Source organism: Watersipora subatra, chromosome 7 (genome assembly GCF_963576615.1).
Source record: "Watersipora subatra chromosome 7, tzWatSuba1.1, whole genome shotgun sequence".
Classification (NCBI taxonomy): Eukaryota; Metazoa; Bryozoa; class Gymnolaemata; order Cheilostomatida; family Watersiporidae; genus Watersipora; species Watersipora subatra.
Genome location: NC_088714.1, coordinates 13,539,053 through 13,603,442, shown reverse-complemented (window position 1 = coordinate 13,603,442; position 64,390 = coordinate 13,539,053). Strand labels below are relative to the sequence as shown.

The following is a 64,390-nucleotide window of genomic DNA, read 5'->3' as shown; positions in this document are numbered from 1 at the left end:
AACCGATGATAAAATGCAACAACAGATTTGTAGTTAATGTATGACCTGCAAAACTTGGAGCAGAGTCATTGACTTAGTGACTTATTATAAAATGTTTCAATATGATTACTCCAAGAAAGTAGATCTGCCAAAACAAATTCTAGCTATTTTACTTTACTTGTATAAGTGGTAACTTGGCTTTATTTAGTGTAAGAAGAGAATGTAATTGTTTTTAAACCGATTTTCATGTGATTTTAAATCCACCAGATGCTGATAATTTGTGATTTCTAAAGGTGAACTGCATGATGAGATTGCAGTTCGCCTGTAAAAGTTGAATGTCTTTGGGGTCTTTGTCGTTTTCTGTCTCACAAAGACAGTATCATCAGCGAAGGCAAAGCTTTTTTGAGAAAGTCTGAGAAGATCATTTATATATATGGAAAACAATACAGAAGCAATAAGAGACCCCTGTGGAGCACCAAAATCTATTTCTTGTGTCAAGGATTCTTTGTCATTCGAGACAACTTTTTGACCCTCTTTGTGAAAATCTGAAGATAATTTATTTTTGCTACAAGCCAGACAAATACAAAACCCGTGATTTAATTGCAAAAATGTAAAATGAAAAAAACAGTAAGAAAATGATTCAGTTTTCGAAACGAAGGAATGAATCTTTTAGTTGATCTAGCGGTTGTCAGTGCTCATTTGACTAATCACTACAATAATAGTTCACGATAGTAGCAATTATAAATCTAAAAACTTGCAATATAGAAAAAAGTCATAATTACGATAGCTCTAACAATGATAATAGTATATCCATTTGTGCTGTCGTTGTGAATACTAGAAAAGTGCTTCATATTGGCAACTCCAATATAAGCAACACTCATGCTACTAGTTTTAATACATTGGTTACTACTACTGAGGGATCAGAAAATAAAGCATATATAATCAAAAAAGCTTTCAATGATTAAAAAACTGTTACTGACTTAGTGGTGACAGGCCTTCATCGCTTCATGGTTGTCCCTCTCACTCAAGACCCAACTTCATGCCACCGGCTTATCCTCCACCGTTAAAATAATTTGATTACTTCTTCCTTTCTACTGAGAAAAATGGAAGTAATTTGTAAGAAGTTGTAGTAGCAGAATCTAGCAAGTATTACAAGAATACCTGTGCAAAGGTTAGAGTTCTGCAACCACAGTCCAAACTGTAGTTATAAGAAAGTGTTACAGTAGAGCGATGAGGGACAATTATAGAAATGTGTCAGAACAAGGGTTTGTGGAAAACTTCAAACAAAGTGACTTACTTTAATAGAAAGTGTTACATCCAAAACCATTCAGTAAACATTACCTCAATCCATGTATGTTCATAGAGTATCAACTTTATTGAACCATTAATTAAAGATTATACAATTTTTGAACGATTTTGTGAGACTTTTACTTGGCAAAGTGTGTAGCAAATCTTTTTATCCTTGGTTTTCAGATTTGAGCACTCTGATATCAGTTTATGAGCAGCATCAGAACATGAATGATTTTTAAACCACACTGAAAAGAATGCAACATATCACTTGTGGACAAATGAGAGTAGATGTGAATATTTATTACTTTTTAAAAAACTTTAGGAAAAATAGAGAGTATTGAGATAGGATGAAAACTCAAAGACGATATTGATCATAAATAATCGTTGATAATAAATACAATGAAGGTAAGAGTTGCTTTTAAAATTGTTCCGGAAATATTGTCTAAACCTGTTTTTTTTAATTTTGTAATGTATTAGTAACTAGTACATTGTAGTAACTAGTACATTACAAAATACTAGCTCTAGTTTTTAAAAAAACTAATGTACAGTTGCAATTTCATTAATTTTCTGCCTCATCATGTCTTCTTGCTTCTACTCCTTTAGTGTATATCATATGATCAGCCAATTAATTAGGAAGAGCCTAGTCATTGTCAGTAAAAGTATTAAACATATCTAAATTTGGGTCAATCATTCTTATATTGTAGTTACAGATCCAAAAATAAGATTTACAAATACTTTGCTATTTAGAATAAATAAATGTTATACATCTGAAATAGATGTTAACAATTTTTTGTGCCGATGATTAAGTTATTGATCCATTTTTCAATGAGGCAAATATTCATAAATATTTTTGTCTGTAGCTAACTCCATAATTGCGCTTTATATGAGTTTGTAGAGTGATTCTGTGTCGAACGTTGATTGAATATATTTGCTATACTTAAAGGTAATGAAATTTAAGTCGATCATTCAAACCTTGTTTTTGTATACTCAGAGCTTTCTACATCACAACTAGCAGCTGCTAGTCTAATGTATTTGATCATAGGTGATGATAATAAACATGATGTGGTGACTCACTTTAAATATCGGCTCATTCAGTTAGAGAGTTCTATATTTATCAAGTGTGCCACATGTCTAACAAATATAAATCCTGTTAATGCTGCTCATCATTAGACAATAAAACAAGTTTAATATAAACAGAGTTTCATAATGATAAAGAAACCCGGTAATTATTTTCCTTCTAGAAAAGGTATTGCTATGCTATTAAAAATGCTAACAATTTCTTAGTGCCTTATGTCATCACAAAGATAAATTTGCCATCTGCCATGTAGTAAAAACTTTATCAAAAAAGTTTCATAAAACTTTCAGATATACATAAAATACTGTCTTGCAAAGATTTTTAAATCTTACATAATATCATCACAAACAAATGTATCATTTTTAAAACTTTTTTAAACACTCCCATAACTAGTGTACTAGCTAACCATTATACTTATAAACTTAATATCAATGCTACTGAATAATTTTTTTTAATTGCAAACATTCTAAGAACTACCATATTTGATCAATGTTATAGAAACTAGTAGGTTGATTAATTTGTTTATGTCTGTAACGGTTAATTGTATAGTTCACCGGCAAATATTTTGCTTTGAGTTTAGACTTTTTACTAAAACTTTGGGGCTATAACTTATTTTAACATTTTCTACAAAATATGCATGTAGGAGTGTAACAAGAAACGTAGCTGTATCACTATTGAGTCTTTATGTCTGTTGCTTATTATAACAAAATACATACGCTCTGTGAATCATGCAATTGAAAGAGCCTAGTGATAAACAATGTAGTATACTTTATTGTTTGGTGATGTCTATTGCTAGATTTTATGTGATGGAAAGCAAGAGATACAAGTAGATGCCAACACTAAAACTATGCAACAATGTGAATATGCACCATTTATAAATGTAACTTGTGCAGTCTCAGCATTCAATACAGAGTGGAGTGAATGGCTGAATGTGACAGGAAGAACTCTGTGTGCAGGTAAGACACAGCATACAGAATGTTTGTTGCGTTTGTCTATTTGTAGCTAAGTTTGCTGTAATAGTTCATGGTTAATTTTTTAAGCCTTTAAGTATATTCTAATTATTGTTGTTACTGCGCAACCTCAATTCTTGTCACTGGTGTTATTGTGCAACTTCATTCTGACCATTTATTTTATTATGCAACCTTCATTTTAGTTAGTTTTGCTTTTGCGCACATTCAATTCTTGTTATTCTTGCCATTTCGCACCCTTCATTTTGAGAACCTGTATAATAGGATATTACAGGTATATACATGTATGATAGGTTAATACAGGTATATACATGTATGATATGTTAATACAGGTATATACATGTATGATAGGTTAATTCAGGTATATGTATGTATGATAGGTTAATACAGGTACGATTCATATATTGGTTGCTATCATTGTAATCTAGTATATTTCAGTGTTAGAAAATATCTCATGCATGTAAAATTTTATTTTAGATCCAATTTTTCCTGAAAACATTACTCGTATGTATGAAGATACATTCGACAGAGCAAGTAATACAAGAACGGTTCAGCTTGCTATAGAGGTAGTTTTAATCTTTTATTTTTAGAATCTGGTACCGCGAATTGTTTATATTTATCTAATAAATTTTAAACAGAAATCATTAAGCAGTTCAGATTTGATTTATTCATATAAAAGCTAGTATCATGAATGTTTCATATGACAACAGATGAGTATAAAACTTTTCAACTATATGGCAGAATATTATCTTGATACTTAAAATGACAACTTTTGCCATTCCACATATTCAGTTGGCCCTTTTTATGTAAAACATGTCATTGTAGAATGTGAATCCAAACTGTGAGTCACCTTTAATGCTAATGTATAAAGTGAATGACAGCAGCTACCAAAGTAGTGCAATCTTCAGCGGACTCAAAGCTATGACAACGTACACATTCATGGTGAAAGCAACTAACAGGGCTGGAAATTCTTCTCTCGCTAATATAAGTGTGATCACAGGAGAAGCAAGTATGACATAATTTTATTTCATCTCTTTGATTTTTCATGAAACATTTTGTAAAGACTCACTTTATCTGTATTATCTGTTACAACATTATGAGAAAATAACGAGAGCTGAACTTGATAAAAGTTAAAACAGCTCTAATTAACAGAACATTTTTACCTCACTGCAATTTTGGATGATTTGCTAATTTATTTAATACCTAATTACGTTTAGTCTGCCTTTTATATTTTATATTTATATTTAGTTTTTCTTTTTAATGCAGAGCCTGTTACTGGACCGAGGGTAGAAGAGCCAACCACTAATGGTAGTTGTGTGTATGTTTCATGGAGCCCGCCAAGTAGTCAAGATGCAAATGGAAAGATCATTGGTTACCGGGTAAGGCAGCTCGATAAACTATGATAGGTTACCAGATATTGAGCTTTTTGGATGTTTGTATGATGGACTATCAATGCTAGTGTTTTTACTCATACAAGTTTAGAAAAATGCTAGCCGTAGTATTCCATAGTTCTTTCTAACTTGTAAGTCGAGTAGTAGAGTTTTTAGTTCATTTAGTCTGTTTTAGGAAATATCCATATGCGAGTAGTGTACTTTATTTTAGAGCTAATGCACATTAACTTTTAAATAGCAAGTTTTTGACAGTAAGTAGTTTAGTGTAGTGGAGTGCAGTAGTAGACAGTGTAGTGCTTTTTAGCTGTAAGTAGAGCTTTTTAGTATTTTAATAAAGAAATATAGCATAGTACTAGTATATAACTAATGCACCTTGGTCTGTACTTCACGCGTTTTAGTACGTAAGTAGCCCAAATTTGTTTAAACGTAGAGCGTTTCACTTTCAAAAAGGGCATTTTAGTTTATTAATAACGCATTCAGTTTTAAAAGGAATGCAATATGTTTCTAAGTAGTACCGTTCAACCTATTACAAGTTGATTCTGGTTTGGAAGGAGTGCTTGTTAATATGGACATAGTTCATTTTTACGTACACTTAGCCCATGTTGTAAACATTTTGCTTCACATATAAAATATGTGTTTTTGCCACTTAATTTTTTGGCTTACAGTTTTAAGTGTTTGTTTACCTTAACATGAATTTTAAAATGTGAAGAAAGCTGTAATTTATCAAAAAAGGCAAATGGTGTTTTAATGAGTAAATGCAAAGCATTTGTCTTTCAGATCATTGTTTTTACACAGTTTTTTTTGTCATTTTGCAATGGTACATCATCAAAAATATAACAATTTAACCCAGCAGTATTTGGTCTCAAAAATGACTTAACGGGTTAAATACCTCTAAACACTTAACAAGCTCAAACTTGCTCTTGCATAAAAACAGCCAACAATTTACGACAGCCAATAATTTTTGTTGCTGCAACTCAGTTATGCATAAGAAGTTTAGCTTTGATCTTTTACTACATAAGCCTCTGTTTCATAGTCTTGGGTTCATTTGCCAATTGAACTACTAGCCATTTAAATTGCATCCAATTCACTACAATCAGGAGTTTCTAAAGCTCTTGATGGCTTTTTAACCTTGTAAATTTCAACCCATTGACTGTTCTTTTAGCTACTGTTGGCACCTCAGTACCAGTATGGGACAGACACTTAACAGACACTCAATTGGCTTTCAAACACTGCACAATTTTTACACTAGTCTTTGATCTTTATCATTTTTATTCCTCGAGCTATAAAATTTAATTCATTTTCCCCTGCTACTGCTTCACAATCATTACAGCTTTTAGAAAATGAATCTTTGCTGCTTCCACCATCTTTTTACCCCTCCTCAGACCAATTTGTGTCTTACTGCTTATACCAAACACTTCTATCACAGCTAAAACTCTTATTTGTTTACCTGTATTTACTGTAGTCTCTAGTTCTATTCCACTTATCCCTTCTATCAAAATGGTTTTCTGTGTTCCTATATTATTCCCGTTGTCTATGTTACCACTCTACGTAGTTGTCTCAACTGACATATCTCTCATAACTACTGTTAAGGCTACATTTTGGCTGCTGCTATCACCTTGAATTCTGAGGTGACTCACCTCTTTATTTTCATCCCAAAAGTCCCGAGATAAAAGACCTGAAAATGACATAAAAAGCATGTTATCACGAGACAACTCCTCATCTCTTTATTACTACACTTGCAGTTGTAGCAGACTCTATCTATACTACACTAATTACTACTTGCCCATATCTAGAAACATATACCTTTCATTGGTATTATCTCTATCCCTTTTTCTACTGTCCCTTTCTTTACAATATTGTCGATTTTTTCCTCATGCCTACTAATATCTAACGCTTTGCTACTATCTGCACAATATTTTCTACTGTCTCTAGGGCTTCCCTATGAGACTATCTACCTCCAAAAGCATATCCTTTATCAATACATTTAAGCCATTACATTTAAGCCATTACATACACCTTTGCTACTTCTTTGTTAATCTAACTTTTCAAGCCATCTCCACTATTTTCTGGTCTCATGAGTCTGTCCAAATTGTTTGCCACCTCATGAGCCCTAAATGCCTATTTTAACATGTTTCATGTCAATTTTGCATCTTCCATAAAATCTGTACCCACTTTTTTGTTTCAAAAACTGTTAACTGTTACAATTAAAGCAAAACTTATTCTATCCACTTTATTAGCAACCTCTGCTTACCTTCTCAAAGTTTCAACCTATTGCCAAAAACTCTCAATCATTTTTACCAACTGCCTGTCTAGCTGTCAAAAATTAATGTCTCTTTATGAACATGTTCATTTCTGTACTATAATAATACTTCCTATTGCAATATCTCTGCAGCCTCTTCATAATTGAAATTTGCACCATAAAAATCAATTTCTACACATGTAAACACTTTCTTACCATTGTATTCATTAGCTTTCACTAGCGGCACTAGTTTAGCTTTATTCTTTGTAATGGGTCAGTTATTGCCACTTTCACTTTCACATTCTCTTCTCTCAACTCAAATTCATTTTTTCTACAAATATCTCCCATAAACCACGTGTTGGCCAAAATAACATGCTCGCCAAAAGTCAGCTTTGGGTAACCAAACTTCATCACTGGCACATTCACAGCACAATCTATTATACATCTCTGACACAACTAACTTTATGCCTCCTCTCTTTTCTCTTTTATTTAACTTTCACCTCATTCCACCTTTTTACAAATAATAGATTGAAAACCTCACCTGGCCCTCTCCAACACTGACACCTAACAGCACTTGCGCCTCAGGCTTTCACTATGAAGTGAGATGTAGGAGAATGTGAGGTGTTAAATCTGTCAGTACTTCTCTTCATGCAACGACCAGCAGTTTGGTTTCTGTCAGAGGTTTTCGTTGTTAGTAATTAATTGGCAATATATACAAATTATACATAATATATATAATTGTTAATATGCCCTGTACTCTATCAATTATAGGTTCAAAAAAAAGAGTTTTGCCCAATCATTTGGTATACCTCAAAATACTAAATTCACAACACAGCATCCTGAACCTAAAGGGTTCCTGAACCTAAACCTTGAACCATACATGTACAAACTGCAGAAACTTCTAGCGTCACATAATGCATTACCCAAAATATAAAGTACTTTAGTAGCATAAAACAAATACTGCAACATAATATATATGAATAACCCATTTACTCAAAACTATTATACTGTCCCATACAACTTAAATTAATAAACAACAGTGAATTCAAAGAAAAAATTAAAATTTTTAAAAAGTTGTCACCACATTATAAATGGATTGAAAATTTTGTTAATCACTATTTTTATTGGCAAACTGAATCGGTTTTACTTTGCTAGCAATTAGACAAACGGTGTAATGGATTTATATATAATATCTGCGATATGTTGGCCATTTTTGTTTGGCTGAGAATTTTGCCTTCTTCATGACAAACAACCGGTAGACTTGAATTACGAAATTATGAATCATGTTGTTTGCTAAGAATGGTGGTCAGCTTGGTATTTCTGCTGATGCCGGAACTACAGAGTAAATAGCCTACACGTGAAAAGATAATGATTGGACCAAGTAAATAGAGACTTTAAGTTTATGGTCTACCATTTATGTTTAGAAGGTATAAAATAATGTCTTACCTTATTTTTACTCAGTCTTTTTCCTGCTCTTATCTGAATATATTCTAAGCCTTATTCTATATTCAAGGTATGTCTTAGTCTGAATTAGTAAATAAAAAGAATTATAACCTGTGAAATTAAGCTTGTTGTTATATCTATCAATCTAGATTGTGGATAAGAGATTTTAGTCGCATGCTATTCTAGGCTGTAACGGCTTATCACCGAACAGCGTTGGTCTATCAATATCTGATTATCTCAGATATTGTTTGAGTTTGTACAACTTTCCATAGTCATCATATCACTATGTCAAGTTGATTATCCTATGTCAATTGATTGTCTCAATTACATAGGACTACGTTATTGAAGTGGCAGTTATAACACGAAAGTCATCCTTTCGGGGTTATGGGGCTACACTAGTACTGTTCATCACAGTTTAGTGTAGCTGTGGGCAATATCAATAACCCGAAAGTCATCCTTTCTGGGTTATGTGGCTATGCTAACACTGTTCATCACAGTTTAGTGTAGCTATCTAGGCCTATTTAAATATTAGGGTTAATATTAATCTGACAGCATTTAAACTATAGCCTGTGAGTTCTTGAAGGTGTAGTAATACGTAGGTATTAGGGAAAATCCTTCACAACGGTTTTTGCAGTTGCTACAATGAACATTATTGTACTAATGGCTGTGCATTATTCGCATTATGCATTAAAAAGTGGTAAAAATAACTTTTTATGTGTGTGTGTGTGTGTGTGTGTGTGTGTAAGATGAATGGTTGTAAGTGTTGTATTGTTGCATAACAAATGGCAATGTGCTATGACACTGAGCCTTTGAAATTTCAATCAGTTAAAATATCAAGCTAATTTTATACATGAACCAGCTGAGTGCCCGGTATTGCTTGGGTAATAAAAAATGGTTTTTGCACACAAAATTTAATTTTTGTGTGAAATATAACAATATTTACCATTCAAATTTCAAATTTTATTCCAGAAAAAAATTAATTCAAATGAATTAACAGAAAAAATAAAGCAACGGTAAAGGTGTTTAAACATACATTTGAAGTAATAAGCACATAATTGCTAAATAAAGTCGCTTCTGATTACTGATGTAGTAAATTGGCAAGAAAATTACGAACAAGACTTTCCGCCACTAAAGCGTAAGAACAACTCGTTATCAGATAGTGGTGGCCCTGAAAAGGGCCAGAGGGGTGTGAGCACAGGTTATAGTGCTATGTGCACTGGCGAGTCCAGCAGCCCTAGAGGATCCGTGTCACTGAAGCACGGGGAAGCCTCCGGAGGTGGCATTTTGGGGCGAGTCACCACGGACTCCACAGAGCGGCGAGGTGTAGGAGGCTGGTCCCGTGACGGTCGCCATCTGGGTCTCTTGGACTCCCTGGAGTGAGGTCGGTAGGCTTGCACTGGGCGAGGCTCAGGTCGCCGTTTGTGGAGGCGCGGAGCCCAGCTCTCCCTCCCTTCGGTTTGAGTGCCGACAGACCTCCGGTGGAAGGAGTCTTTGTGTGCAGCTAACTTCTCCCGCTGGTCGAAATAACAGTCACACAGAGCACACCTGTGTACATGCATGCGTTCATGCCGGCGGAGTGCGCGTGGCTTGTCAGTGGAGAAGTCGCAATGCTTACAATTGAGTGCCATGTGTGATGGTGCCTAACAGTAATTAACCTGAGCTTATATATATAATCGAATCATTTAGATTGTGACGTAAGCCAACGGTTACCAGCGCCCAAAGCGCTCGCTAGGATGAAAACAGGCTTGATTACGCCCGCTACATGGATTATAAGGCAACCGCTTTCTTTGACTCCCAAGCAGAAACTTGTCTAAAAGTAGAGAAAGAAAATTTGTTGATTGTTTGTTGTATTACTAACTCTTTTTCTATATTAAATAAGGCATTACAAAAATGTTGCCAAATTTTTATGTCTTATATTTACTTGTAAATAGCATTTGTTCTTGGAAAAATTTGCTGCCTTTTTGACCTAGAAATTTCAACTGTCTGTATCCCCCAATGATATGCTGTGTTTGGATCTGCTAGCTTATATAAACAGTTGCTTGTGCATTTGAAGAGCAGAGTGGATTTGGCTAGCTTGGTGTGACACACTACAACATTGTAATAAAATTATTCAAGTACAGCACATCTTCTTTATATCGTAGACAGCTTGGCTTAATAGTGACGCTGGTATATACATAGTCGGTCTTCAGCTATAGTATATAGAGTCTGTATTATCGGCTCTTGTTGGAGTTGCGCTGGTATATATACAGTCTGCTATCGACTGTACTATATAGAGTCTGTATTATCGGCTCTTTTCTGGAGGTGCGCTAGTATATATATAGTCTGTTACCGGCTATAGTATATAGAGTCTGTATTATCGGCTCTTGTTGGAGTTGCGCTGGTATATACATAGTCTGCTTTCGGCTATAGTATATAGAGTCTGTATTATCGGCTCTTGTTGGAGTTGCGCTCGTATATATACAGTCTGCTATCGGCTGTACTATATAGAGTCTGTATTATCGGCTCTTTTCTGGATGTGCGCTGGTATGTACATAGTCTGTTATCGGCTATAGTATATAGAGGGGTGGAAACCGATGATGACAAAGTTCAATGTGTAAGGGATTGGCCTCCCCCCAGACACAAGAGAGATGTGAGAGCTTTCTTAGGGACCTGCAGGTATTACCGAAACTTTATCGCCAATTATACAGAGTTATCCCGACCGCTCAGCCAATTAAGCTCAAAGCACACACCCTTTGTCTGGACAGAAGCCTGTCAGACTTCTTTTGATGCATTGAAAGAACGCTTGACACAGTCACCCATACTGGCATATCCCGACTATTCTAAAACCTTCATCTTGGATACCGATGCCAGTCAAGTGGGTACTGGTGCGGTTTTGTCCCAAATAAAAGATGACAAGGAACAAGTAATTGCGTACTATTCAAAGATGTTCCAGCCTGAGGAAGCGAACTACTGTGTCACCCGAAAGGAGTTGCTAGCCATTGTGAAAGCTGTCAAACATTTCCGCCCCCAGTAGTATGGGCGAAAGTTCTTGATACGTACCGATCATGCCTCCTTGACTTGGCTGCTGCGCAACCCTACACCTGTCGGACAGCTCGCACGTTGGATTGAGGCCTTATCAGAATATGATTTTGAGCTGAGTCACCGGAAGGGTTTGAAACATAATAATGCAGATGGGCTCAGCCGGCAGTCCTGCACAGATTGTCAGCAGTGCAGCCACATGAGTTCCCACGGGGTCGAACAACACATCCACTCGGTCCAACTAGTTGATTTAGCTAGACAACAGCAGGCCGATGCAGACATTGGACCTGTTTACCATGCGATTGTTAAGGGAATCGAACCAGAAACACAACAGGCCAGTTGGGTCACCAAGCGTCTGGCTGATATGCAAAAGCTATTGCAGTTGAATTCAAATGGGGTACTGTGTATCACGCTTCCAACAAAAGGACAGCGTAGACGCCTAGCTATTTGTCCATATGAGCTGTGTAAGAGTGCCATTCAAGCTGTTCACCGACAGGCTCACTTCGGCTTTAATAAAACGTTGGAACAGTTAAAACTACTTTGGTACTGGCCAGGAATGACAGGGGATGTGCGGCGATCTGTTGCCCATTGCCAAGAATGTCAACAAGCAAAGCAAATTACACATAAAAACAGCTCAAAGGAAAATCATCTTTACGCAGGAAGACCTTGGCAGGTGGTGGCTGTCGACCTGTGCGGACCATTCCCAGAAACAACCCAAGGAAACACTCAAATATTAGTTTTGGCAGATCATTTTACAAGGTGGTATGACGCCATTCCCATTCCAGATGGCAAGGCAGAAACAGTTGCCAAAACATTGGACAAGAGAGTGTTTTCCTACTTTGGCGTACCGGAAGTCATACATAGCGATCAGGGAAGTCAATTCGAGTCGCATGTGTTTGCCGAATGTTGCAAGCTGTGGGGAAACAAGAAAACCCGAACCACCCCATACCATCCACAAGGAAATTCTGTGGTCGAAAGGCTGAATCGTACGTTGGGGAATTCACTACGAGCGCTCCTCTGTGGTACGGAGCACCGAGAATGGGACGAGTTACTGCCACAAATCATGAGGGCAGTCCGGGCGTCCCCACATCGCATCACTAAAGAAACGGCAAATTACATGATGTTCGGAAGGGAAACTACATTGCCTGAAACACTGGTACGCGGAGGTATAACATCAGAAACGCTTACTGAAGTGGAATATGCCACTCAGCTACAAACTAACCTACAAGAGGCAGGTCAACGACTGCGGCAACAGCAGTTGATGATGCGCACAACCAACAGGGATGAACCTTCAACCTTTAAGAAGGGGGATCGATTTTGGCTCAAATCATTTTACTCAGGAGGAAAAGGAACAAAGCTCAAGCCGAAATATGTAGGTCTGTACCGTATCACCAAATCGCTCCCTTATCAAACTTATGAAATGCTGCGAAATGGGAAGTTGACAGTACAACATGAAGGGCGAATCAAACTGTATTTGGAAGAGTCTGAAAATTTAGATTTAGATGTGAACTCAATAGAAAAGGATTACCCCAGCTGCCATTCTCCAACAGCACCTGAGGGGAACCCAGCTCCAATCTTGGTTGACGGAGTTTGCTCTCAAGGTCATACCAGACGGTCTAAGAGGCAAACTCAAAAACCTTCGCACCTTGGAAGCTACTGGCTCAACCAATTACAGACAGAGACACCAAATCAGTTCATTCTGGGACAGAATACAAAAATAGAAGGGGGTGATGTAGTAAATTGGCAAGAAAATTACGAACAAGACTTTCCACCACTAAAGCGTAAGAACAACTCGTTATCAGATAGTGGTGGCCCTGAAAAAGGCCAGAGGGGTGTGAGCACAGGTTATAGTGCTATGTGCACTGGCGAGTCCAGCAGCCCTAGAGGATCCGTGTCACTGAAGCACGGGGAAGCCTCCGGAGGTGGCATTTTGGGGCGAGTCACCACGGACTCCACAGAGCGGCGAGGTGTAGGAGTCTGGTCCCGTGACGGTCGCCATCTGGGTCTCTTGGACTCCCTGGAGTGAGGTCGGTAGGCTTGCACTGGGCGAGGCTCAGGTCGCCGTTTGTGGGGGCGCGGAGCCCAGCTCTCCCTCCCTTCGGTTTGAGTGCCGACAGACCTCCGGTGGAAGGAGTCTTTGTGTGCAGCTAACTTCTCTCGCTGGTCGAAATAACAGTCACACAGAGCACACCTGTGTACATGCATGCGTTCATGCCGGCGGAGTGCGCGTGGCTTGTCAGTGGAGAAGTCGCAATGCTTACAATTGAGTGCCATGTTGGATGGTGCCTAACAGTAATTAACCTGGGCTTATATATATAATCGAGTCATTTAGATTGTGACGTAAGCCAACGGTTACCAGCGCCCAAAGCGCTCGCTAGGATGAAAACAGGCTTGATTACGCCCGCTACATGGATTATAAGGCAGCCGCTTTCTTTGACTCCCAAGCAGAAAATTGCCTAAAAGTAGAGAAAGAAAATTTGTTGATTGTTTGTTGTATTACTAACTCTTTTTCTATATTAACTAAGGCATTACAAAAATGTTGCCAAATTTTTATGTCTTATATTTACTTGTAAATAGCATTTGTTCTTGTAAAAATTTGCTGCCTTTTTAACCTAGAAATTTCAACTGTCTGTATCCCCCAATGATAATGCTGTGTTTGGATCTGCTAGCTTATATAAACAGTTGCTTGTGCATTTGAAGAGCAGAGTGGATTTGGCTAGCTTGGTGTGACACACTACAACATTGTAATAAAATTATTCAAGTACAGCACATCTTCTTTATATCGTAGACAGCTTGGCTTAATAGTGGCGCTGGTATATACATAGTCTGTCTTCGGCTATAGTATATAGAGTCTGTATTATCGGCTCTTGTTGGAGTTGCGCTGGTATATATACAGTCTGCTATCGGCTGTACTATATAGAGTCTGTATGATCGGCTCTTTTCTGGATGTGCGCTGGTATATACATAGTCTGTTATCGGCTATAGTATATAGAGTCTGTATTATCGGCTCTTGTTGGAGTTGCGCTGGTATATATACAGTCTGCTATCGGCTGTACTATATAGAGTCTGTATTATCGGCTCTTTTCTGGATGTGCGCTGGTATATACATAGTCTGTTATCGGCTATAGTATATAGAGTCTGTATTATTGGCTCTTGTTGGAATTGGGCTGGTATATATACAGTCTGCTATTGGCTGTACTATATAGAGTCTGTATTATCGGCTCTTTTCTGGATGTGCGCTGGTATATATATAGTCTGTTACCGGCTATAGTATATAGAGTCTGTATTATCGGCTCTTGTTGGAGTTGCGCTGGTATATACATAGTCTGCTTTCGGCTATAGTATATAGAGTCTGTATTATCGGCTCTTGTTGGAGTTGCGCTCGTATATATATACAGTCTGCTATCAGCTGTACTATATAGAGTCTGTATTATCGGCTCTTTTCTGGATGTGCGTTGGTATGTACATAGTCTGTTATCGGCTATAGTATATAGAGTCAGACTTACCGGCTCTTGTTAGAGGTTGCGTTGTAATATCCACAGTCTGCTATCGGCTGTGTGATAGCGAGTCTGTACCAACGGCTTTTACGCTGGTAGTGCCAGTAATATAGTTAAACTGACGGGGGGGGGGGGCTAGGCTACCACATTCAAGCCTCAGCTCCTACTAGGCCTGGTTCGGGGGTTGCCCTGATTTTACTTCACTAGGAAACGTTATTTGGGATACAATTATATGATCTTAATTAGTTTTAGTGTTGGCATCGTAAGATGAAAATGTTGTATAAAGTGGTAAAGAAAGCCATAGTAATTGTGACCCTGGCCGTCAGAATGTACAATCGTGCGGTAATTGCATTGTTCACAATAGCGCGCTAAGCGTGCTTTACGCTATAATATGACTCACCGTCACTATTTTAGTAAACAGTGGTGTATAGTGCATTCAATCCTGCTCTTTCACATGGTCTTGTTTATTTTTGTGTCTGACCAATTATAAAGCCAGAATTGCCATTTAACTATACCCATATCGATGGTTGCTATGGAATTTTTCATAACCCAAGATCATAGATATAGGCTCTAACTGCGGGTGCGCGCATGTATGTGGCCATTTCCTGTTTTAATGCTTCAGGCTAGAACAAAATAAAACCATCGCAAAATTACGGCTAGTTGATGCTAGATGAGTATTTCTACTTAGAATCTGAGTCAGCTGCCTCAGATCATAGTGAAAGCGATGATGAAGATTGTGATAATAGGGCAACTTTAAAAATACAGCTGCTTACGCAATATGTGGCTGCTAACGATAATGCAATGAATTAAATCAAATTATAGAGAATAACGATCAGCTAATCACTGCTGATAACATTCCCATTCTAGCTGTTGACATCAAACTAATAAGTGGGTGCAAATGTAGAGAATTATGCGCTAGTTTTATGTCATCTGAACAATTAAGTCTCATTAGAACTGTGTATCAATGATTACCGAAGGAAACATTGGATATGGTTGTGTTGGGACAAATTGCCGCTAGCATAACAAACAATCCCCTCCAATGCGCTGCAATAAATCTCTGCAGCTTACTCGTGCTACACTGTGTGAGTGTTAAACTACATAAAAAGAGCTCTAGATTGAATGGTCACTTGATGAGTTGGGTTGATATTTCCGCATCCTGATGCCCTCTGTAGTCACTTTTCGTTGACTTTACCACGACCTTCTGTATAGGTGGACCATTCTGAATACACTTCCAACTCTTTGTTAAGTTGTTGAACTGTCATTAGATGCAGTCATAGCAATATAGCTTGATGAGAAGTGCTCAGTTTGAAGCATACCCTTTTAATGAATATCTCCAGGACGGTGAGCTTTTAGCCACATATATTGTTAACCTTACCATGACCTTTAGGAAGTCAACCGTCTATCGAATTGGAATAAAAAGGCAACGGTCAGTTTTTTCAGGGTTTTAGTGTAGAAAATGCCAGGTTTCATCAAAATAGTTTGAGATTAAGTGGTTGGTTGCTATGGCGTTTTGATTTGTAAACAAATACAATTATTTACAGTTCATGAATCACCAACTTTATCCTGCTTAAACTCAAAACAACAGTTTTACTTCATCACGAAACCTTCTCTACTAAATCTAGCATAACCTAAGCATAAATAACCCGATTTAAAAATTTGAAATGCATTAAAATCCTCAGAATTTGCTGATTTTAAAACTTTAAATAACTCAAAAATGTGGTTTTAGCACGATTGCACATTCTGACTGCCTGGGTCACAATTATCTAATGCTAATACCCCTGGTAAAAATCATCAGATTTTCATATATGTACTGTAAATATTACAAATTGGTAGCAAAATAATATGTTAGCTTTAGTAACTATAGTTGCTTCAGTAATTTTAGTCTATCTAATGGTTATGATCTGCAAGAAAGTGTAGTGTACTACTAAATTACAATGTATCATGTGCAGTACATTTCACTGAGAGCTCTTCTCTTCAAGACAGGCATATAACACAAACCCTTGTACCGAAATCTCATCAAAAAATTTAACCATTTTTCAATAGAGTCATTTAAGTATAATAACGATACAAAATGCATATAAACCTATTTAAATATGTTACCAAGTCTTTGAAATTTGTAGACAATATCCTAAACCTTACCCATCTGATCGGATAATACATAGGTAGACAGATTAATTTGGCCTAAAACTGCCATTAAAACCTGACAAGCTTTTTTTAATCAAAATTAAGACCAGCCAACGAAACGCCGATAAAACTGTGCGACCGAGAGCAGAACCATTAAGTCGTGCGCATTTCATGATAAAAACGTGCACATTTCACCAGTCTATGGCATTGTCCAATTGTCAAAGGTTTCTAATATCTTTCCGTTTTTAATATCTTGCAAAAATATTTAATTATAAGAATAACTATTTGATTTTATAAAATTATTATAAGATTTAATTATAAGAATAATCATTCGAGTTTGTTTATACAAAAGTTTCTGTAATAAGCGTAGACCGTTTGAGGCGTAGACCGATTTACAGGTACGAAATTGTGGTACACAGTATATCAGCCAATGTTTTTTTGTCCAATTACCGAAGGTTTCATTACATTATTTAAAACATTAGCCAAAATTCTTTACATCTTATGTACAAGCTAGGGTCAAACTACAATGCCCCTTTATGATGAGAACATTTTTTTATTTTGCTCCAGTTTGCAGAAAACTTCCCAACGTGTGAATGATGATGCTCGCTTTATTACAGATCGCTATCAAAACCATTCTACATTCAACACAACCAACTTTCAAACTGTGTGTATTACACAGCAGCTTGCCATTTTACTTCTAATAATGCATTTCTCCTATTGCAGGGGAGAAATATAAACATATAATCTTTTCTTTTCATTATTGCTGTTTGTTGTACGTAATAACACCCAGTGCATTACAGCTACCATTGCAGCTACCATTGTAGTTATCCTATTGCACTGCAGTGCCATTTGACTGCTAATATTGCATTGCTCAACCAGCAGTACCCTTTCTTTTTTCCAGTATCACTTTGGTTGTGGGCTGTATGAGAAGAGAATTTCTAGTGTATTTTATGGCCAAAAAAAGTGAAAAAAAGTTATTTGTTGTATAATGAGGACAAAAAAGCATTATGTTCCATATCAAAAGGCAAAAAATTCTCATAACAGGAGCATTGTTACTCAAGGGCACACTGTATTAATGAGTATTTTAATGTGTGCAATTGCAAAAAAGGTTACGCAATATATAGTAAAAGGCGATTGGTGCAATAAGAAAGGATTAGCCTTGTGACTATCCATACTTTTTAGTAGACTTGTAATTTGAGTGTCACGAGTTTATATCCATTATGAAGGTAATTTTTCAAAGCTAAAACTTTATCACTATATCCGGACAGACAAATGAGAAACAGACAAACAGACTAAAGAAAAACATCAAAAGTTCTACATGCATATACGTATAAACTAGCTCTGTGGTTCTCAACCTTGTTGGAGCTACCGAACTTCACAAGTTTTATATGCAATGGCCAGTTTACCGAACCCTACTTTATTATCCCACTTTATTCCTTCGGGTCGCTGGGCAGCACTTCATGGATCTGCCACTCAATTCACAATGCAACCGAACTTCACCTTAGTGTAAAATAAAATACGATTTATTTTTAAATTCAAGATGTACAGGTTTTTCTACTGGTGCAGAAAATGAACCGTGCATGAACACCACCTTGTTCAAAGAACAAAACTAACATAGTGTATGAATTCACAACAAATTACATACAGGTCTGCAAATTATTGTGACTCCTGTTGTTGCCTTTAAAAGACCAGTTAAGATATGCGTGGCTTCACCTTGGGAAGTGCCAATCTCATGTCATTTTCACAGCAAAGTTTGCTCCTTTTTATTGGTTTTTATATCCAGCATCCTCGAAAAGGATTGCTTGCAAAAATATGTTGTAACAAATGGTATAAAAAACTCCACGACTTTCTTGGCAATAACTGGATACTTTTCTATTTTTCGACACCAAAATGTTGAAAGCGTTGTTGTTCTGAAAAGTTGCTGTTGAACCTGGCTCTGCTGAATTTCAATGATTTCATTGAGGTATTCATCATTGACTTCTGCTGTCTTAACAGCAAATGTGAACGGACGTCTCACCCATGCTGGATAGGACTCTCGTGTAGGGAAGTATCCGTCAAGAGACTTTGCAAGCTCTTCTAAGTGTGTGGAAATTGCTTGCTCCAGTTCTATAAGTACACAAATGTCGCCCATTCCAGACACATTTTCAATCTTACTTACACAGCTGTTCAGAAAATGTTTGCAAAGTTCTTGTTCTCTATTCGTCGTTTCCACAACGGTAGCTTTTTTTAAAAGTTTCAAGTTTTCTTCTGCTTCCATGATGTTGATTCTACCATCCTGCATTTGCTTATTAAGGTGATTAATAATAATATATTGCTGCAAATATATCAGCCGTGTACGCTAAAATGAAAATGAACTCAGAGTTTTTGAAGCAATCTGCATGGCAATGTTGGTGCTCATGCAAAAGCATGGCTAATTCCTCACGCAAGGTAAAAACAAGATTTAGCACCTGTTCCCAGGATAACCACCGAACATTAGGCTGATACAGAAGAACTTAAAATTTACCTCCCATTTCTTTACATAGCTCACTGAAGATGCGGTGCCTCAGAGTACTACTTTGCACATAGTTCACACATTCCACTACAGTTTTTAATACTTCTGTCATTTTTGGAAGCAAGGTTTTTGTTGCCAACGCAGGCCTGTGCATAATGATAGTAACAATGATGTGTGTTGCTTCAGCTTATACTAGCGTGCAAAAAACAGATTTTTTTCCAGCATGTCTGGAGCTCCATCAGTACAAACTGCAGAAACTATATCCCACGCAAGATTATTGTCTCTGAAGAAGTCATCCGCAAATTTCTTTCCATCGGCTGCCTTAGTTGTTGCTGTAAGAGGCTTACAAAATAAAAACTCTTGCTTTATCATGCCATCTTTCAAATAGCGCACCAAAATGGCAAGCTGGCTTAGATTAGCTTAAAATCAGATCTTGAGCCAAAATGTCTTTACTCATGCTCTCTACTCTGTCGCTGATGATGTCGTTTGAAAGAGGAATTGAGGATAATTAAGCTTCGGCTGTTTAATTTAGATTCGGCCGTTGTTTCGAGTATCACATTCAACATCTTTAACACCGCTGGTTTTACAAGTGTTTCATCAATGGTGTGTAGCTTGCCTTGCTTTGCAATCAAGTACGCAATTTTATACAATGCTGTGACGATCGGTTTGTTAATGGGTACAAATCCAAAAGCAGGCAGAGTGGCCTTATCATCAAATATGGCTCTATTCAGCTTGAATTCAGCAAGCGTTGTGTTCTTGTATTCCTCGTCTCTATGCTGCTTCAGGAAATGTTTTTTTAGTTTTGCCAGTGCAAGGCTAGGGTTGCTCAACTTGGCTGTGCAAACCGTGCAGACAGGGCACTGACTCCCATCCCATTCTGTGATACATGCGAGTCCATATTGTGCAGATTCTTCCAACCACTTTCTTTTTTTGCTCGGCATAGTTAGCATGGATTGAAATATTAAGAAATTAATTGCACGACGTACTATGATGACAGTCACACGTTGACCACTCCTTAGTGTGCTAAATTTTTCGCAACACTGGTGTGTTAACCTTTTTTCTGCCGTAGATGCATTTATGTGTTTTCTATGGTCGACTGCCATAGAGACATTTTTGCGACATTCCCAGCAATTGCGTAGTAAGTTAATCTATTATTCGTTGACAACATAACTAACAATCTTTAGGACTTTCGATATTGATATTAGTATTGATAGTGTTTTTCGAAGATTTATATAAAATTAGCCAAAAGTAACAAAGCAATTTTAAATTTTTGTTTGGGAATTTCTAACTTGAAAACGTACATTTTTTGTGTAAGTTTTGTAAGTATATTCCCAGTTAGAAAACAGGTAATTACTTATGCTGATGGCATTATAGCCAATTCAGATTTAGATTTTTGTGATTACACAGATAATTAAAGTAGCACCATTGACTTTGATGGTGATGAAAATGATAGGTTTGTAAGTGTAAGGAACATTGTGGCGGATCGTTTTAGCTTCGCAGCGATTGTGGCTTCACATAGCTTTAGCAATGCGCAAAGTACAGATACATTGATTTTTTAGCATAACACTATTCGTTAATATGTTAGAAAAATAAAATATATGACAAAAAACTGTTGTAGATAGAGTTTGAAATTGAAAAATTTGTATACATATCATGATGCAAAATTGGCTAGTTTTGTTAAAATGGCTGGCAGTAAGCTGATAGCTAAATTTGCACATGGGCAGCAGTGAAAGAGTTGAACAATGTAACATGATCATCTGCAGCCAGTGAAGACCAAGCAAGGCCATCACTGCGTATTGACATGATGAGTTGGTGTGCCAAGACCTCCCCGACAGAGGCGCCACCGGTCTCCTGAGACCGACTCACTGAACTACTAGGGTTCGATCGAACCCAGGTTAAGAGCCACTGAGCTAAACAGAAGACAAAAGTACAGATGGATGAATAAGCAAACTTGGAAATTTATATAACATTATATAGCTGTTAGTAGTTTTTGTCATTAGCAGTGATCTGAAAGACATTTTATTGTGAAATTTCGGCAGTTTGTTAGTATGTTATTTTACTGAAAACAAGCTGCGATCTGCTGATGAATAACTTCCGTTTTAGCATCGATGCACTAACAGAACTGCATGGAGTGAAACTGTTTCAACATTATTAGAAGATTGTGGATATAAAGCTGGGCAATCTGTAACTTGTGAAATACAGGCAAATACTACTAAAGGATTTGGTCCTTCTGCTACAGTCTCTACAATTATACCATGCACAGGTACATACCAATAATAGCTTGTCTTTTTATATATGTAAGTTGTGTCAAACAAATTGCCGTATGTTCTATTTGAGAACATTTTTTTATAAATTCAGTCAAAAACAATCAAAATATCGTTTTATCAAAAGTAAGTCAAAATAAAAGGTCCCAAAGCAATATATTTGTATTATTTACTTTCTAGCTCAAAAGTATGAGAAACCTATCAAAGGAATAAATAAATAAAAAATAACTAATTTAAAAAGTAAATATGTAAAAGCTTTAGATTGTCCATGTATACACTGATGCATTTGTGCTTAGCTGTAAATTATATACATATTGAACACGTGCTAAGTGCTAATGTGGAATGAGATTCGCTCCACGCTGCACTTTTTTAATGTTAAGCAAAACAACTAATGATAGTAATAATAATAATAAGAATAATAATAGCAGCTGCGAAATCTGTTAGATCTGCTTTTTTGCAGCAGTTATTTAAAATTTTTTGAATGGTTGTTTTATTTTAACTATTAGTTCCAGTTTTTTAGCTTAACCGGGGATCAAATCAAGTTATCAATAAAAGGTTTTGATGTGTGATTAGTCAGTGACTGATCAAAAAGCATTACTTCGATATTTTTCTGTCTTGCTAATTTGTCATTACTAGGCATAAAAATTTTATTTAATCATTAATTGGATGTCTTTAAGCTACATAATTTGTCATTTTTAGACCCTTTTAACATTTGGATTTCCGTTTGAGTATTTCATTTTTACGATGTAATTTTAGGCTTTGCTTTTTTAATTACCGTTTCTAATGGCATGTATCTTTTGCTTCTAACAGTTTATTTTTCTTGTTGAGAAGCTTACATATAAACATGAGTTTCAGTGACCAAGTTAAATTTTAATCATTCCGAAATCTGCCAGTATATTCTCAAACAGCCATCTAATGAGAAGCGCCCAAACACACCTGCATAATATATTATTTTATCTTGGTTTTGGTTTCCCTAAGCAATTTTTTTCTGATTTCACTATTTTTTCTCAAGTTAATCTTAAGCTTGTATCTATTAAATCATTCAAACCACACAAAAACGTTTTTTTTTCTCCTAACAATTATGTAGTTTGGCTATGTTATCAGAATATGCAAATACATTAATGATAGGCTAAGTTTACATTGTTCTTAAATAATAAGGTCTTAACAGACAATTAAAAATGACAAAAAAGAAAGTATGCAAACCTATAAAACTCCAAGAGTCTTGAATCAATTTTTTTTCAAAGCAGTGAAGATTGAATGTGCTTATAGTTGAGGTGACTCCACTCAGTGCCTTATGATTTGTACTCATTTCTGGTTATAATAAAATTCTTCTAGATCCTGTTTTTACTACATACATTTTGGCTGTCACAATTTAAAAAAAGTGTGTGGTCATTATTTTAGTTGTTAAAAAGAGATCAATGTAGAATACCCATTTTTTCAAGATACTGTTTGATATATTAATGTGCCGATTATAAAATCATATTTATGTCTATTTGTAATTAAATGGCCATCAAAATCTAGCAGGATTATGACCTGTTCATTTATGCTTTGATTGTTTAACAAGTTGTGCACATCAAACTTGCCACAAAAAATCAAATGATTTAAATATTTTATTTAAAGCATACTTTTTTCAGTTTTTGCAAAATAATCAATGTTTCTTGACAACCAACCTTGTTTTAATTTATGTAGCACATCAGTAAACAGTATTCCAGCATGTATTAGCAAGTCTGATAGGAGCGATTGGCTGCATGTATAGTATAATGCTAGAATAAGACTTTTGAAATAAGTATGTTTAAATTTATTTAGTAGACTTGACATAAGAACTAATTGTGAGGTGGAAAATGTAACTGTGTCATTTGACCTGTGTCAAGTTCACAATGTTACACATCGTAGTTCCTTCTTTATTCATCGCCTTTTTATCACACCCAGTTACTATCAGTCCTTTTGTATTTACACACCATATACCTACCATATACTACTTGCTGTTCTCTATCATCGTAAATAAGGTATCTATTCACCATCTGTTTTGATTTTTTGACGTTTTTGAAAAAATATTTTTACTATCTTCGTTGGCCTTATGATTTTGTTAATAAAATCATAAAATCAGATAGTGCAAAACTTGTAAAGTATGAATATAGAGCTATACAAAAATTTTCCTACCCAGCTTAATGTTTTTGGTGACCCGAATCATTTGCCTCTCACTCTTAAACTTTCCTTCAGTCTTACTCTATTCCTACCTTCTAGCCTTCTCAACCCTCTTTCGCATCTCTTCTTAGTATTTACTTCTTATCCTCCCTACCATGCTTGATTAAATCCAACTCTGGCCAAAACGTCAACTCAGTAACCACAAGCTCCTATTTCAACTGTCTCTTAATCCTAGTCTTTACCTCATCCTGTCGCTTTTTCATTAAGCCTTTACTTTTCTTTGTCTCACCACTTCCTATGTACTGAATATTCTAACATATTGCCTCTATTCACTTTGGCCGCAATCAATTTTTGGCTCTTAAAAACTTGAATGGCCTAAACTTGAAGATTTTCCCTGCATCTATCATTCTCCTTGACCATACTTGCGCCTTCCCTGACAACTACTCTATCTCACTCAAAATCTTTATCCTCTGTCATGTCCTTTCTGTTATCACCCTGCACGCTTTCATCATTTCCAAATATTATTCATACTTTATTCCAACGTGTCCTCAGTCTCTTCCAGAAGAAAATATTGTAAAGGAAATTGCTGTATGTCTTTATTATTTTACAAGGAACCACACCTCTTTGAGTATGTAAGGCAAATATATATACACACACGCACCCACACACACACACACACATACTCACACATACATATATATATATATATATATGTATATATACATGTATATATACAGGACAGATAGCGCAGTTGGTAAGGTGTCGGGTCAGTGATTATTAGGTCCTAGATTCAAACCCCAACAACTGCACCCTTCTGGCGGTCCTTAGACAAGACCCTTGCTTGTATAATGCCTACAACCTCTATGATGAGTGCAAAAACCAAAGCCATGCCGGCTCCGACGTCGCCCGGTCAAACAAGGTCCGCCCTGCCTGTAGCTGAACCAGGACAAGGCAGTGGAAAATGGGCTACTGGTTCAATACGGATGAAATGGACTTGGACTGATAACACGGACCTCATGCAGTGCTACTTTATGAGTGAACCTCCAAAGTGAGGCTATATGGGAAGGATGCGTCAACTGGGGATAAACATGCGCCCTAAATTGCCACTAACCGCTAATCAGCTTGTAGCTTAGAGGAGTAACATAATCAAGCGGCACCTCATATCAGAAATTGAGGTAGATGAAATTAGGGAACAGTTCACCCAAGTAACCTCGACCAATGAGGAGTGCATATCAACACACACTGTCACACATACCCAATCTTGGGTTGACTCACAAGTTGAAGAAAACATGCATTTTGACCTTGACCCAAGGGTAAAGGAGCTTGCGGAAAATATCATTAACAAGATGTCAGCTGCTAATGATTATGGAAGCAGGGTACCACTACGGAGAGTTAGCAAGACCATACCCAAGAAGCTGTTAGAAGACATTAACTTGGCACTAGAATCGATCTCAACTGGATCGATCAGTGAGACTAATGCCTTAATCTACAGTACGGCAACCGTCATCTTGGAGGAGATGGGTATTAAGCCAATGTCAACAAGGCTTCAAGCCATTCCATCCTGGCAGCTGAGGCTACAAAAAAAGATCAAGGACTTGCGCAAGAAAGTTAGTAGGCTCAGTGAGAGATCTAACCACAGTTTGGAGCGTCCAAATATGGAAGCCACAATGGAAGCTCTAGAATCTGCCAAACAGCAGCTAGTAGCACTCTCGGCACGACTGTAGCGGTACACAAAACAGCGGGATAACAAGAGAATGAACAAAATGTTCATCAATAATCCATCTAAAGTGTATTCTCAGTTCAAAGGTGAACTGCGGAGGCCAATGTCAGATCCTCCCCAATCCAGCACCTCAAAGTTCTGGAAGGACATCTAGGAGAAAGAGACTACTCATAACACGACTGCAAATTGGCTGAAGAGGCTTAAAGAGAGCCACCAACACACTGTGGCTCAGCAAGGACTCACCATCAGCGAAGTGGACATCAAGTGCCGAGTGCAGCATATAAAGAGCTGGGCAGCACCTAGCCATAACATGATTCAAGCCTTCTGGTTGAAGAAATTGACATCACTTCACACTAGAATGGCTAAGCAGATGGAATGCCTAATAGAACAGGGTGACCATCCGGAATGGCTGACCAAAGGATGAACTGTACTTCTGATAAAAGATCCAATGCAGGGGCCGATTCCCAAAATTTATCGACCGATAACGTGCTTGCCCACCACCTGGAAACTGCTCTCAGGAAGAGTTGCAGACAAACTGGAAAAGCACATGAGTCACTATATGACCAGTGCTCAGAAAGGAATTAGGCGCAATACTCGAAGAGCCAAACATCAGTTAGTGGTGGATCGAACGGTCTGACAAGACAGCAGAAGGCATACCAATATTGCCATGGCTTGGATCGACTACAAAAAGGCCGATGACTCAATTCCCCATAGTCGGATATTTGAGTGCCTCAGTATGTACAATTTTTACCCTGCTCTTGTGGCATTCATCAAGATGTCAATGACCAAATGGAAGACAGAACTGGAGGCTAATGGCAAAAAGCTGGCGAGTGTAAAATTAAGCGAGGCATCTATCAAGGTGACTCCTTATCACTGCTGCTCTTCTGCATATGCCTAAACCCTCTAAGCAATATGCTGGAAAAGACTCAATATGGGTACCAGTTTGAGAGTGGCACCAAGATAAACCACATCTTCTACATAGATGACATCAAACTGTACGCTAACAAAGAAATGGACATTGATTCGCTAATACATCTCACTCAGGTATACCGCAAGGACATTGGAATGACCTTCGGTATTGAGAAATTTGGAAGGCTAATTCTTAAGAAAGACCATTCTATGCTCACAGATAGATGGCCTAAGAATGCCAAATGGTGCCATCAAAGATATAGAAGAAGGGTACAAGTACTTGGAGATTATGCAAAGCAACATCAACCACATAGCCGAGGTATGTCACAAAGCCATTACCAAATACAAGAAACGCCTTCGGCAGGTCCTACGGAGCCAGCTCAATGCCAAAAGCTAAGTCATGGCAATAAATACCTACGCACTGCCAGTAATAAGATATCCAGCAGGCATAATAAAGTGGACTGAGGAAGCCATCAAGGAAACAGATATAGCAACTCGTAAACTGCTGACCATGCATGGAACACTCAACCCAAAATCTGATACTACTAGATTGTATCTCGATAGAAAAGATGGCAGTAGGGGACTCAAAAGTGTAAAGCAGACAGTGAAAGCAGAAGAGCAAAGCATCAAAGCTTATGCAGCCTCCATGGCCACTTCAGATAAGTTGCTAGCTGAATTTCAATCGGCTGCTCTTACAATGGACCTTCGCCCTGATGATGAGGAAATTGACTGGCACACGAAACCTCTTCACGGTGCTTATCACCGACAAATATCCAAGGTTGGCAATCTCCACCAAACATATATTTGGCTGAACAAAGAAAGCCTAACAGCCAATACAGAGTCGCTACTCATGGCAGCCGAAGAGCAGTTGCTCCTAACAAGGCAACTCCAAACAAAAATCTATCACACTGAAAACAATCCTAGATGCAGATTGTGCAGAGATGCACCTGAAACCATCTAACACAACATCAGTGGATGGAACCAGTCCGGAGGAAATGCATACACTGATCAGCATAATCATGTTGCAGGTATTTTGTACAGAAGTCTACGGGATTAGAATGGCCTTAATCAACCACAATACTGGTGGAAAGCTCCTGTAAAGGTCAATGAAAATGATTTGGCTAAGATCATCTTGAATTTCTACATCTGGACTGACAAACATGTTCTAGCAAACTAACCAGATATAGTGCGGGTAGATAAGAAGAACAAGAGGGCTACTATAATAGATTTAGCAGTACCCAATGACTACAATAGAGCCAGCAAAAAATGTAGAGAAATATCTCCTCTTTGGAGAGGAGCTTGTAAAATGCTGGGAAGTAAGAACAACTGTAATTCTAGTAGTCATTGGGGCACAGGGCGCAGTAACACCTGCACATAAAATGTGGCTTGCCCAAATACCAACAGCAATCAACTAAAGGGAGTTGCAAAAAAGTGCACTATTGGGAACGGCTGAGATCTTGAGGCAAGTGCTCAAACTCCCAGGTCTCTAGTAGGAGACCCGAGTTAGAGCAGAAATTACAACCCATATAGGTTAATCGGGGTGAGAAAACAATTTATATGTACATAGGTATATATAAATTGTTCTATATATATATATATATATATATATATATATATATATATATATATATATATATATATATATATACATATATATATACGTATATATATATTTATATATATTATACTAGTTTTATTAGTAGCAGTGGAAATCTCTATGTTACAGCCAAAAAAGGCAATAAGCTGATCCCATAGCCACTGTTGCCCAGTTTCGTGCTTTAGCCAGCACACTCCTTGCTCAGCAAAATTTTTGTTCTTTGACTAAGCTTCTATGTCTAAGCAAGTCAGCCCTCATTTTGCCAAGCTATAGCAGTGGCCGAGTTTTTTTCTAGTTAGTTGTTTAACATTTGGGTAGCTGTCTGACAACCAAAGATTTGAGCAAGCTTAATTTAGGAGAGGCCTGACACTGGTGGTAGGTTGTTCAGTAAGTCTAGCTTCGCTGCTCACTGCCAGTTCAGCCGGCAGTCAAAACTGGCAGCCAGCCAGTTTGGCAGTCATTGCTGTCAGTTGCCCGACAGGCAGCCAGCCGATCAACTGGCAGACAGCTGGCAGTCATTGGTGACTGCCAGTTCAGCTGACAGTCAGCAATGAACAATTCCAGTCTGCTGGAGAGTTTTAGGGTGTTGAGTCAGTAGAGAGGCAGCCCTTGAGCACCAACTTTTGTCTGCTTAGCAAATCGTCAGGTTTTTTCCCCTTTTCCTTGAGACTCATGCCTGCTCTCTCTCTAACTAGCCTCATGGCCATTTCGTTGCAGATCTAGTTGGCCATAATTAAAGAGGGTAAACGTTTTTGTGTCGAGTCCTTTAGGCTATTATCTTGCCTCTAAAATGGCAACCATTTGGCTTTACCCACATGGTATACCAACTCTCTGCATTCACCAGCCTCATGCGCCTTTCGGTGTCATATGCTTTGTCTTTCGAAACATGCTGCCACCAGCAAGTGCACACAAAAATGCCGAAGTGTTGAACCACATGCCAGCTGCTTTAATGGTTACTTTATTTTTAGGCCTTCAGTCTTTTTTAGAGGAAATTTGAAAAAAATATTGAACATTGCCGTTTAGAGTGAGCATTGCATTCAGCGTTTCAAAAATCAAAATCAAAAAATAGCCTCTTTTTAGAGGTTTTTCAATCACTCTTTAAATAAAAACTGGAGATATGTTCTTTTTTTCAGTTTTCAATTAGCATATCTGTTTATTCATTTGGAATGTAATTTGCTAAAGGCGATGCAAGGCGATGCAAGGCAATGCGATGTTTATTGCTGAATAGATCAGACAGAATATAATACAATTCAGAAAACTAATCTCATCGAAGTCATTTTCATATAAAATTATGCTTAGGCCTACCCTCAAGCAAGAGCCATAATCTGCAAAATATGGCTTCTTGTTGACCACCAACTTCAAATTTGCAGTCATTTTCAGAATATCAATTTACCTTTTAATGTTGTGTCCCCTAGACAAATTACCTTAAGGGCCTTAACCTTCCGACAACCGACAATGTTATTGCCAGTTGTCTGATTCTCCTTAGCTATCAGCCACATAAACTGCCATCAACAAACCGAAAGTACTAAATCATTTTTTAATTTCTAAACTGTTCACTTGCACAATCAAATTTTTCTCATCTACTATCAATCTTAATATGTTTTGATCACAGCTTAACTGCCATCGCTGAAAAACTCAATTTAATAATAGTGATAGTAACAAGGGAAAGCTTTACTTACTCTACCTTGTTTAATAGGATTAACAGCACTAGTACTCCTCATATTACTGGCATATGCAGCAGCATATGCATATGCACCATCAGCAGCAACACTCATTTTATTATTCCTAAGGATCAACTCTCTTCCTTAATGAGTTTTCAACCTCAACCACTTACCGTTAATATCTAGCTAATAACTACATGGTTCTTTAAATTAAACATAACAAGCCCTTTTTTGCTGCGGTCGCTGTGGTCTAACTGAAATTTGATATCATTTCTCTCAGTTAAGGCTCTGAATCCCCATACTCATGTCCTCTATCAAAAGAATTTTTTCTCTATCGATTTCAGTCACCTGTCACTGCAGTAAAATTCTTTAAAATCCTTAGCACTCAAGCCTAAACATCGCAAACCATATCTTAACTTTACTTCAAACATTCGCTCTTTAAACCTGCATGAAGTCCGCAATAATGGTTTCACATAAGGCAGAAGAGAACTCAGTTTAATTGGTTCTTTTTTACATAGATTCAACCATTTATCTCACACTATAATTTAAATGGTTACTTTTGTGAAAGTGGGAGCAACTATTCAGGTACTTTATCTGGTTTGCCTCCATGAGCTCCTTTTGCTACTTTAAAAAAGGGATATTATTTAACTAAATACACAGCAGAATACTATGCCTGTACCAATATACACGTAGGGCCAAACTTATTCACTAATAGGAAGCACATTAGATTAGCCATTTGGATGACCTGTATCTATCTCCAAAATAATCAAAAAACACTGCCAACCACTTTTTCTCAAACTCAAACAATTCAGTGCCTAACATTTCTCATTGACCCTTTATCAACTCACCGTTAATCAAGGATAAATAATTCATCCTTTAATAGTGTATACAAGCATCACAAGTCTCTGCCAGATTTTGGATGACCAAACTAATACCTGATCACTAAACTATATTGTGAAGGAACCAACTGAGTTCCTCTATTTGTTTCACAAGGAAACAAATCATTCGAGTGTGAGGCAACAAATGTACGTATTTCGCAGTTACATAATACAGTAAAGAGTAGTGCGCATACAAATGCTATGCATGGGATGAGACTTCCAGATGCTCTGGTCTTCGTGGTTTCAGTTGCTCATTTTATACTCTTGCTTCTCATTTGGCTCTGCCTTTTGGTAGCAGGGTCAACTCGATAGCCGACTTTTGGCTGACCGGAAGTCTTACGGTTGTCATGTAGCCTGTAGTCTGGACTTGGCCCGTTCATGGCGTCGATTGCTTAGGTATTGACTTGGAAACCTGTTCTTGCTTCGATGATCTTTCCACACAAATTCTCTCTGCCTACAGATAGTCTGGACAATACCTCGACAATATCCTCAGTCAGCCTCCCTTGTCACAATCCCAAATTTGAATCCATCTTGCTCAAGAATGTACTAGCCTTAAATGCCACAGGTGTATTCTTCAAACGGCATGTTGGAGAATATTCTCTAGAGCACCTTTATTCAAATGAGCTAGATTCGCACACAGCCTCCCCTTACCATTCATTTTAAGCGCCACCACTATTTCTGAGTACCAAACCGTAAACTTGTTTATGCTCTCTATCGCCCCAAATTTGTTCATATTTCCTAATTGGCACCTGGTAGCTTATATAAATCTAATGGTACATGTTTGAGCATGTGCAAGCAAAAGAGAACAAACGGGCTTTTCTTTAAAATTGATTCTAAACATTTCTGGAAACAGTATGGTTCCCAAACAACTGAGCCTATCTTTTACCTCATAAGTCACTGGTCTCACAGTCATCACTATAATAAACTATAGTGTAAGGTTAAACCTATAGTTTAATCAAGATCAGCTTCATTTTATCCACAACATCTCATTTACGCCTATATTATGCATATCTGCCTAAGTAAATTCTTTTAAGTTTTTTAAATGGCTGCATTTAATTGGCTTGCAGTATTTACAGGGACAAAAAACACATTTTCTACTCTAAAACATACCTTTTTGCACATTTCATCTTTACTTCTAACGCATATCTAAAAAAGATTTCCTCTCTGCTGGTCACAAAGACTGTTCTGGGCTCAAAACTTTTTTACTAACCACATTAACTCTTTCTTAAGCCTCTTTTTATGGCCATTCTTTAGACATTACCTTTGAAAGTTTAGTTCTCCACACAAAAGACAACCTGCCTTTGACGCTTTGTATCTGCATCAATTGATTTGTCAGAAGTTCTTGGCCAAATGGTTTTCCCACAGCTATAGCAACCTCTTCCTTGACCTGTGCTTCCTCTGTCATAGCTATCATGATATCTTATATAATAGATACTGCTTCATCTGCTAGAGTTATTATACCTACTATATCCAACTCTATCTACCTCTCCTGTCTCACTGGAAACATCTTTGCCCTGAAGTTTACTCATTTCCTCTTCTACATTATTAATCTCCGGCAGACCAATATTTCTACTGGGCTTTTGATGATTGTTTATTTGACCATTTCTTGCTCAAATATTATGCAAGTTGTCTTTACTCTTTTTGAGTTTAGGTATAGGTTGCCTAACAATTTACAACTCTCTCATTTATTGAACATCTGCTTGATGACAATTAGCAACAATATGCCATTTTAAAGGTAGCCAATTTTCATGTATTCGCTACACACTCAGCTCTTTTGATGAACCTATCATTCCTCCTTTCTTTTTTTTGCTCAATGCACAAACCTTGGGCTTTTTGTACACTACGATTTTCTTATTGTGAAAATTAGTGGTGAGCTTTTCTGTCAATGTATCTCAATGCATCTCTTTCACCTCAATCTCTTTTGAGTCAGATATATTAATTCTTGTTTCTACTATACCCTCTAAAAGTAAACCTACCTTCATATGCTCTTTTTTAACCTTTTCGCTACTGCATTTTTTTTCTCATGACTCTTATGGCTGCTGCAACATTTCAAATCCAAATTTGAAGTGACAAGCTCAAACTACTTTGCGAATCAAAACTAGCACTGCAACTCAGCCTCGTGATCCAATTCTAATTTGGTGGACGACACTTGGGTACATTTCTACACTCCAAATTGCATCAAGTGCGCTATATCAGTTGTCTTTTTGTTGTCGTCATAATTAGTAGTGTACAAAAATGATTTAAGAAGTAGTAGTACAAAAATTTACTTGTGTTCACTCGAGCAGTTTCACACTTTTGTTTTATTAGATTCTGCAAGTGTTGTGTCTTTTGGTCTAGTTTATCTATTATTCAGCATTTCAAGATTTTTTTCTAGAAAAAACTCCATTATATTGATTATTAAAACTACTTTATTAAAAAAGTATAAATAAAAATCACTGTTTTTGTCTAACAGCTTGTCAGTTTTATGACAGTGTTTTTTTATCGACTTGAAAAACTGGGGTGATACAAGCATCTCAATAATATCGTTCGTTAATAATATAATCGTTTGATACTAACAAATTGATAATAATCTAGAGAAAGCAGTATTAGTGTTTCAATAATAATCTAGAAGAGATTTGAATCAGGAACAGACAGTTTGATAATCTCAAAGCGCTCAAAAATATTAATCGCACCCCATTTCCTATTTACCACTCCTGACTTGCTCATAGAAACAATAAGAATTCTATAAAATTATAGAGAGCATATGATGGGTATTTTTAGATTTTTAGCGCATTCTAGATAACTACGCATCAGATACTTGTGAGTAAATATCTATAGTAAAACAATTTAAGCACTAAATATTTGTCTAGTTATATGAATATCCGCAGACTTCAAGTTATTTCACACATGCTCCTCTAATAGTATGTGACCAAAAAAAGGTAATAATACAATGTTCCTTGAAGAGATCTTTGCTGTAATTAAGTCTAATTTCTAGTTTATATGTTCTTTAATAAAAATGACAGTAGTTTTAATTTAAGCTAGCGCAACAAATATTGCTATTAAAACATTTCAAAAGTGCAACTTTTGCTACAGATTTTGTCCACTTTTATTTATTATCTTAGTTCATGCGTAAAAGGTTGATGAAAAGTTTATATGCAGGCTAAATGATTTCAGGCTCTCATTGTTAAATTTGAAAGTTAATGTTTTAAAATCAAATTTCCAGTTTTACACTTATATTTCTTGGGATTATTTCAGAGCTACCCAAACCGCAGTTCAATATTGCAAGCTTCAAGAACACTTCAGCATCTCTTATAATTATTTTAGAGGTACGCTATGTTGTATATCTGTTTCTAGCTTATCTGATTAGCTACGTTTAACTTAAGCTTGAAAAATTAAACATTCACAAACAATGACTACAGTGAAATTTTTATGAACAGATACATTTACATTTATGTAATTTTCAGAAGTCTCAGTCACCATGCTCCTCAATCCTGTATTACATCATCAAGGTCCAGGATCTAAATGGTTCTGTCATCTACCAAGATGCAGTTTCAACATCTGGTAATTTTGTCATTTCAAACCTGTCAGGCTTCACTACTTACATAGTCACTGTTGAAGTGAGGTTAGGTGACAGCCTAAAAAGTGAGAAATCATCGATGGTTCTGACAGTAGAAACAGGTAAGTTTGGCTTGAGCTTATGTGAAATGCTTTCCATTGACTTCGCTTACTGGCTGTTTGTTTATATGCATGTCTAGTGTATTGTATTACTTGTACATGTTTTGATATTTTATAACCCGTGTTCTAATCATTCCAAAAATTTTAGATCGATACTGCATCAAAGAAATTCAGTTATTCGTTTTTCTTAACAAATAAACTTGTCATACATGCAAAGCTAGAAGGTCATTACCTTTTTGATGTTTTGTAATTCTAGAAGTGCCAGAAAAGCCGCATATAGAGAATTTAACATCTACACCAAGATGTATGTTCATAAATGCCTCAAAACCACTGGATCCAAATGGAGTCATTACAAAGTATCTTGTGAGTATATTGATATACAGTATATGCAAGGTGCAGGTCTTGACTTTGGCATTTCATATTTTTAACAGAGAAAACATGAATAGTTTGAGTAAGGTTTAATGTACTTTTACATGAAATGTTATCCTTAAGAAGGTAAAATTTTGATCATGAAGCACAAGTTTAGCACACAGCTGCCTGTAAATGTTTCTTGATCTAAAATATTTTCATCAATTTACAATCATATCCTGGTCTGTCATAACCCCAAAAATAAGTATTTTATGCTGTGACTCAAACATCTTCAGCATAAATTATGTTGGTTCTATGTGAAGGAAGTGAAGTGTTGCAAGTTGAACAAGTAATTCCAATTCATTTCACGTAGCTAAACAAAACTTACTACTCACAAAAATGATAGGTAAAAAGTCAGAGGTTTTTGACCATAATATTCTTTTAAGTTAGTGGAAAAATTTCTGAAATATTTTGCAGATAAAAGAAAGAAGATATATTAATACATACACTGTAATAATAAAAAAGTTGATAGAGTTTTGATAAAACTGCTGTTAGTATATTTCAGCGGTGAGTTCGGATATATTTCTATTTAGTTAAATAGAAAATTTGGATGTAAGCTAAAAATTTCAAGTTAAATTGAATGTTTACATTTTGAGCACAGTTTAAGGTTTGAATTTAATGACCTTTTGACCATAATTAGGATATTACCACAAAAATCATGAAAAGAAGTCTACAACCATAAATGATAATCGTTTTAAAAAGTTGAGTCAGGATGAAAGTGTTATTATGCATTTAACTTGAAAAACCTTAAGTAAACTATTAAATTGTATTCATATCAAAATGTATCATTAATTTTAGGGTTTTATGTATGATTGTAACAATATCTTTGAAAAACTATTTTAAATACCTTATTTTAAAAGACTAAATGATTGGCCCAAATTTCCTTATCATAACAGGTTGTCAACAAAGTTCAGTAAGCGAGTAAGCCAATTGCTGGCTGTAACCATTGCTGTTACATGATGTAGTTACCACAGAGTATAGAAAAATAAAAAAATAGCTGTCTAATAGTCAATAGCTGTCTAATAGCCTGTCAATTAGCTCTGCAAATTTAAGCAAATACTGTGTTGGTATCTTCAAGCACTTTTAACTACTTTTATTAGAACCCTTTTATTCACAGCCAATGGCTTACGCATAATTTATTTCTGTAGTTTGCCTGTTTAACAAACGAAGAAACAGTCATAGATGTACCTCCAACGGCTACTCATGCTGCAACTCAACTATGTGGGCTGCCCTCTTCATCTTTGATCAATTGTTCTGTTAGAGCTGTGAACTCTATCGGAACTGGAGAGCCAGTTTATGTATCAGGTTACACAGAGCTTGAGGGTAAGTTTTATTTTGCATTGTGCTTTAGAAAAGTGAAGCTGCAAAGAAGGATGATTTCCGCATTTTCAAACTTGAATAAACTCTAAAAAAACCTGTGTATCTATTGTCATGGAGGCTAATTTTTTTAACGAACGCATTCAAGTTGCTTTGGATCTCCACGATCATCGCCCTAGTCATTTGACCCTTGCTCTATAATGCCACATGTGTAACCATGAGTTAGTAATTCATGCTTCTACACTTATACTGAGATTATTTCTAGTACAAAGTTTATAGAATTCTGTAAACAGTAGCAATTTACTAAATAAAAAATTTTATTTTCATGTCATACACTTTTCTATTAAAGAATATGACCATTTATTCAATCTGATATCAAGCCAAATATCTGTATTAAGCAATATCGCAGTTAGAAAAAGATGATTATATTCCTTTTTTCTGTTTGCTCATTCAATAGACACTACCTTTTTTGTTGCAAAATTCCACGGGGTATTGTGATCTCTAAAACTTTTGGGTGTTTGAACTTTTGCACTTTTCTGTCATGAAAATTCCAACACTCTAGACATTATCCCTTAACGGATCTACTAGCTATTTAGTTTCACTCTTTTTTGTAACTTATGGTTTCAACGATTGTGCTTCTCATTGCTTATGGATTTCTATGGCAATAACTTTTTCCTAGCGCCCAGTAGCACTTCAATATCGTTTATCTTTTTTCATACCAAATTACTTTGATTTATTCACTCCCTGGTCTTTAAAAATATATAACTTGAACAATTAAGCGTGATGCATCTCTCTACTTTTGCGACTGTTTTGCCAATTTACTGTGATATTTTTCTGCAAATCAACATTTTTTTGTCACACTCCCCATATTAAGGAAAATCTTAATTGATCAAGACAACAAGGCAGCATGCTGTTCATACACAAGCTAAAAGTTATAATGAAAAAAACTAGGCACTTTTCTATACCAAAGGCGATGCGCTTACCAACACTTTTGCAAAAATTTAAAAGTGAATTTTACAAACACACCAATTTGATTGCTCCCTGCACCAGTTGAAGTAGTTTTAACTTTACCTATCAGCTTTCTAAATTACTCACACATTTGCTAGTAGACACTGTCATTTATGATTAGCTTTTCAGCATTTTAGGATTAAAGTTTTAAACTTTAGAATTGCCTACTTTTTGTTCAACCCGTTTTAACAGAAAGAAACACAATAACAACAGTTTTACAGACGTTTGCCGGTTCAAATTAATTAATTTCCATTTTATACCATTACTGCTACATTGCTCCTGAGCCTTTCAGTGTGCCCAATTTGAGACCCGCTCAATATCACCAGTAGTAAATGTGGCCCTTTACGCAAAACTCGCAACATTCAGTTAAAAACATGAATATATGATGTCGTTTGACAATTATAAACCAAAAAAGTATTATCAACAGTTTTACTTCTAGAATAATTAGGAAAAGTTTTAAAGTGATAAATTATCTTACACTACTTTTTGTCGATTGAAAATTTTTCGGTTTTTGTATGAGTATATTTCACCAACAATTAAAAAAGTTTTCTTTTGAGAAACTGCGGGTTCTTATTACTATTTTCATGGTTAATACAAGAGCCGTAATTGTTGACTTTGTAGTTTGTCCCACATTTGAATAGCTTTCATTTTTGTAGAGTCTATTTTAAGAGTCCCTAACAAAAATAGACAGAGAGTTATGATAATGTGACAATTTATAGGCTTTGTCTACCTGTCAACAACAGTGCTTTATACAAACCCCTAATTTTAGTTATTTGATGAAGAGATAAAATGTAAATAAGCTAGGAACAATAAAAAGTTTCATAAAATATTTAACTTTCTTGATCTTTCTGATGTTTGTTTTGCAGTGTTGTTTAGCAGCCCTCCAAAGTTACTTCCCCTGGATGCATCAAAAATAGCTCTTGTTCGTGTGAAAATCTTCAATGCTCAAATACAAAGAAGTGACATAAATATCAGGTATTTATCTAAACATTGCTGCTGGAACTTTTTACAATCTGTCTTTCAGATATCTTATCTGGTATCAAGAAGTTTGAATTAGGTGAGCTTGTATAGTTCTAACTATACAAGTTAGAGCCATATGGTGTGTTTCTAACTATATGGTTCATTCATATAGTTTATATTTACAGAAATATAGACAATGAATAAGCCACATGACTAGAAGTATACTTCTAGCTCATTCATGGTCTATATTTCCAACACCATGAAATATGATAGGGGTCACAGACCGGGAAATATGATCATGATCATTCATCAATTATTTAACATTTATGATTGTGTACTAACTCATATTTGTCAAAAGATTTACTTTTAGTTCATGCAGTTGCAAGTTTTTTTTTCAAGTTTGTTATAAGAGAACTTACAAAAAGCTAATTAAATGATCGATTATTAGCCAAGCGAATTTTCAAAATTTTCAAAAGTCTAAACAATATTTTCTGTGTTTTTTTGTAAATACTATAAGTTTAAACCTTGTTATTAGTAACATATAGCCATGCACTATCCGTCACCCAAAACACCTTAGCTAAATGTCTCATAAAAAGAGAACATGTGAAACCCTGCATGACAAAATACAACACATGAAAAAATATGGAAGATTCATATTGAACAAATACCTTGCCACTGACTTGATGCAGATATGCAGAAAATGTGATACTTAATTAGAAGCCAAAATAACACTCTAAATCAGAGTGTTATTTGGCTCATAATCTAACGAAAAGCTCTGAGCTCATTCGGAGCTTTTTTTAAATACTTTGACACACAGCAACAAGTATAGGGCTGTATAGTTTAGAAGTCTTGAACTGCCAACCAGCATTTAGGCTGTGAGGGAAATCAGTCAGCCTGCTATTAGAATTTGGTAGAGAAGAAAGCTACAAAATTCACCCTCACTCATGCCTATTTCAAAAACATATTTGAGAAAGGAGTTAGTAAATGTACCTCAAACATAGTCCTTGTAAAATTTATTGACTCAAAAGTCACGTGCAATAAAAACATTTTCATAGTGGGAAGAAAATGAAATGTATGAAAAAACCAAAATGAATGTATGATTTTTTATGAACGATGAAAAAGTTGCTACCTCATTTGGTACATTGTGGCAAAAGATTGCAAAGGTCATGGCTGGCAGCGTAGCCAATCTCAGGGCCAATGTCATGGCTTAGATGAGTCCCAATTCGACAGGAAAAAAGGCCACCGGTAAGACTTCTGGTCGGCCAAATAACCGATATGCTACAGATCGACTGATGGGGCAAAGCCAAAGAAAGATGGAAAAGTATATAATGAGCGTCTGAAGCAATGATGAGCAGAGATTGCTGGTAGTATTTTGCATGCTGATCATTGTTATGAACACATTGAATTACTTGTATGCTTACATAAATTCATTAAATATACATTTATTTTACTGCCTTTGCACTCAGCGGTTTTAGTTCTTGTGGCGCATTAAAGGGAACAACAGTTTTTACTGGTGGCAGTAATAGGATTGCAAATTTCAGCTCCACAAGAAATGGCAGACCTCTGGATGCTCAAACTGAAGCTAACCTAATGATAGTAAGGATAGAGCACCAAAAAAGAGTGCCTCGAGGTAAGACCAATTCCTGATAACTGAGAGAAATAACTGCTTAAGGGGCAATTCACCTCTGAAGACCTGCGAGGTACTTTCATAAAGATTGGCAACAGGATGAATTCCAAATGGTACCTCGAGCTTCAGCACTGACTCATCGATTTAAATCGCTTTAGTACTCTGGACTGAAAGGTGTCAAGTATTTCATCAGCAAATTCTAGGAAGTGGCAGAAGCTAACGACTGGGCCTAAGGCGCCAGCTTACTCCACCTCTGAAAAGCTCTGCGAATAGAGGTGGACAACTGTAAACATTTTGACTGAGTAGAGGCTGTATCTGATGCTCAGCAAGCTTAGTTCAGCATGTCTCCCATACAGGCTTAGTGCGAACTAAGCATCTTGAAAAGAGCCACAATCATTACCCCCTAAGAGCACACTTACAAAAGAGAGATCTTAGCATGAGTGGCTTACGGAAACTTACTCACATTCCGCAGGGCGCACATAGCCAGGGAGCTGTTATGCAGTACTGCAAACCATTTAGGACAACAGCGACATCTGTTGGCACTGTCAACTCCTACAATGACTGATGCAATTAGAGCTGGGATGGTATACCACCAGATTAAACTAAAGGGTCACCAGTTGACGGTAAGACCAGTAAGATTCATGGAAGAGACACAGAAGGAGAGTATGGCTGTAGTTCATGATCAAACTGTTATTCAGCTGGCACTCATCTAAAGACAAAGACATGTCCATTACATTTGTCCCATTTGAAGCCACAGAACAAGGGAAGTGCCAAACAGCAGTGTAGAAGACTGGTTGCAGTAAGCCCAAACTGACCCTACTTCAACAACTGTTGAAGAGTAATGGAAAGATGAGACGGAGATGGTCTATCTACACCCAACTGACAATCGAAAAGACTCTAGCCATAGCTCACAAGAATTACTACCAAGCTCTAGAGGAACTGGAGCCCAAATTCTTGAGAGGCAGCACAAACATAAAACCATGTTTGTGCTAGATCAAACTTTGCCAGAATGTGTTTCCAGGAGTGAGCTCGAAAATCAGCCAGATGGACCTCGGCTAGTGCATTGCTAGCCCGACATGCCGTACAAACACTTTCCCTTTTTAGATTGATCCAACATCCCATGAGCCTGTTACAATAGTGTTTTTCTTTAAGGTTACTCTTGAAACTGACACTAAAGGCTCTCAGCTGGCTTGTAGCCCAAAACCTACACTGATGGCGGCAAGGTTGACTTGCTTTATGGCCCTCTTTTAGACTCATTAAAAGCTTCAGAAGGCTGCTCTGGCAGATTCAGGAAAGTCTGTCTCCAAGGATTTTGTCTCACAAGGCAAGGGTGGTACAGAATCGACTAAGGCATAGGCTATGGACCACCTCTATTCTGCGAGAGTTTTCTCCCGGAAGTTGGAAGGGTGCCCCATTCAGTTCCTGATTGATATTGGGTGCACACAAAGTTACTGAGCAAGCAAGTATTTGCCAAGCTTCTTCAGAGCAAGAGGAAATTGCTTAAAAGTGATGATTATGGTTTCACAGCCGATGGTACTGGACTGCCATTCTATAAACTTGTTCTGCCCATACGGCTTCATGATTTAAAGACCGAGGAGATATTTTTAGTTAGCCACATTAGTGAGTACGCTATCTTCATTATGCCTTTCTTTGTAGCAAACCAGCTTGTTATGAAATTCCAACAGCCTTCGGTTTTCGTGTATGGTTGGCTCTTGATCTGTTTGAATAGACACTGCACAGCAAAGTGCATATAGTGCAGGATATGGTGGTACCGGCTCGAACCGGCAGTCCATTTCATGCCAAGTCACTACCAGGAACTACTGCCTATTAGGGTTGATAGAGGGCTGTCCAAGAGACCCACTGCTGGCTACAAGCTTTGAAACTGTCTGGGTTAAAGAGAGAGGTAGTCACACAGTGCCTAAACCTTTTAGACTAACCCCTATATCTCCAGACCAGCGTTATGGTTGGAATCTATTTGGGAGTAAAGGACCACCAGGTGGATGACAAACGACCACTCTCCCGCTCGAGTGTTGCGCCTCAGAGCGCAAAAAGACATTAATGACAAGGGTGTCAGTGCACCTGGAAGACCTGTTTGTGGTGGCTTAAAATAACTGCTGAGATGAAGAACAGACCTCCGAGGTGGAACACTTCATTCTACTGAAGAAGGAAACCTGGCACATTCGGCAGTTTCTGCATCAACTTGGACCAGAAAAAAAGGCTGAGGCCAAGCGTCAAGTCTAAGACTTGCTCAGCAAAGTGCTCACACACTGGCTGAAAGTGTCTAAATAACTGTGATCATCTTGATTTCGAAAAAGAGTAGCAAGTGACATTAATTTTTTGCGTCAACCTTTGACAGCTGAATGTCCTTACTAAGCAAAATTCTTATCCTCTTTCTCAACTTGATGACGGATTTAATACCCTTTTTGGCAGCAATCTTTGTAGGACATGGGACCTGGTCAGTAGTGGCTATTGGCTAGTTGAAAAATAAAGGAGTCAGCATTTGCTATTTATTCCGATCTGTAGAAGTGGAAGGTTCTGCCTTGTGGATTTACCTCTGCACCAGCCACTTTCCTAAGGCTGATGAAGCATCTACTACATGTATTGGATTGGATGACGCTGCTACTCTACTTAGATGACATCATCAACATCTTTCCTGACTTTGATAGTCACCTACCTCAACTAGAGGAAGTGTTCTAGCATCTGAAAAAGCTGGACTGAAGCTGTAACCACCCAAGTGTAGGTTACTATAGTGACAAGTGCATTACTTAGGTTATGGGTCAGCGACAAAGGCGTATTTCTGAGCCAGGTAGCTCAGAAATATGTTCCTATTGTGTAGGAACATCTTTCTGAGCCTACCGTGCCAAAACTAAGGCTTCTTGGGCATAGCAGACTACTACTGGCAGTATACCCCAAGCTTTGCTACAATAGCATGGCCTCTGCACAAGCTGACAGAAAAAAAAGTTGATGTGAGGGAAGAAAATCAGATGATCTTAGAAGGAGCTTGAGGAGCACCTATCCTCAGCACCTGTATTGGGCTACTTCTGTCCAAGCCAGCTGTACATCCCGGACATGAATACCAGCAGCTGCAGAGTGAGTGCAGTGCTTTTGCATGCCCAAGATGACATCGAAAGTTTCATTTCTTTTATAAGCAAGATCCTGGCGCCGGTAAAGAGTAGGAACTGCATTACCAGGAGAAAACTTTTGGCCATGGTAAAAGCTATGAAGCACTTCTGGCCTTACTTCTATGGACGGTAGTTTCTTCGCCGCACAAACCACACATCTCTCCAATGGCTGATAAGGAAAAAAAAAGCCCTCAAACCAAACAGCCAGGTGGCTAAAGATCTTAGCTGAGTTCCAGTACACTCTAGAACAGGCAATCAGATTCTGCCATGAAAATGTCAGCATTTCGAGCACATTGAGCTGAGAGATGAAGGATCGACGTAAGAAGAGGTTGCCATGGAAAGCCAGGCCTTGTCAGGTTGACTAGAGGGAAGTCCAACAGCCGTGTCAAAAGTTGCCAAGATTGTGCCATAAATGGTCAGTTGTATGGGCCAGCTCATTATTAACACAGCAGCCGAGGGTAAACCCAGCATGGACTGAGGCCACCTTGAAATTCTGCGATACAGCTATAGTGATGACTCAAGGTGACGTCGACAAGAAGCTGGCTCAAATGCAGGCTGCTGGTCGAAGAACGTGACCACCAGGTATCAAGCAACTTCTTGAGCAGAGGAGTTGACTCAGGATCTGCTAGAGTTGGGAGATAAAAAACTCTGACAAGCACACAGAATCTGGCCATTTTTCTATAGCCAACCTCAGCAGTGCACAATCTGCCTACCGGCCATAAGGAAGATCACCGTTTGGCAGGCTCACAGTCTTGCTCACTGCGGAATGGGTAAGCAATCAGCTGACTGCTACTGACTTGGTGTTGGCCAGAAATGACAGCCACGGTGAGGAGACCAATTAAGAGTAGTGAGATCTGCCACATGGCGCAGCAAAAAGGCACAAAGACAGCCAACTGCCAGCAGAGGCTATATGTAGGTTGCCCCTAACGGAAGGTGGCCATGAACCTGGTGAGACCGATGTCGACAACACTGAGAGGGAACAAGCAGATCATGGTATTACCAGACCATTTCAAAAAATGGAAAAGTGCTCTGGCTCTTTCAGTGGTCATGGCTGCAGTAATGGCAAATGCTTTGAATGAGCAAATGTTCTGCTACGTGAGTCTGCCAGAGCAAGTCTATACTAACTGGGAGGCACAGTTTGAGAGTCAGCTATTGACCGAGCTTTGCTAGCTCTAGTGGACAGAAAAGAGGCGCACCATTTAGACTGCAGCAACAGACCACTGGGTGACTCCTTTTGAGCACTGCTGTTGACTTAAAGTCAAAAAGAGTGGAAAGGGTTGCTCATTCAGCTGATAAGAGCATACTAAGCCACACCTTCCTCGGCAACCGACAAGACAGTAATCTGCTGATGCTCGGTCAGGACTTGCCCTGCCAGATTAGCTGGAATTCAGCCCACTGCTGATGGAGGCTTAGCCTACACCGGAATATGTGGTGGTGATGCTGAATAAGCTGGAAAAATGCATGCAGCTTTCAGAGAAGAGCAAATAGCCACTTGGCGAGAGAATTAAGAGGAGCTCGAACTTTATGCCTCAAGAGACCAAGTTCAGGTCCTGAATAACAGACCTAAATGATGAGAGAATAGAAACTCCAAGCAAAGTTTGTTGGGCCCAACCAAATATTTAAAGCCTGGCCTAATCATACCCCTCTGATTGAGCAGCAAGAGTAGTCCTCTGTTCAGAGTGAAAGTTGACATAAGCTTTTTTTTGCTTGCTCCGAGGAGCTCGGCTAAGCACTAGCTACAATAGAACTTTGTAGAGTCACTGGTATGAATAAAGCCAGAGCCATGAAACAAGAAGTTCAAGCTAAGTTAGAAGCTGAGTTAGATTTGGCAAAACCAAGAGTAAAGGTTACTAAGGGCTCGGAGTTTAGCCAAGAGCTCAGAACTCAAATAAAGGAGCTTTTCTGAGGCAATTTGAAAACCATCAAATGGGCAGCACAAAGAGCTAGTCCTACCTCCCATTCAGAGCTAGATGCAACTGGTGGCACATTTCTTAGCCATCTTGGAGTACTGGGCAACCAGATCAATATGGCGAGTGAGTGTGGCTATCGTGTTGTGGCAGCCAATCTCGAGTGCTCTCATGTAGGAACACCTGGGCTGAGACAGGGCAGCATTCTCAAAAGACTAAAAGGCAAGGGTCTTATGCTTTTTACTGTACAGCCAGTGAGTACTCTTCTGGAAGCTCACCGATATCCACCCACCACACACTATTTTATGTTATGACGAGCCTATCAACATCGCTCAACCAGGTGAGACTATAAATTCTATATTCAGATCTGTTGAGCCTGTTTGAGCAATGAAATGCAAGGAAATAGGAACGCTTAGTGGGCCTTTTAGAGTCAGACGAAGAGTCTATGTCTGTGTGTAAGAGCATGGGCATATCAGACACAGGCGAGGCAGTGAGATTCACCAGTACAGCAGAGAGAGAATGTTTTGACCAGGCAACAACTTTGGACGACTCTGTTTCAGACAGAGACGCTTATGTCGAGTCACACCTTGTCGGCACTGCCTTCCGGGGACCAATTAAAGCCTGCTCAGATTGTACCGTTTAACAGATATCAGACCTCCCACCAAAGAAGGAATTGAGTGAAGAGCCCCTCGATATGCAGGAGCGATTTGATTATGTAGAAGAAGTCGAGTTCTCAAAGCCAGCCTAGATTTCTGGCCTAATCAAGATCAAGCCAACTAGAGGACCCAACCCGACACAAACACTGACCAGGCATGGAGGTTATGAATAAAACTTCAGAAGTTGCCTCCTGACCTGGCCAAAAAAGAGTAAGTGCAGACAGAGTGCTATGTCAGTGGCGTTACTTTGTCAAAGGTGACCAGTGACTGGTGACCAGGTTGACCAGGGTGACCAGCACTAAAAAGAGCTTCAGCTGATCATGCAGGGATAAAAAGAGAAAAACCTGTAAAGCCTGATAGTATGGCCTTGGAAGTTTGCAAGTATGGTGGTGATCACCTGCAACATAAGTTGATTGATATTATTCAAGTTATCTGGAAAATATGGAGAACTCATCCATACCTAATACATGTAAATGCAAATGTTGTGAAAAACTTTAAAAAAGATGACAAAGACATTTATGGCGACTGCCAAAACTACTACAGAAAGAGAGAGAAGGAGATGGAAAAAAAGAGTGAGATTGTAAGAGATACAGAGCAAAAGAGATAGAAAAAGTGAGAGATACAGAACAAGAGAGATAGATAGGTAACAAGCATGAGAGATAGTGAGTTGGAGTGAGTTAGAGAGTTATAAAGAGAGTTAGAGAAATAGACAGTGGAGAGAAAAAATGATTCAAACATAATTTTGATAGCACAATATGAGCAATAAAATTGGACAACACAATTCAGAAACAAACATAGTTTTTTATGTGTAATAATATAAATTATTGTATTCATTGAACCCACACTTTTTTAAGAGTTTTTGCAAACCACAGGTTCATAGAAAAAAAAGTGCAGCAGCCATGTATCATTTGCAATGGCTACAATATCTATGTAACATGACCTTAGCCGCTAATGATTGGTGTGCGTAAAAGATCAAAAAAATGTTTTTCTGTATGACTAGTAGATCAACTTATGCCTTAAGAGTTAAACTATGAGCTTTACAGGCTTGTCACTGAGTTAGCCTACTTTTACATGTAGGAATAAATAGCAGGTTTTGTGAAACCTCAGAATTTCGTTGTTGTCACCGCTTACACTCATGAAAATGAAAAGTAATTCTTACCTGGTTGTTATCAAAGCAGATAGAGAAGATTTTGTTGGCATGGACATTTTTATTCTACTGCCCCCAAATTATAAGGTTGAAGCTGCCCAAATCAGTATGAATGATTGACTATTGCCTCTTTGCTGTGTGCTCTTAGCTTTGCTATTAGTGTCTCTGATAAATATTGAGTCACTAATAATAGATAGGTACTTATAACAAACAACACGATTGATGAGATTCAATGTCAAAGATTGAGAGATTGCGTATATTTTATTTGCTGTAGAAACATTAATTAAATGAATATGTTAACTCTCTTAGGTCATACTTTGTGCTGCTACAAGATTTCGATGTTAGAAAAGCAGAGAAATCTGAACCAGTTGACTGTGATGTGATGAAAGGAAACTGCATGACAATGGCAGAGATAGAGCGCAATCTGGTTACCGCCGATGGGTACATATTCTACATAGGAGATGGAAAAGAGTATGGTGAATATGTCAACAGCCCATTAACACCTGGGAAGTCATATCTGCTGCAACTTGCAATTTCTTTTCAGCTGCCTTTGGTGAGTGAATATTGAACTTTGTTTATAATTGTGCCTTAGCTCTTTATTTGCACAAACAACTCTTTGTTGCTTACATTTCAGCCGGAGAGGCACAAAGAAATCCTTTATACATATTATATGCTTGCCTTTATTTATAATATTAAAATGTTAAAATCCAAAGTTCGGAGACAAGGAATATAATAAATGGAGGCGACAACGCTTGTTATTAGAACGTATGGTCAATTAAAGGCTCAAGGAGAAAACTTTTTCAATGTTAATAAGAACAGAAGTGAGTACCAAGTTTGCTAAATGGTGGAAATTATTTTGCGTTGTTAAGGCAAAGGTGGTAGCAAAGCCTTCTAGTTTTTTAGCCTATTCAAATGGCTGCCATATTATGTTGTTTTATTACTACACTTGTAACCAAAAACCTGTCACCTTGTGACTGTACTCTGATTGCATTTAAAAACACAAGCACAACTCAAGAGTCAAAACTGATAAAGTGGAACACAATTTTGAAAAGGGTGGCTTTAAAAAAACTGTGGAATGATGCAAGATATCATGAGAAAACATTGTTTAAGCTAGAAAGAATTCGTGAAGTACCCGCTGTGATGATGACATACGACAGAAAAAAGACTGCAGACCTACGGAGACTGTTAACAATGTTTGATTTTAGGTTTAAATGTATCAAGTCTCTGGTGTTTAAAGTTTTTTTATAGACTTAGTTGTTATGAGGTTTTTCCCTGTTTTGTAAAACTTTATTATAGTTTGCTCATTTACAATGTGCACCAATGAGATTACTAGAAGTTGAACTAGACAAAAACAAAAGAGATAAAACTCTTTCCATCAACATTAGACATTTAAGGAGGCAGAATTCAAGTGGCCAGCAGAACATGCTTGCTACGTGCATTGGCCTTTTATTCTCAGATACTAGCTTTGTGAACCAGTTGGTTGAAATTTTATCTCTTCCTAGGGCAACACCTAGGGATCTTGAGTCCTAAAACTGGTAGAGCCCTGTGTATCGTCTCGCCTTTTAGTCTAGACCGGTTTGTCTGCACCAAAAAAGGTTTTGCACTCTGAATCAAAGGATAAAATTACCAGTTCAATTAAGTGTCGTTTAATGTTTTGTTTGTATTTTAAAGACTTGCTGGTGTAAATATCATTTTACTTATATCTTGATATTATGAATATTATGGAGCGATCTATGTAACCACATTGACCTATACCCGCTTTGAATGTTTATAGATAATACAAACTATTAAATTCTTGGCATCACATTATGCTCACTTGTTGGATAACAAGCAACTAGATTTGATAATGTCTGTGACCATAGCACATTCATTTCACTGGTGATAGCACAATTGGATATTATACCTAAAGCCCAATGATTTGCTCGAGTATTCAAAGACAGCAAGGAAATACTTGATTACCTAAAACAACAGCAAAGCGTTACACTCACCCGAAATGCTAAAAGATCAACAAGCTGAGCTATGACAGGTCATTTGACACAATAAAAATCACAGAAAGATTTGAGAAAGTCTGACACACAGCAAGTGGAGTAAAGAAAAGACAAATGTACAGCTTAAGATAACGTTAAAAGGAGATGCTACCAAAGGCCTACCAGCAGCAAAATATGAAAAAAGGGGCATTTGTTGAGTAAATATGGAATAAAAAAGCGCCAAGTCAACCATTTGATAAAAAGGATTTGGTTCTGCTTTAGAGAGGATATTTATGTGTTCACCAGCCAGCTTCAGTATGCTTTTAAAATTGCACACTCGTCACTAACATATATGGAAAGAGAATAGTCAGCAGTAAAAGAAGTCCTGAGACTGCTACCGACGAATCATCAAGCCGCATGGCCATTGACATTAGACCCAAGCAATAATCTCCAGACTTACAAAATAAGCTAAAGGTTTTTGAGAAAAGCAACTCCAAATTTTACATATTGATATAGCAAAGAGGGATGATACAGAAAAAAAGGAAACTGCTGCAATAACCAAAACATTCATTGAATGCCTGTTGCAAACACAAATAAAAATGTAGAAGGCGTTAAAGAAAGAAATTTCACTGCAACTGGTGAATCAAGTAATGCTCCAGCCAGAAAAGTCAGGGAAGAGGGCGTGCACAGAAGTAAAAAAGTGCAAAGATGCGTTGTTGGAGATGCAAACAAAAAGACTACTTGACCCAACAGTGTTGGCTTCCACCTACATCGATAACCACACAAAAAGAGTGCCAGACGGTAAAATAATACGTTTAAAGCTAAAACGCCCAAAAGGCTCTAGAAGGAAATTATTGCACCTGAGTATAAATCAAGCCTTCAACAATGAATATGCATCAGCTTATTACTTTTTCGGCAAGCCAGACCAGTATGAACAGCGTTCCTTCGTAAGAGCGGATACTTAAAATGATTTGCGCCAATTAAAATTTACAAACAACTCCAAGAATGACACAATATGCTGCTAAAACTTGTACGTTCTCAGGGAGTCCTGGCAGGTGAACGACCCATTAAGAATTAACCATCATTACAATTACGTGGGCAAAACAAACTTTTCAGCAGCAAGTTTTTGTAGCAAACCTACAGGAGAACATATTAATAGGCCTTTACGGAAAAAGGATGTCACAGAAATCCTAAATACACAACTATAACTAAGGAGAGATATGGTCAAGCGCTGTAAGCAGTACCGAGGGCCACTGCTAATTTGCCTGCAGGCTGTAAAATTGTCAAAATCCCACCATTTTCTGAGGTCATAGTCAATGATCAGTTTAACAAAAATTGGAATAGCCAGCTAGGCTTGATAGAAGGCAAATAAAATGACACACGGTTACAAGTAGCTGCCTCACTTCATTTTCCATGAGAAGGATGTTTGTAGGTTTGAGTTTGAAACTCAACCTCAAACACTGGGGCGATTCTGGCAAGAAAAAGCGTGCTATGTGCAGACAAACCGTCAAGCCGACAAGACCAACTAGTTGAAACCAACAACCACTGCTAGCTCTGAATGAAATGCTACAGAAGAATGCTTTAGAGGACATTGATGCGAAAAAAGCTTGCCACACACTAACAAATCACCAAGATATATTTAGCATAAGGAATTCAACCTTGGAAGCACCAACATTGCAAGGCATACCATCCACTAGTAGAGGGGCTTTACCTGATTAAACACATGAAGACAAAAATGAAAATCCTGTCAAAAAATATGGACAGTAAAATTTGATTTTTGAAAAAAAGAGCTGAAGGTTTGCCAGTACTGGTCATACAAAAAAAGGATGGCAGTTGGTAGTTCTGCGCAGATTACCGCAACTTCAATTAAGTAACCTCAAATGACGCCGTTCCGCTTTGCCTATAGATTATCGCTTGGGCATGTTAGGGTGAAGCGTCATTTCAGCAAGATAGACTCAGTGATCAGCTAGTCCCAGATAAAGTTTGATAGCGATACAAAGAAGGTGGGATTTATTGCCCTGTCAGGTCTCTCTGAGTGGGAAGTGTTACCATTTGGTTTGACCTTAAAACATTCAACTTCTTAGGAATGATGAAAGCAGTTTTGTGAGACTTGCATAGCATTGCTCATCTACATTTCACAATGTTGTTTGCCCAAAATGTTGACATGCCAGTCCAAAGGCTATAAGTGTTTGCTTAGATCAAAGCTGCACACTTAGAGCTCAAGTAAAAAAGGGCTCTTTTTTGTGCGCCAAGTAAAGTATCTGGGTCATCCAGAAAGTAGCCGACGACAAGAAGATCTCGTCTATGCAGAAATGGCTTACTTCACAGCACAAGCATTATATCTACTTGGTTTTAAGTGCTTGTAACTATTACAGACAATTTATGCAAGGCTTCTAAAAAACACCGACCCACAAAACAGTTGAGTTTAGAAAATGCATAATTTTGGTGGTCAGACAAATGCCAATAGGCGCTTAATATGCTATGGCAACATCTGGTATTTCCTCCTTTACTAGCTTGTCTAGACTTTTAACTACCAGTCATTTTGGACACCATCGCTATTGCGGTAGGAGAAGTGGCAGAAGCACCGCTCCAAAGACCGAGTAGCTTGAAGAAGCCATACTATATTATATTCTCTTGCACACAGGATACTACAGTATCTTGTATAAATTTGTACTTTAAAAAAGACGCTGAATTTTACTAGGCTCCTTGGTCATAGGACAACACGGTACAACCAGCCAACACTCATTGATTTTCTATTTTACGAAGACAACCACCTCTGTCTCAAGGTATCAACTTGTACCCTATGCAGAATCCTTTGTGATTATTTTGCCCGAGAAGAACATGATACTAACAGCTAGCACACATTGGTCCTCTCAGTTACCAACTTTTTAGCTAGATTTGAATATGCACCCTACACAATGGGAGACCATATTGCTCACAAACAACAACAGTTGGCATAGCTCAGATGCAACCTCCATGTGTCCCAAAACTACCACCCGGTAGGTCTAAAAGCCATTAGCCAGCAATTAAAAGTTGTGTCGGTAAGATCATGTCGACAAGCCAAACAAAATTGAGTAATCAACAACTTGATGATCCAAACCTACATTTTAAAACCTAACCTATGATCCAGACCATTGAGCAGCAAACCATGCTGGACACCACGTCATCAGCCGGGAGACTGCTCAAGTATGACAACTAGGATCTCACTATAGCCTGAATATACAGGAAGGTTTTCCGATTGCAGGACTTGGAAGAAATGTGATGAAGATTACTAATAGCATCAACCCATCAGGAAGCAAGTTTTAGCACTAATAAAGTTATAGCAACTTTCTAGCAAGAATGTTTTAGGCCGGGGCTAACAAGCCAAGTCAGTCAGCACGCCAAGAAAACAGATAAGCGTGACAGCTGGGCTAAAAACCATGCGTATACAAAGAGATTCAAGAAGGTCATAGCCATAGGCCTGTGTGGCAGCATTCTTATGACAGAGAACATTGATACATTAATTCTGGTTTTGACGGATCGTTTTATACGTTGGAGCAACGTGATTCCAATCCCAGACTGGAAAGCTATTACTAACACATGTGTACTGGATGAGAGAGTATTTGCCTATTTTGTCGTTCCAGATGAGATAGGGTCTTACACTTAAATCAGGGTGCAAAAGTTCAGTTTGAGCTTTTTTTGTTTCTTAGCTTGACACAATCATTTCTATACAGGCCCCAGTGCATTTCAGTAGTCAAGAGACTCAACAGGAAAGTCAGAAATTGTCAAGTCGCACTTTTGACCCAAAAAGTGCTGAATACTTAGGGTTGGCTGCTGCTACAGATCATGAGGACTTTCAAGCAACTGTACACTAGATGAAATAAGTTTTTACAAACTTTATAATAATGGGAAGGCCTCCAGATATATTACATCCCTGTGGAGGTGCATGAGCTTACCGGTAGTCAATGTATTTTATGCCTACAGGATAAATTACAAAAACTTTAGCAGTTGCTACAAGACCAAGACACTAGAGCTTGAACTGGCAAGAAGTTAATTTACCCCCTAAAAGTGGTTGATCTGGCATAGTTGAAATCGTTTTTTAAAGAAAAGGGCAATGGAGTTAAGCTTCAACATATATGTATACATGAGTCCTTATATAGAGTCACAAAATTGTTGCCATGACATGTGTACAAAATAAAGCGAGGAGGTAGTAAGACAGTATAAAACTTTAGCAAAACCAAGTTGTATATTTCTGAAGATGAACTGATTCTACCTACCACAACTCAGGTGCTAGCACCGAAGTCTGGATCACTACCAGAAACCTGTTTATGGATGACATATTTACCTCAACCATATACAAATTACTAGACTCATAAACTCATGACTGTCCGTCGATGACTTGAATGAACTTTTTTCACTAACCTTCTTGTGTGTAAAGAATAAATCTGAGTCTAGCCAAGAATCTTATCATACCGTCAGCAACTCTTGTGAAGAGCCTGACTAGCAGCTCAGACTCCATTAAGAAAACTCAAACAAATCTGGCAAAACCCCTGAAGTAAGGCTGTTCTGCTGCTAGTCTTAAACTATTGGAGTTGATTTTGCTATGTTTGTATTTTTGTTATTTTCTGTTTTACCTATGAATTACACACAATAAAACATCATGAGCAAGCAAACACACTCAGATAGAGTTGTTAACGTTTGTGCCCGTAGCAAATTTCTTTCACTCGGACTGATTATGCCAACATATGTTGTTTCTTACAAAAATTGGGAGAATATAGCATGAGTTGTAGCAAAGATTTTTTAATCATACACAAAACCAACTTACATGTGCCAATACTATGTCAAATATATAGATTATAATAAATTCGTAGTTTCAACCGATTCAAACATGATCAGCCAAAAACTACATAAAGATTAACACTAAGTTTAATAAAAAGAGGTTAAAGACTCATCTATATTGAAACTCAAGTATTTTCCGAGGAGGAAAATTTATGCATAAATAGTTACAGGAAGCAGCCAGCTTTGTTTAGTTTTGCATAGTATTCGGAAAAAATTTTGTCTACTTTTAACAAGAGTATTTAGCCATGAACTGTGTCAAAGTTAACAATTCAAGTGAGTGTTGTCAAGAAACAATCAAATAAAATGTTTTTTTCAGTAGCAACAGTATAAGAAATAGGAAACATTTGTAGTCAGTACAAGGTTTCAACGCTATACTCAAATGTCTTAAAAAAGCATCAGTCAGATTTGTTGATTAATATTTGATTAGCAGTTAATGTATGTAATGCATCTTAACTCAGTGGTGTTTACAGTAATCTAGAGTTTCTCGATTACTTGAAACATCTAATTTTAGCTACATATTGAATATTTATATCGGATGAGTTTCTTCAGAGCACAACCATTATATCATATACTATTATATTATACTTATATCATTCTAGTTTGCTCGTACACTACTCAAATAGCTCACTTGATTTTTAAGATAAAATAATATTATGATAAAATATCGTATGAGTTGTTTGCGTTGATATACAATTTTTAGCATGAAGCATAAATCAACCAGACATTGCAAGTTTTTTTAATTTGAAGAAAATGATTTAAATAACACTAAAAATTATTTGCCCGCAAGCATATATATGTAAATGTACAAGAGAAAGAGTTGCTATAAAATGGGACAAATTGTATAAAAAACTAAACATTTGTATAACAGCATATTCTCTTTAGATAAAGATTTGTGTGATTCTAACATGAATCTCATGCTGAGAGAAGGGAAGAGGTATTAGGAGATGTTGGTTTCAAAAACTGTATCATTGGGAAGCTAAACTTAGCACTATCACAAAATATCTTTATTGCAGGAAGATGATGTATACTATCACACAGTAGCTGAAGTCACATCTATAACAGGTATTTTACTTTTTGCCTGGTGATAAACCTGCTCAGAAAATAGCCCTATTAGAACAATGAATATGTTTGTATTAGTATGCTATTGATTTAGTATAAGCATCATATTGATCTTTCTTTTTTAAATTCCATCTTGTGACTAACTTTAAATTATTAAACATTTAAATTGCATGCAACTAGTTACAGCTGACTGTTCTGTTTTATGCTCCACTTTTAGTTCCTCCGGCTTTCTGTGAATCCCCACCCACTATCGCGAATGCAATAGCAGGAAACAACGAAAAAGCAAAGATCGGACAAAAGGTTTTATACTCGTGTATAGACGGATATCAAAAAACTGGCGGGGATTCTCAGCTAACATGCACTATTACAGAAGCCAATAAAACTCTCTGGACTGGAGAACATCAGCACTGCTCGAAATGTTTGTATCAGTATATTAACTATTATGATACCGTTTTTTTAGGTTTTACCTTAAAATAATAGTTGTTTTTATTTTTTTTGTGTATGTTGAATGTGAAGTTACACTCTATTTCTTTACATTAATATTCCGACTCTTCTTTCCTTAACAAAGCAGTTTTTTTAATTCTAAGGAGCGAAATCTGTCTCTTACAACGTCATAAGTTCATTACTGAGTCACTCCAACCTAAAAACTGTTTTATCTTTTTGGATACAACGATAAACTACATGCTTTAAACAACAGTCTAAGATTCAACCAACAAATAGCTAATTTGCTTCACAAGATAATCAGATATTACATGCTATAAATCCGACCTATTTACTCTACAGTTCAAAAGTGGGTCTTTCTAGTCCGCTGGGCAATCACCTACTCTATACATATATCTATATAGATATCTATATAGATATATCTATATAATATCTATATAGGTATCTATATAGATATATCTATATAGATATTTCTCAATGTATGCCCGTGTGTCGTATGTCATGTATCGTATATCTGTCGGCTTTCTGGCTATAAATCTTAAAATCTTGATATTTTGCATTCTGCTGGATTTGAACTCACGATGATTTTCACATCGACGAGTGTTTTATCTGGATGGTCTACCACTGAGCTAGAACACCATAGTGGTCAAATATGTTTTCATATAAGATATACAGCATGCGCTTGCTAATTATTTCAGCTTCAGGTTTTTCACCACAGGTTTTGAGATTTGCTTGCCTCGAAGCTTGAACATAAATCCGGTTCTCGACTAAACTGGAGCATGCGCATTGCAATTAGCAAAGCTTCGGAAAAGCTTATAAACGGATAAGCATTTTACGCTTCATAAATTTTTACTTTTACAAAAAGGGAGAAACCATGTGGGACAACGCCTCCTCTACCAAAGAAATTTGCTAGTGAAATAACCCTTCCAGTCAAGTTACTTTAAAATTTTTTGGAGGATGAGTCTCTTTTAAAGAGGTAAAGTAAACAGGCTATTGCTGTTTATATTTTTTTTTTTGCGATTTTTGATGTAACTATCTGTTGCATTTTTTGCTGTTTCATTATCTATTTTTGCAATTTTTAGTATTGTATTTATCCTTTAATGCTTTGGATGTTTTAAAAGCCAAACGTACAAAGTGTTTACTTTTGCTTTATTTTTCCATCATCATAAATATAAAACATTTTATTAAAATTAAACACGATCTATATTTACCCGCTTTTATTTATAGTATGCGGTATACAGTACAGCTCATGTGTGAAATGTTAAAAAAATACTTTACCGAAGTATATCTCTGTATTTAATCAAGTTTTTCTCATCTTGGAACGGATTAAAATCAAAATAATTTTATTTTAATGGGCAAAATTGTTTCGGATCTCAAAAAACTCGGTTAGCAGCGCTGGAACAGTTCCGCTAGAATAGGTTCCACTGTACGTTATTAAAATCTATATACCGCTGAAAGTTATGAACTTTTAAACTTACAGTGGTTTGAAAACCTTTTTCTCATGATACGAAGTTTGAAAGTTACAGTTGTTTGAAGAAGTTTGAAAACCTTTACAGTTGTTTTTATTTTCTCTCCTAATTTACATGTATTTCAATTACACAAAACACTTTTCTCATGATATGTAGTTTGAAAGTTAGAGTGGCAAATGATGTTTTATGTTAAATACAAATCAATTTTCTGTCTAAAGACTTTTTTATTACCCGGGCAGCGCCGGGTAGCACAGCTAATGTATATATATATATATACCGGAACAATACTGTCTGTAGCATGAGTGTATATATAGATATTTATAGATATATTTATATATATAGATGTATATAGATATATATAGATATATACATGTATATATATATATATGTATATATATATATATATATATATATATATATATATATATATATATATATATATATATATATATATATATATATATATATATATATATATATATATGCAAACACCAGGGAGTGTTTGCATTAGACAATTACTTTGGGTTTTTATAATATAATATACCATATAATAAAATACAATATAACACCTATATAATATTTTTGCCTTATGATACCATTATTAAAACAAACTAAAACTACATAATTGAATAACAAGTCATTTTTCATTTTAATCCCAACAATTCAGACTTTGATTAGCCATTACTTGCTAACTATTTTACATTTACATTTAAACGCCTTTACAGTTGTTTTATTTTTTTCTAATTTATTTCAATCGCACAAAAACTTTTTTGTGCGATTGAAATAAATTGTACTTTTCATTATATAAAATTTAAAAGCTACAATTGTTTTAAAAAAATTGAAAACCTTCACATTGGTTTTATCTTTCTATTAATTTATTTGAACTGCAAAACAAATTTTTCTCATGATATGAGGTTTGAAAGTGTGAATGGTAACTGTTTTTATTTGTTAAATGAAAGTTAATTATCTGTGCAAAGATTTTTTTATTACTCGGGCGATGCAAGGCACTCAGCTAGTATATTTATACATTCAAATCTCAGTTGTTTGTTGTTTGCCGGTCCAGTTATATTCATAAAGTTTTAGCAACAAAAAATCATCTTTGTACTAGATATGAACTCTTAACGTTCAAGTATTCAAAACTATTTAGCCATTACTTGCTAATTATTCTAAATTTAAACACTTTTATAGTTGTTTACTCTTTTCCTAATTCATTTGAACTGCACGAAACACTTTTTTCATTTTATGATGTCCGAAAGATAGATTATTAACTGTTGTATATGTTGAATAAAAATAAATTTTCTGTGCAAAGACTTTATATGATTTGGGCAATGCCCGACATTCAACTAGCATATGTATAAATACAAAGTCCTTCTATGAAGTTACATTCCATTATGTAATTTAGCCTACTAACTAAGCCTTTAGGCTTTAGTAGAGTTTGTATAGCGCATCTGTGAGCTTACTTTTGAGTAAACTATGTAAAAAGGTCATAGTAAATGATGATTATAGTCTACATACCTTTTGAACTATCACATATAGACATATAGTGCTTGCCCAGTTAGATGTGGTATATTACAAATCTAGTTGAATATAATAATGATCAGGCAGTGTACTAAAAGTTTATATTAAAAACAATCCACGTCAATTAAGTGGTAAACATAATAAGCTTTAGATAGTGTTTATGGGTTAATAAGGTTTTAAAAATTTTGAAAAGATTACGTGACGTTTTGTAAAGTGTCGAAAACTAATCTATGTAGCACAATTTTGTAACAAAGAGCTGCTACATCAGCTTTTTTGCCTTAAATTTAGATTTTCATTTTAACCATATACAAAAGTTTACTCCTCAGGCTTATCTGTTAGCAATCTATCTGTTTTGTTAAAGCCCAAGGTATTGCAATTGGATCAGGAGCAGCAGCTTTAGCAGTTGTGCTAGCAGTTGGTATACTGGTTGTATACCTAAAATGGAAGAAGCAATCCTCTTCTGAACGGGGCTCATCTCCTGCAGAGAGTGACAGTGTAAATGATTACATCGTGCCTGTAAGAGCAAAGCCATTTGAGTATTCTTCAATTGAGTTTTGTGCTGATAGTTGTGTTTGTGGAAATGATTTTTGTCGGGATGAGTTAGTCGGAGAAACCTCAACCACTGATTATTGCTATGAAATGGTTTTATAAAAACGATATCATAATGTAATCTTTATGCTTAGAACAAAATGGATATTTTATATAATGTGCCACTACTTCTAACGCACATATTAAGGTCAGCATGTCTTTTCAATACAAATAATAAAGCAAGCTATTGTCAGTCCTCTGACGTATTTAATAATAATATTTGTTTATTTAAGTATTTTACAATAAGCAATAATTGTTTATTTTTGCTTAAGTTATAAATACACATTGTATGTTTATTATTTTTTTTATTAATTAAGTTAATGCAAAATGAGTACTTTAAAAAACATCTTAAAAATAAAATGTTAATTTTTCTGACCTTTCTTTTAATAAATGTAAGTGTTTATTTATTCTAAATACAACTTTATTTTACTGCATGAATGTTATATTGCCAGCATGAATACTTAGCGCAATGACTAGAGGTATCGACTTTACATTTTAGCATATAAAAGAATAACTAGATAACCAATTTGGTTTACATATATATTCATATATATATATATATATATATATATATATATATATATATATATATATATATATATATATATATATATATATATATATATACTTATGATAAATTTACTACTATATATATAGTAGTAAACATATTCATATACAGTCCATATAGTAAATATATATACATGAATATATATATTTACCATAAAAATAGTATATATTTATCTAGATACATATTTTTCAAAGTGTATGTGTATCTCTCTGGCTATAGTTAGAGCACAAGCTAATTATTTTACCAATGCGCCCGCTCGCTACCGACGCCCCTGTTGAGAAACCTTTTTGTAAAGTTTGATCACTTTATATGGGCTCAAAGCCAGTTTTTCTCACGCAGACAGTCATGAAAAAAGCTTCGACATTCTCTTTTTGTACGGCCAGACAAAAACAGTACGGTATCTCATTTTTACAATTTTACTGATATCGAGAAGTATCAATATCGTTGTATTCAAAGTTTCGATGGAAATATTCTGATGGAACAGTAACCTTTTTTAGACAGGCACTTTTATGCACGAACTGTTATTATTAATTAAACATGTTCATGAATTTTATTATTTTGTCTCAGTTCATATTAATTGTATCATTACTGAATCATATTTTACTATAATTGTAGCAAAACTGACTTATTTTAGCTATTACTTGCTAATTATTTCACATTTACATCTAAACTTTTTATAGTCGTTTTATTTTTTTAATTTATTTGACCGGCAGAAAGCATTTTTCTCATGACATGAAATTTAAAAGTTGCTTAACGAAGTTTGAAAACCTTTACAGTTGTTTTTACTATCTCTCTTAATTTATTTCAATTACACAAAACACTTTTCTTGTGATATGTAGTTTAAAAGTTAAAATGGCAAATGCTGTTATATGTTAAATACAAATCAATTTTTTGTCCAAAGACTTTGATTACCCGGACAAAGCCAGGCATCGTATACCAAGCACATATGTATATTTCCTAATGTTAGTGCGTCGTCTCAGCTATAGCTATTAAAATCTTGCAATAAAGAATCCGTATTGCAGAAGATTTGATTGCGGACCTTCCGGTTTGCCAGCCCAACACTTTATAATTCGGTCACATAAGCTTAACGAATGTATTAGGCGAAATATGTCGTTATATGAGATTAAATACATTAATGATTGCAGTCATGTCACAAAGTTATGGTGTTACATCATAGAAATTGGTAGCTCTTATTAGTAAGTTTACTCAAATTATCCATTGGCAATGTGCCAAGGTAATAGCATGTTGCAGACAACTATCATTACCTCTGATTGTTTAAAAGCTAATTTCAATACCCAGACAACGCTGGGTAGCACAGCTACATGTATATATATATATATATATATATATATATACATATATATAACCTATTATAAGTTATATATATAGCTTTTAGTATTTGCGCTACAAATTTGTTTCATGCAATGCACTCATCAGACGCAGTTGGACTAAAATGAAAAGCTCTACCGGATGTATATATATATATATATATATATATATACCGAATATATATGTATATATTTATATATGGAATATATGTACCAAATATATATATGTATATATATACAATGTATATATACATATATATACACATATATACATGTATATATACATATATATATACATATATATATATATATATATATATATATATATATATATTTGTGTATATATGTATATATATTTCTGTATAGAAGTCTATGTGATGAGTATGGCTTTAATAAACCACAACACTGGTGGGAAGCTCCCGGTAAGGTCAATGAAAATGACCGCGCTAAGATCCTCTGGGACTTTTACATCCGGACTGACAAGCATGTTTTAGCAAACCAACCAAATATAGTGGTGCTGGACAAGGAAAAAAAGAGGGCTACTATAATAGATATAGCAGTACCCAATGACTACAATATAGCCAGCAAAGAAAAAGAAAAGTTGGAGAAATACCTCCCTCTTGGAGAAGAGATTGAAAAATGCTGGGATGTAAGAACAGCTGTAATCCCAGTAGTCATGGGGCACTGGGCGCAATAACATCGGCGCCCAAAATGTGGCTTGCCCAGATACCGACAGCAATCAACTCAGGTGAGTTGCAGAAAAGTGCGCTATTGGAAACAGCTAAGATCTTGTGGCGAGTGCTCAAACTCCCAGGTCTCTAGTAGGAGACCCAAGTTAGAGCAGAAATTACCACACATATGGGTTAATCGGAGTGAGGAAACAATTTTTTTTGCATATATATATTTGGTACATATATTCCATACATACATATATACATGCAACGTCTCTATATAATTATACAAAGATTTCGGACTTGGATTTTGCAAAGAAACACCACAAGCTATAGAGAGAACCAAAACACTAATATGCAACATATATATTTAATGAAAACAACTTGAAAATTATTATCGACATAAACCTATAATCAAAAGACTTTCTGGATGTAACTTTAAATCTGCAAGATGGCAATTTCATACCTTCCAAAACCCAGATAATGCAAGACTGTATGTGCATAAGCAAAGAAACCATCTACCTTCCATATCGAATAACCTACTAAGCAATATCAACAAAAAATGGAACTCGCTCTCATCAAATGAGCCACTATTTAACAATGTAGAGCAACTATACCAAAAAGCACTCAACAAGAGTGGATACAACAGCAAATTACCATATGACACCGATTTGAAAAAAATCCAAAAATGTGAACAGACAAAGATCACATGGTACAACCCCCATTCAGGATCAATGCTGCAACTAATATAGGTCAAAGATTCTTTAACATAGTTACGACATGCTTTCTAACAAAAACACCTGCTCCACACAATATTCAACAGACAAACCTTAAAACTAAGCTACTCATAAAGGCCAAAAACTTCAATGAAGGCAACCTTTGATGCAAGCAATAAAAAGCTTACAAAAGCAATTGTACAACTAAGAGAAAACAATGAAAAGAATTGCAACTGCACACAAAAGAACAGTTGCTCTTTGAAAGACAAATGCCGAGCTAAGAATGAAATATACTAGGCAACAGTGAATAAGCAAACAGGCAATGGAATAGCAACCTACATAGGACTTGGTTCAACAGAATTTAAAATCTAGATATCAATCAAAAAGCCTAATAAGCAATCATAAAGCTTGGTTTAACCACAAAAAGAAACAGCACCACACAGAACTGATCAAGAACATTGGGAAACTGAAAGACAGCAACTCAGCATGCAAGATAACATAGAAAATTTGCTCAGGTTAGACTATAATTTTACATCTTGTTGATTGTGCTACTGTACAGCAACTGCCTAGGTAAAATTTCTGTGGGTGGTTATCATTCGATCGTTAACTGGCATGGCGGGAAAAGAAAATGCTATTATTGCTGACTTTGATTAAAACATGTTGACACATCCTAATGTGGATGACTTTGGGGCTCAGACAGAATGAGTATGAAGAAGTTAATTGCTTACGGATGTTTTCATAATCTATTCGGGATGATTGATGTGCCATTGGTGATGTGTACGAATGAAATCTATTTATATTGTCAAAGGTAACCGGTTCTTGATTTAATTTTATTTTACATTGTATTACCACAAAATAGGATCTTTTTGCTGGTGCAACCAATTAAAAGCATATTATTACTCATACATAAAATTCCATTGTATTTTCTGTGTGAACTAAAATCAGTCTTATTTTAGCCATCTACCAGATCAAAAATACATGTATAACAAACTTTAGCATCTAACTTCCATTTCATCACCAGCAACATGCAAGGGACCATACAAGGTATTTTACATTTTTATTATATATCAATTAAATATGTAGTTATTGCCATTATCATAATTGTCATTTGCCTGCATGTGCATGCGTTCTAAATTTGCAATTGTGTGAATCTGTATCTTTCTATTTCATCATAGTCTTACAATTTTGCCTTGCCTATTGTCAACATTGTTATTACAATTGCAGATTTCACGGTTTAAAGGATTACAAATATATACATGCTATAAACGTATCCTACAAATCAGTGACTTGTCGTCTTCAAGCGTGTGCAATTAGTAGTGACGTGGAATAATACTCATTGTCACCACTTAGGTAGCAGACCAGTCGCTGTTAGAGAAGAAATTCTCTACATAATATAGCGTTTATAGACCAGCCAGTTATGGATTATAAAACTGCCTTCATCAAGAGATTTAGTTTCAAAAAACAAGTTTGCGTTGTCAGCAAACAGGATGGTGTTAAATGATTTGTATACCAAGATAAGTCATAAATTGATAACATAAATATAATAGGACCTAAGATGGAGCCTTGGAGAACCCGGCAAGATATTTTAAGAGGAGGTGAAAACAGTTTTTTTGAGAAAACATTTTGATAATCCCACGAACAAACAAGCGGAAGCGAAGTATGAGAGTTTTTATGATAAATGCATTCGCACACAACTTACGAAAAATACTCATCAACAATGAGACAAACCCTTGTCTAAAGATTTTATCAAAAAATTCCACCATCGTTTTGTAGAGTCGTTAAAGTATAATAACGATACAAAACACATTTAAGCCTATTTAAATATGCTACTAAGTCTTTGTAAACCATTGGCATTATCTTAAAACTTACCCATCTGATCGGATTATACACAAATAAACAGATTAATTTGGACGAAAATTGCCACAAAACACTTGAAAAGCTTAGTTTAATAAAAGTTAAGACCGGAAATTGAAACGCTGAGCGACAGTGAATAGAACGATAAAGTTGTGCGCATTTCGCGAAAAAATAATGTGCACATTTCTCCAGTCTATAGCATTGTCGAAGGTTTTGTATTAACGTAGGAGTACTGAAATCGTTTCATTTTTGCCGATTTCAAATAACTGGCATTTTAGACTCTTGAGTGCTTCGGTATTCTAACTGATGTACAACGCAGTGTAAGTAAAGGAAATGACGATGATATTTTTTTCTAACAAATCTTATGAGATTTTAAGTTATGAGATTATACGTATGAGATTATAAAAACTATGACATTTTTGAATGTAAAAAAAATTGTGTATTGGTTTTATATTATTACTATATTAATAATATTGGTGATTCTAATAATATCAGTGCATTTTACTTCTAATATTGGCCAATATTGCATTTCTCCTATTGCAGGGGGAGAGATATAAACATATAATCTTTTCCTTTCATTATTGCTATTTGTTGTATAATGTCACGTGAGAAAAATAATAATAATAAATTAAATAATATATTTCAATTATATAATATAATATATTTAAATTATATAAATATATTTGTGTGGTTGATATAATGTATTTCCAAATTACTCGTAGTGTTGTGCAAAGCCACAGCTTTGTCACTGGAGAAAATTTAATAATATTTTTTAAATATGTATATAATTATTTAAACTAAATGAAAGTTTCAAAATTTAATAAAGTGTAACTTATAAATCCAATCGTGTTTTTGTGTGGTTCTATATAATGTTGTGTAAGGTAGCACTCCTGACTGA

General features: G+C 36.4%; 2 protein-coding genes across 2 annotated transcripts; both read left to right on the top strand.

Moving 5' to 3' along the window:
- The first annotated feature begins 4,173 nt into the window (after positions 1–4,173).
- Positions 4,174–34,045, top strand: LOC137400442 (ephrin type-B receptor 3-like). The gene is made up of 4 exons (XM_068086769.1): positions 4,174–4,321; positions 4,579–4,691; positions 21,619–21,778; positions 33,924–34,045. The coding sequence occupies exons 1-4, from the start codon at positions 4,174–4,176 to the stop codon at positions 34,043–34,045; spliced, it is 543 nt and encodes a 180-aa protein (XP_067942870.1).
- A 219-nt stretch (positions 34,046–34,264) lies between these two features.
- LOC137400246 (uncharacterized) lies at positions 34,265–58,548 on the top strand. The gene is made up of 8 exons (XM_068086574.1): positions 34,265–34,346; positions 34,600–34,706; positions 35,900–36,074; positions 37,943–38,051; positions 46,805–47,048; positions 54,294–54,342; positions 54,557–54,757; positions 58,135–58,548. The coding sequence occupies exons 1-8, from the start codon at positions 34,325–34,327 to the stop codon at positions 58,416–58,418; spliced, it is 1,191 nt and encodes a 396-aa protein (XP_067942675.1). The 5' UTR covers positions 34,265–34,324; the 3' UTR covers positions 58,419–58,548.
- Positions 58,549–64,390: the final 5,842 nt, after the last annotated feature.

Excerpts from the sequence above, each read along its gene's own strand:
- LOC137400442 (XM_068086769.1), top strand. The coding sequence starts at position 4,174 with ATGTATAAAGTGAATGACAGCAGCTACCAAAGTAGTGCAATCTTCAGC. Across the intron at positions 4,692-21,618 it reads GAAAGATCATTGGTTACCGG|CATCGATGCACTAACAGAAC; the intron begins GTAAGGCAGCTC and ends CTTCCGTTTTAG. Across the intron at positions 21,779-33,923 it reads TACAATTATACCATGCACAG|AGCTACCCAAACCGCAGTTC; the intron begins GTACATACCAAT and ends GGATTATTTCAG.
- LOC137400246 (XM_068086574.1), top strand. The coding sequence starts at position 34,325 with ATGGTTCTGACAGTAGAAACAG. Across the intron at positions 34,347-34,599 it reads GGTTCTGACAGTAGAAACAG|AAGTGCCAGAAAAGCCGCAT; the intron begins GTAAGTTTGGCT and ends TTGTAATTCTAG. Across the intron at positions 38,052-46,804 it reads AGAAGTGACATAAATATCAG|GTCATACTTTGTGCTGCTAC; the intron begins GTATTTATCTAA and ends TAACTCTCTTAG.